Source organism: Sorex araneus, chromosome 11 (genome assembly GCF_027595985.1).
Source record: "Sorex araneus isolate mSorAra2 chromosome 11, mSorAra2.pri, whole genome shotgun sequence".
NCBI lineage: Eukaryota > Metazoa > Chordata > Mammalia > Eulipotyphla > Soricidae > Sorex > Sorex araneus.
In genome coordinates this window covers 27,229,032-27,300,128 of record NC_073312.1, presented here as the reverse complement: position 1 = coordinate 27,300,128, position 71,097 = coordinate 27,229,032, and the positions used below count along the sequence as shown (strand labels likewise).

Below are 71,097 nucleotides of genomic sequence, written 5' to 3'. Positions count from 1 at the left end.
GATTCCTTCCAGCTCTGACCTCTCACTGTGGGGCAGGAAGAGAAGCTCCCTTGAAGCATAAATGGAGGGAGGTCAATGCCAGCCACTGCTTCAAAGTATCTCTCTGTTCTTTCTCTCCTTCCTTTCTTTCTTTCTTTCTTTCTTTCTTTCTTTCTTTCTTTCTTTCTTTCTTTCTTTCTTTCTTTCTTTCTTTCTTTCTTTCTCTCCTTCTTTCTTTCTTTCTCTCCTTCTTACTTTCTTTCTTTCTCTCCCTTTCTTTCTTTCTTTCTTTCTTTCTTTCTTTCTTTCTTTCTTTCTTTCTTTCTTACTTCTTTCTTTCTCTCTCCCTTTTTCTTTCTTCCTCTCTCCCTTTTCTTCTTTCTTTCTTTCTTTCTTTCTTTCTTTCTTTCTTTCTTTCTTTCTTTCTTTCTTTCTTTCTTTCTTTCTTTCTTTCTTTCTTTCTTTCTTTCCTTCTTTCCTTCTTTCTTTCTTTGTCTTTGGGCCACAGCCTGCAATGCTCCTGGCTGTCCTGTCTCTTGGACCCTGCATTACACTTCTTAGCTGTGGGCACTGTCCATCTTTTAGTGGTGCTTGATGAGAACCCTTTAATGGCGGTGCAGGCTGGCTCGAGTGTGACTGGTATCACTCTTGCACAATGGATCGAAGACAGCAGAGCTGATAGGTGACGAGTCATGCGGTAGCACCAGAGGTCAAACTCACAACCTTATGGCTGCAGGGCAGGCACCTACCACCGCACCGCTGAGCTAGCCCCCTGGAGTCCGGCAGAAAACTCATTAAGACCATTGGCCTCCTCTGTCCACTCCACTTGAGTACCCATGCCTTTCTCAATGGCTGCTCTCGATGAGGTCCACCGTCTAAGAGCTGCCCCTGTGCCTTAGTTCATCCGTGCTGAGCTAGTCTGAGCAGCACTGGGGCACTGAGACGCAACAGCCTGTGTGCGCCCTCTCGTGGCCACACGGGGATGCGCCATTCTTTCTGCATCTCCATCAGCACCCTCTGGCGTTGGCGGGGGTCCCAGGATCCCTGTGTCTAGACAGCCTCGGGAAATGCAGCCTTCAAAGGTCTCCCCACTCCCACCCCCAGCTGTTCCTAGAGGAAGGACCTGGATTATCAGGGTCCCCCACTCCTGCTAGCCCTTCAAGGAAAACCCACCCCTGTTTGACAGTGACCAAAATCAGATAAGACGGGGACTTGGCAGCACTTCCAAATTCCTATCCAGGGAGTCACCAGAGCATCTGACTCAGAGTCTGTGGAGCCTCGTCTGCTCTGGCCTCCCAGCGCCCTTTGTTCGCCGACACACCTATTTCTGGCATTGTGTCCCCCACACTGGGAGCAGTCTAGGACTCTCTGAACCAGCGCCTGCAACTGAGGACAGGAAGTCGGGCTTCCCTGGGGGGGCCTGCGGGAGGGGGGGAGAGGTGGTCAGCAAGAGCCCATGTGAGATTCGTGTGCCCTCTCTCCCCTCCTGGTGAGTCCTGGAGGTTGGGGGGGGGGGGTCTTAGATCTCTCACAACCTGTGGTCAGAGGCTCCCAACTTCGTGGAGAGGGAAGGAGACCCATTCTGGTTGGGTTCTGGGCTGGGGACAGGGAGCTACACTTTGGGGGAATTAGGAAAAGGTGCCTCTTCCTCCAGGGCCCGGCTCTCCGGGGCCTCCCCTCTGTGTTCCGTGCCCAGCCGTGTAAGTGGGGGTGGATGCCTTGCTGTCCCTTGCAATTATGACTCCCTTAACAACAGCGTAGTGAGCAGGCCGTGCTGAGCTCCTTGCGAGGGCACCCCACGGCAGTCTTGGGGTGATACACTGGTGGCTCCGGCTCTCCCTGGCAGCGGGAAAGTCCAGACCCGTGACGGGTTTGCCTGACTTTGTAAGGCCCTGGGACAGGTATGTCCATGACCCCGCTTGTTGGGGGTGGACCCTCTAATCCAAGCTCCTTGCTCTGTTCCTGCCCCACCCCAGAGTGTTCAGAGAAAGGCAAGCAGGCCCTTTCAGTGACCCCCAAACAGAGAAGAGAGTCCCAGAGAAGGGCTATCACTTCTCCCAAGGCACACAGCCCGTGCAAGACAAAACCTTGGGCAAAGCCCATTTGTCAAACGCCAAAGCTTCTTACACAGGATATGTAACCGGAGGATGTCCTTGGCGCTCCAAGAACTCGAACCGCTTAATAAGGCCCAGTTACTACCGAAATGGAGCGATGCTCTCTGGGGAGAAGGTGAGTCACTTACCCAGCACTCGCTTACCAGGTGGACTAAATCGCATTTGCCCCTGAGTCTATAGATTACATGTCACACTTAGAGCCGGACACCATAGGTCACCCTAATGGAGGGGCAGGCGTGGGGGTCGGGCACAAGGAAGATGATCTGATTTCCATCCAGCCCTCCACACACACCCTGCGCCTCCCTCTCGGGCATGTCAGACCCCGGCCCACAGCACCAGCTGCGCCCCCTCCTCTCCGCCCGGCTCCTCTGAGTGCTGCAGGGAGCCACGGTTTCTTCCTGGGCCTGTGGTGACCTGTGATTACAGCACAGCATCATCTTGCTCTCTGGCTTTGAGTTTATTAAGTCCCAAATTCCCAGAGCATTCTTTTGTTTTTTCTTTCTCTTCTTTTAATAGCATACCGGGTAGGGCGTTTGCCTTGCATGTGGCTAACCCGGGTTCGATTCTTCCATCCCTCTTGGAGAGCCTGGCAAGCTACCGAGAGTATCCCGCCTGCACGGCAGAGCCTGGCAAGTTCCCCGTGGCATATTTGATATGCCAAAAACAGTAACAAGAAGTCTCACAATGGAGACATTACTGGTGCCCGCTTGAGCAAACCTATGGACAACGGGAGGACAGTGCTACAGTGCTTAATCACACTGGTCACTTTCTAGTCTGTGAAAAGATGCTTAGAGAGTATTTGCTATAGCTGAGTACTTGGAAGTACTAGGAACAGAGCCTGTAAGCTCCGCCCATTGTCCCCTATAGGTTAGCGTCATGGCAGTGGGAGAAGTCACACTTAGAACATCTCCCCACTTGGGGTTGTGAAGGGAGAACCTGTAGGGTGATCAGGGTAGGCTTCGAGGAGGAGGTGGGCCAAGTTTAGAGGCATGAATAGGAAGTTGACCAGCATAAGTGAAGAAAATTAAAACGAGTTCTCTACAAGGGAAAGCAGGGCATGGTGGGAGGGGTGGAGAGGGGCCGGGACAGACTTGAAACTTTACCCACATTGAAACCACCTCTCTGTTCTGGGAAGAAGGAGATCGATGCACAAGTGTTGCTTCAGCTCTAGAAACCGTTTCCTCTGACCTTAAACTTACATCAGAATAATGGGGAGGGGGACTTCTGGGAGGGGGACTCTGTAATTGGCTCAATTTTTCTGTGAATCTAAGAATTTTTTTTTAATGTAGGGGTCAAAGAGGTCGTATTGGGGGTTTGGCATAAGGCACTTGCCTTTGGGGCCGTTCCGTCCCCAGCATCACAGGGTCATGCCCAGCACTGCCAGGATGGACCCTTTTGTACAGAGATGGAAAGAAGCCCAGGCACTGCCAGATGTGTCCCCAAGGCCCCCCCAGTTAAGTGTATTTTAACCTTTTATTGGGTTCTTTGTCTTTGCGGGGGAGAGCCCATTTCTGTCCCTAAGAACACAGAGCTCCCCGATTCTCTCCTCACCCTCATTTCTCTTGGTCCTTCTCTGTCTCATCTGAGGGCGCCCACAGCCTGATTTCACCTCTGATCCCTCCCGTCCCCCTCCGACGCCATCACCTGAGCCCCTGAGATGGTACATTGCACTCCTTTCTAAGCCAGGGGCTGGGGTGCAGTTTCCCCATTTACAAATGCCTGTGGCCGGAGTGGCAGTACGGAAGGTAGGGCGCTCACCTCGCTCCCCGCTGGCCCGGCTTCCATCCATAGCACCCCATATGGTCCCCCGAGTCCCATCAGGAGTGATCCCTGAGCTCAGAGCCAGGAGTAAGCCCCGGGCACAGCAGGATGCGGCCCCCAAACAGAACAAACAGCAATAATAATGCTAGTGCGTGTGCAGGCAGGTCCTCGGGAACCTCTGTGGAGCATATGTGCAGCTTCTCAGGAACAACTCCGGGGGCATTAGGGAGCCTCGTATGTGCTGAGTTCCCACGTCACACCCACTAGCCCTGCTCAGCCCCGCCTGTGCCCTGGAGCCCCTCATCCTTGGCTGGGGGCAGTCCTGGCAGACACAGAGCAGCCGCAAATACACAGGCCACCTGGCAGGCGCTGAGTGATGAGCTGATTTCAGCGCTGAGTGCAGTAACCCTATGCCGTGGCTCCCTGTAATCCTAGAGGCAGTGGGAGACGGTGGCGAGGCCAGCCTGACGGTCTGCGGGTCTCTGCGGCCAATTCCAAGGCTCACATGGAGACTCCGGAGGAAAAGGAGACAGTGGGGGTGCGAGAGGACGATTCTTTTCACTAAGGGAAGCTTCTCGGCGTGAGATGGGGTGGCAGGCTGCATGGCCCCATTGAATCTCATTCTTGTTCCTCCTTAGGATGAGATGCTGGTGTGTGTGTGTGTGTGTGTGTGTGTGTGTGTGTGTATGTGTGTGTGTGTGTGTGAGTCAATGAACCCAGGGCCTCACTTTTACTCGTCTGCTGAGCTCTGCCTCCAGTGCCCCGTATTGTCTCAGACTTCTTGTCTTTGCTCTGGGGTGTGCTCAGGGACTGTTCCTGGCTCAGTGCTCAGGGGTCACTCCTGGCGGTGCTCTGTGGGGATTATGCAGTGCTGGGAATGCACGCTGGACTCCCCCCATCTTAAGCCTCTGAGCTCCCTCCCTGGCTTCACAGCAGATTATTTGAGTATAGACTTGCTATATTTTTGGTTTGCTTTTGTTTTGGGAGGCCACCCCTGATGGTGCCCAGGGCTTATTCCTGACTTTGCACTCAGGGATCACGCCTGGCAGGCTTGGAGAACCTCTGGGGTGTTTGGGGATTGAACCCAGTTGCGAGGCAAGCACCCTACCCGCTCAACTGTCGCTTGGACCCCCAGGTGCTTGCTTGGTAATATTGGTAATCCACATTGTTTGACCAATGTTGGATGTGGCAGATTCAACACTTTGGTAGCCCTCTGCAGCCTGGAGGGCTTGGGAGCTTCCTACATCTATCAAACCAGCTTGTTCATGATTATGTTGGTTTAGTGCATTTTGCCAGAGCAACTATTAAGATATGTTCAGGCGAAGTACTTATTTAACTTTGTTCATCCTCTTTACAGCAAGTTTTGAGGTGAGTTCTTTTATTATTTCAGAAAGTAGCCCTCCAAAAATAAGAAATTAAAAAGGGGCCAGAGTGATAGTACAACAGGAAGGGCGTTTGCCTTGCTTGCGCCTGACCGGGATTCGATTGCTGGCATCCTATATGGTTCCCTGAGCGCGCGCACACACACACACACACACACACACACACACACACACACACACATACACACACACATTATTTGCCTTGGTCGTGATTTATTTGCAGCCCTCACACACGGTCTCTCTTGTGTCAGCCCTAAGAGCCAATCCTGCCATATGGGATGCCTATCTCTGCTCAGAGGCGACCCTGTCCACTAGGCCAAGTTCCCGCCCTGCTGTCCAGTCAATCGGAAACTGCTAAATCTACCCTCCCCCTTTTATTGTGACTTTGATTGAGATATAACCCCAGCAGTTCTCAGGGCTTACTCCTGGCTCCTCACTCAAGAATTACTCCTTGCGGGTTTGGGGGACCATATGGGATGCCGGGAATCAAACCTGGGTCGGCCACATGCAAGGCAAGCTCCCTACCCACTGTGCTATCTCTCCAGGCCCCTTGTTTGTTTATTTCTGCTTGGGGGCCACACCTGGCATATGCTCAGGGGTTACTCCTGCCTCATGCTTCAGGGTCATTCTGGGCAGTGTTCCGAGAAATATGTGCTGGGTTTGGAACCCAATCTCCCTTGTGCAGAGCCTGCGCGCAGGCTGTAGAGCTCTCTCTGAGCCCCCTGGAGAGAGACCACTTACACCAGTGGTCTCCAGCCGCAGGGCCATGGACCACTGGATTGGCGGGGGAAGGGAGGCTGGAAATCACTGGTCTGTGCCTTGGCTTTAGGTGCTGTCTGCGGGTGGGGAAAGGGTGAAGAACGCTGACTTACGAAATGGTTTGCACGGCTCTTTCATTGTTTCAGCATCATTCATATAATTTATACATCACAAAATCACATCCCCCCCTTAAAGTGTACAGTTCAGTGATCTGTGGGACATCCATAGAGTTGCATAACCATTATGACCACCTGATTCCAGGAAATTTTCAGCACCTCCGCCCGTTAGTAATCACTTCTGTCACCCCAGTCCTGGCAGCCCACCAGTGCAGTGCTGGTCAGAATTTTCCCACCCTTTCCCCTGCAGAGAAACACAACCTGGGCGAGCGCTGGCAGAAACACCTCGGATTCATGATGTGTTTGATTTTGAATTGATTTGCCATTGTTGCAGACAGTAGGTACAAAAGGCTCAAAAACCTTGTACTGTCATCAGACTTTTCACTACCCCAGATGATCCCCTCTGGAGTCCGAACTCAGTTTCAGTGGCTTGGCACTTACGGAGTCTTTTTAGAAATTATCCTCTTTTGGAGATTTGTCTCTCATTTTTTCCCCAAGTAGACTCCCAACCAGTGCTCAGGGACCCACAGCATCCCTCTGAGTGCAGGACACCTTTCTGGAGTGGGGACACCTTTGAACTAGCTAAGATGTCCCCGCCACATCTTCCTTTCAGAAGTCTTCCTCCAGAGTTTCAGACGCCTCAGAGACAATGACCACTAGGGGGCACAATTTCACCACTTGAAAGTCTGGGTCCTCTTGCCCTCACCATCCCAAGATTACAGGAAAACAGACCTAAGGAATGAAGATACTTCCAGTGAGGGGAAAGCCAAGGCCCAGAATCAGTCTCTCCTGTCTGAGTCGCTCCCCGTGCCTCTCTCCTCTAGGCCAGAGCTGGCATCAGTTCTAGTCACCTTCAGCGACCAGCCTTACTTTGCTTACTCAGCCAGACGTTTCCTGGAAGGAACTTTTCCCCTCTGTAAACAGTGCAGCTAAATGTCATTTGTGCTTACAAAGCCCTGCTCAGAGCTCCTATGAGCTTGGAAGGACTTTCTCTTGGCCCAGAGTAGCAGAAAGAGTGTCCCTGTTTCTCTTCAGCCTACCAGCATCTTAGCAGGTGGTTTAAGACTGTACCTTAAAAATATGTGTGGGACCTGGGGAGATAGTACAAGAGTTAAGACTCTCGCCATGCAGGCAGCCAAGACTGATTTGATCTCTGACACTGTGTATGGTCCCTGAGCACTGCCAGGAGTGATCCCTGAGCCCAGAGCCAGGAGTAAACCCTGAGCACTGCTGGGTGTAGCTCAAAAACAACCAAAAGAAGGATTTCCGTGTGAGGAGCAAACTTCCCCCAGCAATCAACTTGGTGCCATTATTACTGAAGGCCATTTCTGTGCTTTCCTTCCCAGCCCTAGAAGCCTCCCTTGCTCTTTCTCTTTTGCTAAAGAGATGTTTAAAGATGAGCAATTTTCAATTTTTTTTTTTGCTTTTTGGGTCACATTTGGCGATGTACAGGGGTTACTCCTGGCTCATGCACTCAGGAATCACTCCCGGCAGTGCTCAGGGGACCATATGGGATGCTGGGAATTGAACCCGGGTCAGCCTCGTGCAAGGCAAATGCCCTACCCTCTGTGCTATGGATCCAGCCCCCCCCCCCCAATTTTCAATTTTTTAAATTGAGCAAGAATCTTGCAGAGGACCATCTTTAAAAGTGCTGATTCTGGAGACAAAGATGGGCTCACATAGTGGAGTGAACGCTAAAGCATCTGCGGTCCTGAGTCTGATCATCAGCAGCATGGCGACAATCCCCGACCACCACTGGATGTGGCCCCTATTCAAAAACAAAGTGCAGGGCCAGTGCAAGAGTACAGTGGGTTTACCTTGCACAGGGCCGACCCGGGTTTGACTCTTGGCATTCCATATGTTCCTGAGCACTGCCGTTGTAACTCCTGAGTGCAGAGCCAGAGTAACTCCTGAGCATTGCCGGATGTGGCCCAAAAACAAACAAAAGCAAAAAAAATTTTTTTAAGTGCCAGGAGAGATCGTACAAGGCTTAAGGTATTTGCCTTACACCTTGCATCAGATCTTGATGGATGACCTTGATCAGATCCCCGGCACCACCAGATCCCCTGAGCACTACCAGAAATGAACCCCAAGCTCATAACTGGAAGTAGATCCCGAGTGCCTCCAGATGTGGTCCAAACTCTCTTCAAACAAAACAAAAAGATGCAGATTCCGCCACCTTTGCTTAGCTGCCCCAAATAGGAAGATGTTGGAGGGGATACAGAGGAGCCGGAAGCCTGAATGAAGCTGAGGGGAGTGTAAAACAGGGAAATGCTGAGGAAAGATGGTGGGTCATCCAGAAAGCGAGCACTGAGGAGCAGGGAGATAGTCCAAGTGCCTGAGCACAGGCTGAGATGCTCGAGGCCCTGAGTTCAATTCCCAGCACGGCTGGATGTCCTGAGGGCCCTTGTGTGTAGCACACCAGTAGCACTACTGGACATGGCCCTGATCTGTGGGTCCCCAAATATATCAGGACAAGCTGGAGGGTATGGCCTTGGGGGCCTCTGAGCACCACTCACCCAGGAACTCTGGGCAGGGCTGGGCACGATTTAAAAATGAAACATAGAATTACCATTGGATTCATCAGTTTTGCTTTGGGGTATATGCCCAAAGTAATGGAAAGTGGGGACCCACATGCGTGTAGACGTGTGCAACTGTATTATTTGCAATAAACACAAGGTAAAAGTAACACAAATGTGTATAGGTAGATGAGTGGATCAGAGCAAAGTAGCACTGTATCAGTGTCATCCCATTGTTCACATCGATTTGCTTGAGCGGGCACCAGTAACATCTCCATTGTGAGACTGATTGTTTCTGGTTTTGGCATATGAAATACGCCATGGGGAGCTTGCCAGGCTCTGCTGTGCGGGCGGAATACTCTCAGTAGCTTGCCGGGCTCTCCGAGAGGGACGGAGGAATTGAACCCGGGTTGGCCGCATGCAAGGCAAACGCCCTACCTGCTGTGCTGTTGCTCCAGCCCCATAGCAAAGTAGGATCCATATATCCAGTGGTGGATTATTTAGCCTTGAACTCTGATTCACATTACAACATGGATGAACTTAGAAAACTTTTGACCAAGGTAAGAAAATCAGACCCAGGAGGACAAATATGGTATATGTGGCATATTTATTATATACAAGGAATCTAGAACAGGTGAACTCGTGGCAGCGGAGAATAGGGAAGCATTAGGGAGGGAGCACTGGGGACTTGTTTGGCGGGTGCAGAGTTTTCATTTGGGGTGATAAAAGAATTTTGGAAGTGGAAAGTGGTGATAGTGAAGTTCATGTCGACTTAAGGCCACTCAACTGGATGCTTGAATGATTGCAATGGTAAGGCATTAGGACATAAGAAAAAGAAGCTGACAATTTTTTTTTTTAAAGCTAGTATGTGGTTTAGCAATCCAGTACCTGCTCTGAGTATGTGAGGCCCTGGGTTTGATCCCAGGCACTATAATAAAAAAAAAGCAAACTATTTTAAGACCTCTGGCAGGACCTAATTTTTTTTTTTTTCTGCAGGAGATGGGGCTTGGTCACTCCTTTTAGTGTTCAGGGGCTATTCCTGGCTCTGGGCTCAGTGCTCAGGAATGATCTCTGGCTGTGCTCAGGAGGTTGTATGTAGTATAAGGTTGTACATGGGATGCAAAGCCAGTACCTTAACCCTTACACTGCCTCTCTGGTCCTAGGGCCTAATTTTTCAATAACTGATAATACATATTCTCCAAAGTTAGGAAGCAGTTACCTTTAGCAACTAGTTTAGTGGGATGAGGTTGAGATTTAAAGATTTTTCTGCTCCGGCAAAGGGTTTAGTGGTGACAATTTTACCCATGAGAACGAGGGCTTGCCTTAAGATGGGGGAGGGGGGCCGGAGCGATTGCACAGTGGGTAGGGCATTTGCCTTGTATGCGGCTGACCCGGGTTCGATCCCCGGCATCCCATATGGTCCCCCAAGCACCACCAGGAGTAATTCCTGAGTGCAGAGCCAGGAGTAACCCCTGAGCATCGCTGGGTTGTGACCCAAAAAGAAAAAAAAAAAGATGGGGGAGGGGCTGTGATTCTGCCTTAGAGTTCCAATAGGTTTGCTTTAAATTATCCTGGTACATTTATTTTTTTTTAATTTTTTTTTTGTAACTGGTAAATTTTACTTTATATTCTGGTACATTTAAAGAAAAATCTCTCGGGGCCGGAGCGATAGCACAGCGGGTAGGGCATCTGCCTTGCACACGGCCGACCCGGGTTCGATCCCCGGCATCCCATATGGTCCCCCAAGCACTGCCAGGAGTAATTCCTGAGTGCAAAGCCAGGAGTAACCCCTGAGCATCGCTGGGTGTGACCCAAAAAGCAAAAAAAAAAAAAAAAGAAAAAAGAAAAATCTCCCAGAAGGGGAAGGACAGAGAAAGGATAGAAATCAAGGAGTGAAGAAGAAATAGACAGGAAGTAAGGGTGGAGGGGATCCTAGTGCACAGTGGTGTAAAGGAGTGTTTAAGCTAAATATCCCAACCACAGAGTCAGCAACCTTGGAAACAAGAGATGCTAACTGCAACAATCAAACTTAAAACGATGCCTGTTGTAATGGACCCTCCTCTGTCTAAACTATTCTTCCATCTCCCACATAATTGACTGACCATTGACCAGTCCTTCCTGACCCATCTTCCCTGGCCTTGGATATTAGTTTTAAACTTTTTTTTTCCACTGTCACTGTCACTTGTCATCCCATTGCTCATTGATGTGCTCGAGCGGGCACCAGTAACATCTCTATTGTGAGATGTGTTGTTACTGTTTTTGGCATATCGAATACACCACAGGTAGCTTGCCAGGCTCTTCAAGAGGGGCGGAGGAATCGAACCCGGGCTGGCCAGGCAAACGCCCTACCCGCTGTCTATCGCCCCAGCCGTTTAATCCCACAAATTGTAAATGATCACTTTGGACAAGAACTGAGCGTTGAAAGCAGGTAAAGGCATATATATGATAACCTCTTGGTATCTGTATTGCAAACAATAATGCCTAAAATGAAAGAGAAAGAGAGAGAGAGAGAGAAGAAAGGTGCCTGTCAGAGAGGCAGGCAAGGGTGGGGGGTGACTTGAAGGGGTGGGAGGGAGGGAAACTGGGGCCATTGGTGCTGGAAAATTACTCTGGTGGACAGATGGGTGTTGGAACATTGTATGACTGAAATGCAATCGTGAACAATTTTGTAATTATTTATCTCACTGTGATTCAATTAAAAAAATTTTTAAAAAAATGATGCCTGTGGAGGTGGCAGGCTGGGGAGAGTTTGGGTGGGAGGGAACCTGGGGATCCTGGCGGAGGGAGAAGACACTGGTGGCAGAACCAGGGCTGGAACACAGTATGTTGCTTTGTTTTTGTTTTTCCTTTGGGGCCACACCCGGTGATGCTTAGGGGTTACCCCTGGCTCTGCACTCAGGAATCAATCCTGGTACTGCTCAGGGGACCAAATGGGATGCCGGGCATCGAACCCAGATCGGCTGTGTGCAAGGCAAATGGCCTCCCCTTTGTAGTATCGCTCCAGCCCCTGGAACATAGTATGTTTAAAGCCCAACTCTGAATAACCTTGTAAATTGTAATTTTTTAATTTAAAAACAAAACTGATTAGCAGCAGTTAGGGAAAAAAACCAATGACAATGATGCTTCGCTTAAAAAAAAAAATCTAAAAGAATTTCTGCTCTGGTAGCAGAGTAATAGTTGCCCAGTAGAAGGTAAAGAGAATTCACCCTATCTGCTTTCTGGGGTGGTTTATTTTAAAATATGGGGCCCTGGAATACTTTTGTCCTTAGGAAAGATTTTTTTTTCTTTTTAATAAAATATGGTATTAGATGTGGCTGCTCTCTCCTATTCAAAGCAACGCTGGCAGTAAAAAACACAAATACCCACTCGAGCTAATATGTAGTATCCTCAGCTAATAATATGGATGAAGACGGCTTCATAAACAGCAATTTCCAGGGGATGTTCACGTGGATGATCTGACTTAATCTCCCGCTGATTCTGCAGCGGAGACTCAAAATGTTGCCTAAGCTGCATCTTTCTCCCTCCTGATCCTTGGAGTGTTGTCTTGGTTCGCTTCTCTGTAGTGTTTCTGGCTCTTGATCTCGTCCCATAATAAAGCGTGTTTGTAATTCGTTTGCTTGCAGATAAGCGTCCGTTGTTGAAATCGTTGAAAGAATATAGAGGCGGGAGAGGGGACGACCGTTGCCTTCCTAGCCAGGTAGGAGCTGCTGCTAAGTTTGTTTGCCTCCCAGGGGTATCAAAACAAAGTTCCTAAAAGCAGAATTTTGTGCACGGCTCCGGTCCAGTAGAACCATCCTATTGTTTAGTCTGCTTGGCGGGCAGAAAGCACGTGGGTTTTTTTTTATTGTGTGTCCCTCCCTTTCACAAAAATTCCAACTGTCAGGTGGCTTTTGAAGAGTTGTGAATGGCTCTCCCCTAGGCAGAAGCCTTCCAAGGGACAGCTTTCTCGGGCCAATGTGTAGTTTTCGGTGATGGGGCCAATCCCAATGATTTGTGTTGTTTGTGTAGCAATTGCAAAGACTTATTTGGGTATTTGTATCAGGGTGGTCATTAGTAGTCCCAGGAAAATGAAAATGTCTTTGAACTCCGCAATATCAGCTTTTTAAATCATGACTCAGTGCTGGTAAAATCAAGGGTCTCTCGAGAACAGGCTCAATCATTTATACAGCTCAGGGCAAGATGAAAGGGAAGGGGCCTAGTTAAAAAAATTATGAACTTTCAAGATGGCAACCCAAGAGCATTAAACCGAGCCCAGGGTCCCTTTTAAGTACCCGCTGAACATACGTGAAGGCAGCCTTGGGTCTCTCTCACACGTGAGACAGATGGTTATTGGTTGGTTGCTAGAAAGAACTTCAATGTATTATAAAATCTATGTTACAGAATTAAGTCTCTACAGGGGCCGTGGCTCCTGACTCTTTGTGTTCCTCCCCAGAGATGTTCATTGTTTCTAAACACACACATGTATAATGTACAACCTGTTTTCCTTCAGGACACACACATTAAATAGCACTGTGATTACACACTTCTGCATTTGCTGTGTTCACATTCTGTCTTGGAGATCATTTCAAGTTTTTAACAAGAGCCCACAATTTCGTTTCCTGTCCAATGGTTAGGACACAATGCGTTCCTTATCAGTGAAACTGTCTTTAAATGACTGAGCCAGTGAACAGACTGTCCTAATTCCTCCTCCTCCTCCTTCTTTATCACTTTGGGGTTGGGGGCACATTGATTATGGTCAGGGATTACTCCTGGTAGGGCTCAGGGAACAAATAATATGGGATTATGGGATGCCAGGATCAACCCCAGGGTCAGCATGTACAAGGCAAGCATCTGCCCATTGTCCTATCTCTCCAGCCCCTCATTCTTTCTGGATGGTATTATGTTTTTAATATTTTTCTTAAACTGTACAAATGCTTTATCTTTTTTTTTCTTTTTGGGTTACACCTGGTGATGCACAGGGGTTACTCCTGGCTCTGCACTCAGGAATTACTCCTGGTGGTGCTCGGGGGACCATATGGGATGCTGGGAATTGAACCTGGGTCAGCTGTGTGCAAGGCAAACGCCCTACCCGCTATGCTATCACTCCAGTCCCCAAATGCTTTATCTTTTAAGGAAATTGTTTTTTTGATTTATGATGCCTTGGAAATAACCGCCCCCGCCCACAGCTAGGTTTGTTATTTAACATTGCCTTGTATAATCTGTCTTAAATATAGTGACATTTATCAACTTACATTTTATGGCTTCTGAGTTTTAGTTCCTACTCAGGAAGATCTTTATTTCCCTGCTCTTCTTAGAGCTTCTCTCATTTTATTATCATATACGATCATTGCACCATTTGGAATTTATCTAAGTACAGAGTGTGAAATAGAATCCAGCTTCATTTTTTTTTCCTCAGGTGGCTTTTTGATTACCCCAACAACAGCTGGGTAATCACCTTCCTCTCCACTGATTTTAAATCCTAGCCTTATCAAATAGTATCACTGTATCACTCACTGTCATCACTGTAACCCTGTTGCTCATGGATTTGCTCGAGCGGGCACCAGTAACGTCTCCATTGTGAGACTTGTTACTGTTTTTGGCATATCGAATACGCCACAGGTAGCTTTCCAGGCTCTGCGGCATGGGCAAGATACTCTCGGTAGCTTGCTGGGCTCTCCAAGAGGGGCAGAGGAATCAAACCTGGGTCAGCCGCATGCAAGGCAAACGCCCTACTCGCTGTGCTATTGCTCCAGCTCTATCAAATAGTAAATTCTTAAATGGATCTTTGTCTATTTCTGAACATTATATTTTGTTTACAAGAATGGTTAAATGTAATGTGTCCAGAAAACCTTATTTTTCTGCAGTCTGAGGAGTGATTGTAGGGAGCTGTACTTATCCCTAATTTATCCCAATATATCCTAAGGGCCTATCTAACCTTAGTGTATGCTTATGTTCACAAATATTTGAAGGAGAAAAATGATCTTTTTTTAAATAATAATTTTATCATTTTATCTTTTTTGTTTTGGCTTTTTGGATCACACCCGGCACTGCTCAGGAGTTACTCCTGGCTGTGCACTCAGGAATTAGTCCCAGCAATGCTCAGGGAATCATATGGGATGCCAGGGATCAAACCTGTGTTGGCCATGTGACAGGCAAACGCCCTGCCCACTGTACTATCACTCCAGCCCTGAGAAAAATGATTAGGAAATGTGGGTATGGGACCAAAGAGAGGACATAGGAGTTAAGGGGCTTACCTTGCACGTGGCCAGCCCCAGTTTAGTCCCGCCAACCCCCAAATGAATGCAGACTTGATAGTCAGATAGACCTGGGTGTAGCCCTAGCCCTACCCGGGCTGTGTGACGAAGGTGGTCCCTGACTTCCTCAGTCCTCAGTCCTCAGCGTACCGCAGCAGCAAGTCCGGCACTTCTCTTGAGTTGTGGGCAGTGAGGGGGAAGTGCTCCGGCCTGGGTGGGGCACCTAGGTGTTGCTGCTCTCCCCCTTCCCTTCCCTTGGCACACAGGGTTGCTGGCTCCTTTTCCCTTCCCTGGGCTGCCATGGCAGGGCTGGGGGCTGTGCTGGCTGGGCATCAGGCACTTGGTTCCCTGCTGGCACCCCGCTCCCCTGGGCTCATGCTTATGTTGGTGTGGTGCGGATGCACACCTGCCCTGGGCTTCACGGGGGCACCGGGGCCCTTGCTCACAGGTGCTCACACCTCTTAGTAGTGCTGTTTGCTCAGTGAGGCTGTGCTCACTTTCCACTTGTAGTGTTCAAGGACAAACAATCGTGTGCCAGAGATACCCCCCGCCCCCGCTGCTGCAGCGTTAGGGGGTCCAGGGTAATAAGACCGCTGGGATGCGATTCAACACATATGGGGGGCATCAGGGGTGGAACTCGTGGACTTGCGTGCCAGGTGGGGCTTCTAGCCAGTCGGCCGGCCTGTCCCATTGTTGTTATTTACCCAGAGGGTGATCACCTCATTCCTACTTGTCTAGGACTTTTCTCTTCCTCCACCCAAGTTTTTTCGAGAACTTTGGAGAAATTCCCCAGTTCTGAAAGCGCGGGCACGTGGGGTCACTCTTCCTCCTGTTGTCAGGTGCCATGCATCTGATTTTCTTTATCAAAATCTGACTGCGCTGTCCTCACATTGATTAGCTGGACTCTTGCATTCATATCACAAAATCATAAACTGAAATCTCCGCTCTTATCTTATTCCAGTGGAGTGCCCCTCCCCGGCGCTGGTAGACATTCTTTGGCCATCAGAGCCTAATCTGGGATTTCCTCTGGTTTCCCCCTGAGCTGAGATCAAAGAGAACCCCCCCCCCTCAACTCCCCACACCTCTGCCAAGAAGGGGAAGGTGCTGGAGAAATGTGGGGGATGGGGTGGGGGGGTCAAAATTCGGCTACATGAAAACACCAGGAGGAAGACCCTGGACCCAGGAAAGAGTTTGCATCTCGAGTGAAGAATCAGCCACCACCGCAGTGGGCGAGACTGCAAGAAGAAGGAGATTTTGCTCAGCCCCTTGTGCTCACATTGGCGCTGTCAGATTCCCCCTACTGAAGCTCTGTCTGTTCTCTGGGTCACGATGGGGCCATCTGACAGGCTCTGTTAAACCGGCAAAGGACAGAAGGGCCCGGTGCCGGCCGGAGGGAAGGGGGAAGGAAAACATCATTTGTGTTAAGGAAATCAAGCGTTGGTCTTAATTAGATTGCTTTTGGGGGGGAGCAGTGGTGGTGGTTTCGGCTATACCTGGTGGTGGTACTCAGAGGAGATTGAGCCCCTGTCCCTTGCATGCAAATGTGTGCTCAGTCTTAGGAATTCTCTCTCTAACTCAATTAGACTTTGGGTAATGGTGCAACAGGGTGCAACAGGGAGAGAGGCCTGGACTGAACGTCAGATGACTCAGTTTCCATCCCCTGCCTCTCACGACCCGCTGACCCAAACTGCCCATCTGTGCCCTCCCCACCAGGTTACCATCAATGGGTCTGTGGGGCACATGCTATTCACAGAGATGTGCCCCTTCAAGCTGGCCATACGGGGACCCCCGGAGCTGGCCATACAGGGACCCCCCAGGGCTTCTCCAGCCCTCCATGGCTTCCTCAGTCACCTGTAGGACTGGTTTCAGGCCACAGCTGGCTATACTCGGGGCTTACTCCTGGCTCTGTGCTGAGGGAGCATTTCTGACAGGGTTTGTGAGATCACACACAGTGCCAGGGACAGAACCTAAGTCAGTGGCATGGAAGGCAAAGGGCCTTCATCCCTCGCCCAGGAATTAATTTGATGCTAATCTTTATTGCTCTTGGTGATTAAGTTCTACTAACCCAATTGGGAGAAATGGAATTCTGTTACCTAAGGCTCCCTCCTTGGTCACTGTCCCTGAAAACACCCCGGATGCTGCTGCCCTTCGGGGTGTCTTTGATACTGTCCTTAGAGCATCATTTTCTAGCCAGAGGCCATATGACCCACCAGGGACCCTTAAAATAGTCTGCGGGAGCCATGAATGAAAATGTGAGGAGCACAAAATGAGAAAAAAGGTAGGACAAGGGCCACAGGTGGGAAAAGAGTGAGAAACACGCCTTAGGGAGCAGGATGATGATGGGAAAGAGTCAGAAGAGCAGGAGGTGAATGTCTCACCTGGCAGCCTCACTTGCTTCCGTTCTGCCATCTCTTGCTGGCTGCACTGATTTTGTTTGCTTGGCTGGTTTTTGGCACACCCGGTGGTCCTCAGGGCTTACTCCTGGCTCTGAATTCAGGGATCACTCCTGGCAGTACTCTGGGGACCATTATGAGATGCTTCGGATTGGACCCAGGTTGGCCGCATGCAAGGCAAGCGTCCTACCCACTGTACTATTGCTCCGGTTCCTGTCCTTGATTTTGATGTAGAGAATCACCCCTTTTACTAGATAATGACTGGCTGACCCATCACCCTCCTCTGATCAACAAGAAAGATGATCCAAGTTTGCCAATCAAATATTTCCTCCCTTGAACTATAATGAAAATTATTCTTTTGTTTATTTTGTTTGGGGGCCACATCCTGCGTTCAGGGGTCATTCCTGGCAGTGCTCAGGAGGCCATAGGGGATGCTGGGAATCAAACCTAGGTCAGCTGTATGCAAGGCAAGTCATACTATCTCTGGCCCTGGGGTTTTCAATTTTTTTTTTTTTTTTGCTTTTTGGGTCACACCCAGCGATGCTCAGGGGTTACTCCTGGCTTTGCACTCAGGAATTACTCCTGGCAGTGCTTGGGGGACCATATGGGATGCCGGGGATCGAACCCGGGTCAGCCGCGTGCAAGGCAAACGCCCTACCCGCTGTGCTATCGCTCCGGCCCCGGGGTTTTCAATTTTAAATGTGGAACTGTCTGAGGCTCACTGGGATAATTTGGTCATATCAGGCTGTTGCCAGAAATGAAATGCATGCTGTTTTTATTTATTTATTTATTTATTTATTTATTTATTTATTTATTTATTCTTTTTGGGTCACACCAGGCGATGCACAGGGGTCACTTCTGGCTCTGCACTCAGGAATTACCCCTGGCGGTGCTCAGGGGACCATATGGGATGCTGGGGATTGAACCCGGGTCGGCCATGTGCAAGGCAAATGCCCTACCTGCTGTGCTATCGCTCCAGTCCCTGTTTATTTATTTTTAATTGAATCACTGTGCGATAGACTCTTACAAAGCTGTTCATGATTAGGTTTCAGTTGTATCCCTCCACCAGTGTATATTTCCCAGTCCAACGTCCCCATCATATCTCTCTCTCTGTCTCTCTGTCTGTCTCTCTCTCTATTTCTCTCTCTCTCTCTGTCTCTCTCTCTGTCTCTCTCTCTGTCTCTCTCTCCTTTGGGGCATTGTGGTTTGCAGTACAGATACTGAAAGGTTGCATCTCCCTTTACCTACTTTTAACACTGAGTTCTTATCCATCGTGATCATTTCCAACTATTATTGCCTTATTGAATGCATGCTGTTTTTAAAGCTTATGGTGTAGATGTAAACTTTCCTCTCTCCCCTCCCCTTAGCTATTGCTGCTGGGGTTTCTGCAGAGACTCTGGATCACACACAGCCGGCCCTGTCGCTGCTTCCCCAGCCTCGGTGCTCACACATTTGCGGTGCTTGGACCCCTTGACACCTTCTTTTGCACTTCCCGCCTGGGGTCGTGCACGGGGTGGGGTGGGGGGACAAGTTTACAGTGTTTACAGTTTCTGCACACTTTGGCTGAGAGGCTCCCCGGGGCTTGCACATTGGACCACCATGCTCACACACTTAGTTGAGGTGCTTGCCTGGTTTGCAGGTTTTAATGGTGGCACTGAAGGTCTGCAGAGGCCCCAGGGTTGCATGGGGGCATGTGGAGGCAGGGTTGGGCACTGAGTGCTCTGCCTTGTTTGACCTCATGCTTGCAAGACAGGTGCTTCACTGCTGTGCTAGCCCATGCCCCAATATAGGCGGTCTTGAAAAATCTAAGTCAGGGCAGGAATGCATGCTTTGGGGTCCAATCCACAGCCTCACATGCCCCCCTGCAAGCATCACCAGAGGAGACCTCACACCAGCACCTCACTGGGAGTAGTTCCTGAACACTTCTGGTTGAGACATCACATCCCCAACTTAAAAATCAAAACAAGAGTAATATTTTTGTAAAATTCAAAGGGGAGGTTTCTCTTTTTTTGGGGGGTGGAGTCACATTTTGGTGATGCACAGGGGTTACTCCTGGCTTTTCACTGAGGAATTACTCCTGGTGGTGCTCCGGGGACCATACAGGATGCTGGGAATTGAACCTGGGTCGGCCGCATACAAGGCAAACACCCTACCCTACCCACCTACCTACTCCAGCCTGGGAAGTTCTTTTTTTTTTTTTTTTCATTATATTGATGTACTTTTAGTCACAGTATTTATTTATTTATTTGGTTTTGGGGGCAAACCTGGCGCTGCTCAGGGCTGATTCCTGCCTCCGAATTCAGGAATCACGCCTGATGGTGCCTGAGGGACCGTATGGGCTGCTGAAGATCCAACTTGGGTCGACCATGGGCCAGGCAAGCACTCTACCTGCTGTACAATATTTAAAGCCTCTACAATATTTAAAATAATTTAATTTTTCAAGTAATATTAATGGAGAGCATGAGATTTTTGTGTTTTGTGAAGGGAGGCAAGTTTACAGTGTATAAGAAGTTCTGTTTACCGATTTCCTTTAACATGGGAGTGGTAAAAGTTGATTAATGTACCCTGGAATGTGCTTGGGGCTCGGGTGAGGATCCCTGGGTCAGGCACCTGTCCTGGGTCCACATCCTACCTGGGGGGTAACAGCATCTCTTCTGAGAAGCAGAAGGAGCCCCATACATGCAAGATGTTGCAATTATTGGTGGAAGGAAAGAGTACAATTGCAGATAATTTCTGAAATCTGGGCCAAGAACCAGAGCCGGGTTGGTGCCGGCGATTTCAGAAGTGAATCCAGTGCCGATGCTTGTGTGAAGGAAGGAGACTGATCCGCGGGATTTGCAGAGTCCTGGAAAATACCTTTGGTGATGAAAAACATCTATTTGGATTAGGCAGCCTCCAATAAGTAGGCGGATTATCCAGCTTCCTTCGTTCAGAAGTGACAGGACTTGTTCGACGGCTTCCTCGCTATCAGGAAGGAGGACGAGGGCTTGTGCGTGTTCAATCTGGTGTGAGTCTGAAATGTGCTGAGCTGGAAGACAACAAGGTGGGTAGGGGTTGTGCATGGAGGGAGTGAGCAGGCCCTAGCAGTGGAGGGGCGGGAGAAGGGGGGGGACCCTAGAAATGGGAGAAAACCCCAAATTCATTCTGAATGACCCTACAGCCAAAAATCCAGAGGGACCAGCGGTTTGGCGAAAATAAAAATAAAAGGGAGGGGCTGGAGTGATAGCACAGTGGGTAGGGCGTTTGCCTTGCATGCAGGTGACCCGAGTTTAATTCCCAGCATCCCATATGGTCCCCTGAGCACCGCCAGGAGTGATTCCTGAGTGCAGAGCCAGGAGTAACCCCTGTGCATCGCCAGGTGTGACCCAAAAAAGAAAAACAAAGGGGGACGCTTGGCAAAAATATAGATCTCCCTCTACTTTTCCTAGGAAATAAGAACAGAAGTTATTGGAAACAACCATAATTGAGACTCAATTATGAAATAGAAGTCAATGCAATATATTTTAAGTGCTAGAGTTGAAAACTTCTCTATGTAAATATAAGTAGGTTGTTTTTTAGAGAATATATGTAATTTTAAAATATTTATTTTGGGGCCATATACCTGGCAATGCTCAGGGCTACTCAGGGCTCCGCACTCAGGAATTATTCCTCAGGTGACCATAGGGAATGCTGGGGATTGAACTCAGGTTGGCCATGTGCAAGGCAAGTACCCTACCTGCTATACTATTTCTCTGGTCCCCAAAATTAGGTATTATATTTTGTAGTATTAAATGATTTTAATTTATTTATTTATGTAGGCTAACATTGTATAGCAGTCAATCAGCACAAATTGACTTTTATTGATTTATTTTTCGATAATTGTATTTACCATACATCTAGGTTTTCTTTGAGCAAGTAATATAAAATAATTTGTTTTGTGCCTACAAAGGGGAAGGCTGGGGAAAATTGGGGACATTGGTGGAAGGAAGGTCACACTGGTGTGGGTGGGATTGGTGTTGAAATATTGTATGCCTGAAACAACTATATTACGAACAACTTTGTAAGTCATGGTGTGATATTTTGGCGGCATTTTTTTTTCTTTTTGAGTCACACCCAGTGATACTCAGGGGTTACTCCTGGCTCTGTGCTCAGGAATTATTCCTGGTGGTGCTTGAGAGACCATATGGGATGCTGGAGATTGAACCCAGGTCATCCACATGCAAGTCAAACACCCTACCCACTGTACTATTGCTCTAGCCCCATCACGATGTTTTAATAACACTGCACTGTAGCACTGTCATCCCATTGTTCATTGATTTGCTCAAGCAGACACCAATGACGGCTCCATTGTGAGACTTGTTGTTACTGTTTTTGGCATATTGAATATGCCACAAGTAGCTTGCCAGGCTCTGCCGTGCGGGCTAGATACTCTCGGTAGCTTGCCAGCTCTCCAAAAGGGACGGAGGAATCGAACCCAGGTCTGCCGCATGCAAGGCAAACGCCCTACCCGATGTGATATCACTCCAGTCCAACCTAAAATTATTCCCCATCCATTTAAGAATTTAATTAACTAGCCTGAATTCAAAATGATAAATATAATGATTTTGCTGGAAAAGTTGGATGAAGGCTGGAAAGCAAGCAGAATCAGGAAGGTGCTTGCCTTGGACACTGATGCTCCTGGTTTGGTCCCTAGAGCCCCAGGTGTTTCTCTGAGCCCCACCAGGACTGGTCTCTGAGCACATACATTTTTAAAGATGAAATTGGGTTTGGAGCTATAGTGCAGCAGGTACGATGCTTGCTTTGCATGCGGCTGACCTGGGTTCAATCCCTGACATCCCATATGGTCCCTTGGGCACTGCCAGGAGTGAGTCATTAGTCCCTTAGTGCACAAACAGGAGTAACCTCTGAGCATAGCGGTGTATGACCCCCAAACAAAGCCAAAAACAAATTCTTGAGAATAGGTGTCTGCTGACTTGGAACTGCTATCCTCCTTGGATTAAAGTGGTCTATGGCCTTGAGCGTGTGTGTGTGTGTGTGTGTGTGTGTGTCTGTGCAATCTTTTTTTTTTTGCTTTTTGGGTCACACCTGGCGATGCACAGGGGTCATTCCTGGCTCTGTACTCAGGAATTACTCCTGGCGGTGCTCAGGGGACCATATAGGATGCTGGGAATCGAACCTGGGTCAGCCGCGTGCAAGGCAAATGCCCTACCCGTTGTGCTATTGCTCCAGCCCCCTGTGCAATCTTTTCTTTAGTTTAGCTGTTACACCATGGATCCCAGCTGTCTTAGTGAGGCCCCAGGGTTTGTTGTTAGTAGAATCACACATTTTCATTAGTACTATTAAAAATATCTGGATATATTACAGATATTAAGTGCTTTAAAATGATGATAAAAATTAGAACATGTTGCTTCATGCACAAGGAAGTACTTATATTATTACTATATTATGTGCTTTTGATAGCTATGTTTATATAGTGTCATTAATTTATTTGTAATAAATATTTTCTTTTACATACCCAACTGTGTTATTTGAGTAGGGGTTCAGGGTTCCAGCAGTTGCTAATGGCTCTATTTCTGGCACTCTCCAGGCTCTGCCCTATGAATTATCCCCTCTGCCTTCTGCCACCCCTCCTATCGTCCCAATACTTTATACCTTTATAAATAAAATCTTTGGGACCTGAGAAATAGTCCAATGGTCAAGGCACTTGCCTTGCACATGGCTAACCTGAATTTGCTTTCCAGCACCCCATATGGTACCCTGAGCCCTGCTAGGTGTGATCCCTGAGAACAAGGAGTAATCTCCAAGCACTGCCTGGTGAGCACCCCTCCTCCACCACTAGAAAAAAGAATACACAAACTTTTAAACCATTAGAAAGTTTTGGAGAAACATGAACAATTTTTTTTTAAAAGCAGGATTGCTTGCTTTTTCTTCCAAGTCTGTTCTTAAACATCTCTCTCCCTGTATTTCTCTCTCCTTCTTTCTCTTTCTGTCTCTCTCTCCCTCCCTCCCCCCCCCTTTCCCTCTCTTTCAGTTTGGGCTTTATGGTTTGCAATACAGATACCAAAAGGTTATCATGTATAATCCTTTTACTTATTTTTAACACTCAATTCCTGTTCAAAGTGATCATTTCCAACTATTATTGTGATACTGGTCCTTCTCTATCCTAATTGCCCTTTGTCCCCAAAATACTTGTGGAAATCTATCTATCTATCTATCTATCTATCTATCTATCTATCTATCTATCTATCTATCTTTCAGTATGGGCAGGAACGATAGCAATAGCACAGCGGGTAAGGCGTTTGTCTTGCATGAGGCCGACCAGGGTTCGGTTCCTCCATCCCTCTCAGACAGTCGGGCAAGCTACCAAGAGTATCTCTCCCGCATGGCAGAGCCTGGCAAGCTACCTGTGGCATATTCAATATGCCAAAAACAGTAACAAGTCTCACAATGGAGACATTACTGGTACCCGCTCGAGCAAATCAATGAGCAAAGGGATGACAGTTGATACAGGGATCTTTAAGTAAAAATATTTGTTCTAGTCCTTGTATGTGGATTAAAAACTGGAGACCAAAAATCAAACTGTGTTTACTTAAGAGAATACTCATGGGCCAGAGTGATAGTACAATGGATAGAGCACTTGCCTTGCATGTGACTGATCCAGGTTTGATCCCCAACACCCCATAGATTCCCCTGAGCCTAGCAAATGTTATTCCTGAGTACAGAGTCAAAAGTAAGCCTTGAACACAGCCGGGTGTGACCCAAAAACCAAACAAGAGGGAAAAAAGAGCATTTGTTATGCCTTCAACATAATTAATATAGGTTCACTAGTTTTTAAAAAATCACAAGTGGGGCTGGAGTGATAGCACAGCGGGTAGGGCATTTGCCTTGCATGCGACTGACCTGGGTTCGATTCCCAGCATCCCATATGGTCCCCTGAGCACCGCCAGGTGTAATTCCTGAGTACATGAGCCAGGAGTAACCCCTGCGCATCACCGGGTGTGACCCAAAAAGCAAAAAAAATTAAAGAAAAATTAAAAATCACAGGATACAAAGGTGTCCAAAGGAAAATGTTCAGTCTTCCTTAACCAGATTTTTTTTAAAGCATACCTCATTCCATATGACATTAAAAAGCATTAAAAATATTCTAACATGAGAAAATTCATGCCATTTATTAACTGGGAAAAAAAGGGATATCAAATAGAATCTCCTTGTCCTTTTTGACAAAAGTATGCATCTCTGTCTGTGAAAATGCCTGAGTGGCCACACGTCAAGCAGGCGTTGGTGTTCACTGTTTGCGATTCTGTGCCCGTATTAGCCAGTACAAGTTATGCAGGAGGAAAGGATATCCTGGCTGGGCGAGCCCAGTGTTGACGCCAGGATTAGCAGCTTCAGGGTGTCCCAGCTGTATCCTGTGGCGACCTGGAGAGGCGGCTCTGTGTCAGGTGGCTGGTGCCTGGGAGGGGCTCTCTGGGCACCCCCTTGCCATTCTGGAGGCCTGGGGCTCCCTAGCAGGCTCCGAGGTGGAGGTGCTTGTCTGCTCCTACACCCAGAACACCTTTGTTTCTGGAGAAACAATTCCATGCATCAGAGGCCATGCCGAAAGAGAGCCCAAATGCTTACTGGGAATGAGCCCACCTGCCTCCTAGGGCTGCACATGCAACGAGAGAATGGACCAGAAGCCCTTTGTAGCTTTGTAGAGTGCTGAGCCTGTGGAGTGAGGCACTTGCCTTGCACAGAGTTTGATCCCTGACATCCCACATGGTCCCCTGAGCACCACCAGGAGTGGTTCCTGAATGCAGAGCTAGGAGTAACCCCTGAGTATCACCGGGTGTGACCCCAAAACAAAAACAAAAATAGAAACTAAAACCTGGACGTGCCTAAGCAGTAGAGTCCCAGGTGTGAAGTCCCCTGGGCTCTGTCTCTGACACCACAAAACAAACAAACGAACAATAAATATGACTAAGAATTGGGCCAGATCTTTACTCATTCTTGGAGTGTGACTATCAGCCCTTCATTATTTTTTATTTGTTCATTTTGGGGGCCATACCTGGTGGTGCTCAGGGGTTATTCCAGGCTCTGTCAGCCCTTTAAATTGATTCTGCTGTACCTGATAACCTTTCAGAGCCCGTATTTCAAACCATAATGCCCAAGAGAAGAGAGAGAGAGAGAGAGAGAGAGAGAGGGAGAGAGAGAGGGAGAGAGGGAGAAAGAGAGGAGCGAGGGAAACAGAGGGAGAGAGGGAGAGAGAGGGAAAGAGAGAGAGAGAGAAGGAGAGGTGCCTGCCCTGCTGTAGATGCAGACGGAGGGGAGCAGTAGCAGGAGGGAAACTGGGGACATTGGTGGTGGGAAATGTGCACTGGTGGAGGGTTGGGTGTGATCCCGCATCCCCTTCCAGTGCTGGGGTCCCAGATCACTTGTTCCCCGGGGAACTCTGAGTGTGGGGACAAATGAGCATGGTCTTTGGGGCAGTGAGCACCGAGCTTTGTTGCCAGGGGTTGGAGTTGCTGAGTCAGGAAATCCCGTCCCTAGACAGCTGGGTCCAGGCTCCCTGGCCTCTGCTCGGTCCTGTTCTCAACACAGGACTTGGCCGAGCACAGTTCTCTGGAAGTCTGTGGCGGCAGTGACCTGGCAGCCAAGCATGGTCCACTGCAAGCATGTTTGGACTTAAAGGGGCCAGAGAACCTGCTGGTCCCCTGCTCAGCTGGACTCAGCTGCGTGCTAGGAGGGGCATCATGCTGTGCAGATTTTATTCCTGGCCATTATTCCAAGACAATGGAATTCTTGGGAGCAACAGCAAAATTTTTTTTCTAATTAATTTCTTTTTGTTCTCATGCATTCTTCCCTTCATTGTTGTCTGTGGCACGCCAGGCTGTGGTGCTGGGTCACTTGAATGCTCGCTGAGGCTGGCCCTGTTTCAGCGGCGGGGCTGGCACATGTGCTCCCTGGTCGAATATGCTTCGTTGGGGCATGTGACATATGATGTGTACAGTTACAGGGTGCTGGGGATACAGCACAGTGGTAAAGCCCTTATCTTGCGTGTGTGAGGTCCTGGGATGGATCCCTGGCTCTGCAAAATATAAAATAAAAGTTGGGGCTAAAGTGATAGCACAGTGGCTTGCCTTGCATGTGGCTGACCTGGCTTCCATCCCCAGTAAACCATATGGTCCCCCGGAGCAATTCCTGGGTGCAGATCCGGGAGTAACCCTGCAGAACCGCCAGGCAGGGCCTCCTAAAATGCAATACGATGAAATAAGAATGATGGTGGGTGGTGCTTGCCCAGAGTCACTCTGGAGCTCACACATGGGCTTGGTGGAGGTAGCACTTCCTGGTCACGGCATTGTTCTCAGGTTAGTGCTCCCTAGAAGTTGTGCCCCTCTTAGTGATGTTTACACATGCCTGGCTGCAGTGTGGCTGGACTCCCTCATGGCACTGGGGACGGCAGAGAACAGGGCGTTCCGGATCACATTCATTGCACACGGGGCCCTGGGGATTTGAACTCATGACCAGAGGCAGGTACTAAGCCAATGCACTCTTCCACAAGGGTACTTCTTATTGAAAAAGGTGCTGCTCACAACGCTGTTTCACTCAAGTACGCTGATGTCTTCATAGATGAAGGACACCGTCCACTCAATCCCACTAAACCTTCAGGCCATCTACACCCAAACCATTATTCTTTTTGCTTTATTTTATTGTTGGGCCACACCCACCTGGGCTCAGCGCCTACTCCTGCCTCGGTGTTCAGTGATCATTCCTGGTGGACTCAAGAGACCACATGTGCTAGGGATGGAACCGGGGTTGGCTACATGCCCGGAAAACTCCTTACCTGCTATGCTATCTCTCTGGTTCTCGCCCAAACCGTTATTATCATATAGTCCATATCTGAGTTCCCCTCATAATGCCATTTCCCTAAATGTTGGGTTTCAGTGAACTTTCTTTTCTTCTTAAAGAAGTTAATTTGGGGGGGCCAGAGGAGTAACTCGCCGGGCTAGAGCCCATGCTTTGCAAGGATTAAAGCCTTAGCACTGAATTATCCCCTGTGTACGGCCAGGTATTACCGTCAAGCACAGAGCCGGGAGTAGACACCCACACCCCACACAGTCTCTCCAGCATCACCTCAACACCTTCTGGCATGGCCCCTCTTGTTGTCTCTCGACCCTGGCCAGACCTGTGGACTCCTGAGGAGTCACCGCGTCGCCTTCCCAATTGTCCCTCAGGCTGTGGGCCTGCTCCCGGAGAGGCCCTGCTGGAAGTGTGGCTCCCAGGCCAGGAACCCGCTTCCACTCAGACTTGACTTCCTTCCTGTCGGCAGAGGCGCGCCATGTTGCTATTGATTGGTGATGGAACAGCGACCGTCCGCCCGCTTTCCTCCCTGGGGACGGAGCACTCAGGCAAGGCCCAGGGGAAGGAGACCTCAGAGGCGTGCCAGCCGCCAGGCTCAGGATGGGCTGGCCTGGCGGGCTAAAGGACGGACGTGCGCCTCGCACCCACCAGTCACGGACGGACACTCGCCTCAGTGCACAAAGACCCCAAGGGAAAGGATGAATCTGGAAGCACCAAGTGCGGGCTGGGGGGCATCTGTCAGGGACCCCGAGCACATCCCTCACCTCTGGAAGCTCAGCAGCCCCCGACAAAGTGGAATGGGTGGACGTTGTCACACGTATCTCATCTGTAGTCGAGGCTGGGGGGAGGCCTGAGTGGGCAAAGGAATCCAGGGAGATCTGGAGTCTGGGGCTGCATCCTCAACTCTAGGCGCATTTTCGTTGTTCTTGTTCTTGTTTGGGGGCCACATCTGGCCCTGTACTCAGGAATCATTCCTGGCAGTGCTCTGCGGACCATATGAGGTGCTGGGGATTGAACCCAGGTTGGCTGTGTGCAAGGCAAATGCCTTACCCACTGTACTATTTTTCCAGACTCTCAGTGAGAGAGCTCTTATCTTCCATATAGGCAGCCTGGATTGAATCCCTGACACCCCCCCCCCCAAACACACAGACCCCCCCCACACACACACACACTCGGGGCTGGAGCGATAGCACAGCGGGTAGGGCACTTGCCTTGCACATGACTGACCCGGGTTCGATTCCCAGCATCCCATATGGTCCCCTGAGAACCACCAGGAGTAAGTCCTGAGTACATGAGCCAGGAGTAACCCCTGTGCATCGCCAGGTGTTACCCAAAAAGCAAAATAACAAAACAAACAAAAAAACACACACAGGTACACACACACAGATACAGAATACAAACAATAATAATACAGAATACCCATATAAATTTAAATCTCAGCTAAACCATGAATGATTTTTAGTATAAGTACATCCTAAATGTTGCATGGGCCATACTTACAATTTTTTAAAAAGTGTGATTTTGCTGAAGCTTGACTTTACCTGGATGTACTGCATTTGATCGAGACCCTACCTGGGGGAGAGAGCAGAAGGGATGCAGGGGGAACAGCCCGGCCAGGCAGCCGGGCCACTGGGCTCTGCGAGGCCGCTGGCCTTCACAAAGGCAAGTTTTAGGAAACAGAACGGTCACCCAAGGATTGTCCTGGCCGTTGTGATTTCTTCCGCCCAGTGAAGTCACCGACTTTACCTTCCTGCAACCCTATGGTTTCTGGGAAGGGCGTCTTGGAAGATGAACAATTGTCCGGGCCATGAGGCTGGGTGGTGCTGGGGGCAGCCTGGCCCACTGGCTGACCTGGACGAGCATAGCGTGCGGTATATATTGTTTGGTCTGAGCTGTTAAGTGCTCTTTCCCTGTTTGTTTGTTTAATTCCTGTGCTTTTGTATGGGATCCCCCATAAATCTCCCTCTCCTTAAGGACTATGTTTGACAACTTCATTTCCCCCAACTGGAGACATTTCCCCTGCTAAGGGTCAGAAAGACTAATTATCCTCTGCCGAGGCCCGCGAGACACCCACAAGCTCCCACGTGGCCAGGAGTGCACAGCTCAGTCATGTGCAGACATATGAAGTGTGCAGGGCCGAGCACACGGGGTGTGCCATGTCGTGGACCTGAGCATGCGCCTGCTGGGAAGCCAGTTTCCACCCCTCCCCAGTGACTAGTGGGGGAAGCCTCACAGTCGCCGGGGCACAGGACAGCGCTGTCTTTCATTTCCGTGGGAGGACATTGAAGCCTTGAGAGGCAGAGGGGCCTGGATTTACCAAAGAGCCCGAAATTGATGATGGCGTTGGGGCCAAAGTTAAGAGTTCCTAGTGGTCCCATCAGTCTTCCGTCTACCCAGTTTGGGCTCGGTGAGGGCACTGGGGTGTGAGGGGTAGGCAGAGTATGGAGAGAGGTGAGCCAAGTGTCGGCCAACTCTCACAAAGCATTGAATCCCAACAAAGGGCTTCTCTCGATGACCCCCACGAAGGCAGGTATAGTTTCCCGTTGCAAGGGGGAAGCCTGGAGCTCAAAGAAGTTAAGTGACTTGTCCCATGTCACACAGCTCCACAAGTCACAGGTGGCTCTTTGGGTTCTTTGTTCTGCTTCTGCCAGGCCCTGGAGAGGTGAACAAGTTGAGAGCAGCTCACTGGCCCGTACTGGAGGGATTCGAGGTGAGGGAGGGGGTGCAGGCAAGGGTGAGGGAGAAGTGGCCTACGATGCCAGCCAGAGGGTCCCTGTCCAGACATCCTCTCCCTCACCGGCCGTCACATCAGATGTGGGCCGGGGTACTGTCCCGTCCACCTTGCGGAGGAGAAACCTCCGTTCAGCAGCAGAGCTGGGCCTTGCTTGTGTCCACGTCTCTGGGAGTTGAGAGCTCCAGCAGGTCTCTGTGTTGAGGTCTGGGGGCCAGTAAGTCTACAGGAACCAACCGAGACACAGAGAACATGCCAGGAAAAAGAGCTGGAAGCCTTATCGGAACCAAGTGTGACCCTGGGAGGGGCCGCAGTCACGTCCGCTCTCCGTGGCTCTCCTCTGTTCTGGACGCAAGTTACGTTGGTTTTTTTGGTTTCTTTGTTGGGGGAGGGTCACACCCTGCGGTGTTCCAGAACTGCTACTGGCTCGGTGCTCAAGGGTCATTCCCCTGCAGTGCTCCGGGGGCCAGGCGGTGCAGCAGTCAAGCCCAGGACTGCCTGGTGCTTTCCGAGTGCTCAGCCCACGGGGGCTGGAGCGATAGCACAGCGGGTAGGGCATTTGCCTTGCACGCAGCCAACCCGGGTTTGATTCCCAGCATCCTGTATGGTCCCCTGAGCACCGCCAGGGGTAATTCCTAAGTGCAGAGCCAGGAGTGACCCCTGTGCATTGCCGGGTGTGACCCAAAAAGCAAAACAAAACAAAACAAAACAAAAACCAAGTGCTCAGCCTATGGAGGCTCATCTGCGGCCAGGAAACAAGGGTCATCCTAGAAGCGTGAGCCCATCCCTTCTTCTCTTGAAGACCTGCAGGAGGTTTTGGGCTGGGATCGGGTAATGTGTCTCAGTGGTAGCGCTCTTACACGTGTGAGGCCCTGGCTTCGATCCCCAGCACCATGAGGAAAAAGATCTGTCAATTGGCATGTGGGTTTTGCGGGTAGGAGGTCACTACTCAGGGCCCAGGCTGCTCGGTCAGAGCCCTCGCCTCCAGCCGCTGCTAGCAGCATTCCGGAACATTCCGGACAGAATCAAAGCAGGATGGCCCTGTCTCAGATGAGAGCATGTCCCCTCCTCGCCTGCCTCCCTCCCACTTCCCACCAACTTCCTCCATTGTTTCCAGAATACCTGGGTGATCTCTGCCTCCACCCCAGGTTCCTGCTGGCCGCCAAGTGGGGAAATGTCTCCCAGACCTCCCTTAACCTTCCAGCCCACTGGCTTATGCAGCTGTGGACAGAGACGTTCTGATTTGCCCAAGGACCTGCCTCGGACCAAGTGCCTGATAGAGTCCTCCTGCCCTCGGTTGCTAGGGAGGAAGAGGCAGGGGCTGTCAGTGCTAATGGTTTCCTTGTTTAGACAGATCTTGTAGCTGATGAATCTCTCCAGCTTGGAGTCTGGAACATTCCTTCCCCAGGAGGCCAGTCACTGGATGACCCTCCTTGTCCTCTGGGGGAACGCTGGGAATCAGTTCGAGGGTCCCCACTGTGCCACGTGGTCAGAGGAGCTGGGAGTCCCCAGCCCCAGGGTCATCCATCAGTGAACACCCCCCATGTCCAAGGCCAAGTCAAAATGTTAGATTGGTCAATACGTTTTTGTGACTGGGTTGGAGGAGCAAGGAGGACAGCTGGGAACGGATGGAGATAGGGAAGGGAGTGTGAAGAGTACATGGGGGGCTGGAGAGATGACTCAAAGGGCTGGGCACATGCTCGGCAAACAGGAGCCTGAGGGGTTGAACCCTAGCACGGTCTGGAGGCCTGAAAAACATTGGAAGTGACCTTTGGAGTCCCCCTGGGTATGGCCCCCCAAAGGAAACAAACCCCAAAAGGTGAGGGCTTTGGGGTCAGTGAGAACAGCGTCGCACCCTGCTTTCTCACTTAGGAGTTACCATAACTTGGACAGGTCCCTTCTTCTCTTTATGTTTCATGTGCAAAATGGGGGTGACAATGTTGAGCTCCCTACAATAAATATCCAGGGATACATGAGATCACGACTGGATAGCGTCTACTTAGCGGGAGACTTGAGGCTTCGGAAGGGCTCGTAAGCAGTAGGAAGAGGGTGAAGAGATACAGAAGGACCTCTCCAAGCTCAGTGACTTATCAGTGGGCCACTTAAGGCCCTGGACCCCACACCCAAAATGCACTACGTTGTTGTAACTAGCTCCTGGCTTGGATCTGAACTTGCCTGGGGGCTGAGGCTGTTTCCTGACATTCCCGACTGGTCGTCTTTATGTGGTGGTAGATGGTGGGAGGCTATGCTTGGCAATGCTCAGGACGGCTCATACCTGGGGGTGATGGAGGCTGCGGCGAGGAGAGACCAGGTGCAGTGCCCAGATTCAAACCCACGGTCTTGTTTTGTTTTGTTTTTTGGGGGGGTTGGGTCACACCCGACAATGCTCAGGGCTGACTCCTGGCTCTACACTCAGGAATCACTCCTGGCGGTGCTCAGGGGACCATATGGAATGCTTGGAATCGAACCCGGGCCAGCCGCGTGCAAGGCAAACGCCCTACCCACTGTACTATTGCTCCAGCCCCTCAAACCCACGGTCTTGATGGCAGCATCTTAACCTTGGCACTGTCTCCCTAGCCCTCAAGTGGTCATCTTAAAAGCCAGAGCAAGATGCTTATGGATCTTTCTTAGCCTCCATGCTAATGTCATTCATTCATCACAGCTTCGCCGGGCAGGATGGAGGGAGCCATGGGCCAGCACTGTGCTTGCTATGGATCCAGAGTGGCCTGGTCCTTGCTTCCCAAGGAACTTGTTTTCCATCTGGTTCTCTCTTGCTCCTCTCTCTCCTCTGCCTCCAGCCCGTGTCTTTCCTCCAGCACGCAAAGCCCTTTGCTGCCATGTGCAGACAGCTTAGGTTCACATGGTCACAAACGATGGGGTCAATGGCAGGGCATTGGCAGTTGATGAGTCATTCTTCATGACTTGGGGTATAACTGGGAGGAACTGGAGGGAATGCAAGAGACACCACTGTGTGTGACTGTCTGATCTGCAAATATGTCATCTCCCAGTTGCTTATCCCCAGCCCCTCCATTGAGTTGTGTGTGTGTGTGTGTGTGTGTGTGTGTAGGAAGGGTGGTTTTGGGGGCACACCCAACAGTGCTCAGGGATTACTCCTGACAGTATTTGGGTGGGCCATGTGTGATGCCAGGGATAGATCCGGGATCGACCTTATACAGAGCAAGCACCTTACCCACTATACTGTTGCTCTGGCTTCACTGTACTGAATTTCTTAACTAGTCTTTGCCAAGACGCTCTGCCCAAGACTCTTCCTCTGCGTACAGTCCCTTTGGTCTGATATGCTTTTCCCAAGGACCTTGGCTCTGGAGTCAGATGTGCCCTGTGCCCACCAGTAGGCCTTGCCCTATCCTGCCAGGGCTGCAACACCTTCCCACTCACCACTCCCAGCGTCAGCATTGTCAGTCACAGCCTCTCCATGTGGCTGTTTTCTGATCATTTTTTTTTTGTTTTGTTTTTTGCTTTTTGGGTCACACCCAGCGATGCTCAGGGGTTACTCCTGGCTCTGCACTCAGGAATTACTCCTGGCGGTGGTGCTTGGGGGACCATATGGGATGCTGGGAACGGAACCCGGGTTGGCCATGTGCAAGGCAAATGCCCCACCCACTGTGCTATAGCTCCAGCCCCTCTGTTCATTTGTTTTATGGAAAAACTGAGTAACAATCCAAGCCCAGGACAGAGGGATGGGGAAAGCAGTCTATCTTGTTTATTCTCAGATTTACAGCTATTTTGGTAAACCTCTTACAGTTTTCACACTGCTTTTCAATAAAAATTCACTGTTGTTGTTGTTGTTTGTTTTCAGTTTTTTTATGTCATTATTTAAAAATACATATATTTTATTTGTTTAAAACATGCTTGTCGGGGCTGGAGCGATAGCACAGCAGGTAGGGCATTTGCCTTGCACGTGGCCGACCCGGGTTCCGTTCCCAGCATCCCAGAATTACACCAGGAGTAATTCCTGAGTGCAGAGCCAGGAGTAACCTCTGAGCATCACTGGGTGTGACCAAAAAAATCAGAATAAATAAATAAATAAATAATAAAACCTGCTTGTCTTTTATATTTTTATTTTTATTTATTTATTTTTTTGGCTTTTTGGATCACACCTGGAGATGCACAGGGGTTACTCCTGGCTCTGCACTCAGGAATTACTCCTGGCGGTGCTCAGGGGACCATATGGGATGCTGGGAATAGAACCCGGGTTGGCTGCATGCAAGGCAAACGCCCCACCCGCTGTGCTATCACTCCAGCCCCGAACCTGCTTGTCTTTTACAACCTGTAAAGAAGTCACATAGTCTTCATAAGTGAAACCTAAAATATGCACCCATACCCCGAAAAGGGCTGTAGAGATAGCTCAGTGGGTTGGAATGCATGCTCTAGATGCAGGGGGCTGGGCTGGGGTTGATCCCTGCATCTCATGGTCCTCTTAGCATTGCCAATAGTAACCTTGAGCACAGAGTCAGGAGTAGCCCCTGATACAAATAGGTGTGACTCATTGCCCCTGATCCCCATCAAATGCAAAAGAAATGTAATACATACAAAAGGAGGCTTCAGTGAATTCTGTTCGATGAGATGTGGTGGCAGATATTGTAATTCAGTCTCTGAAAGGTGAGTGTTGTGTCTGCATTAGGTCAAGCAAATTAAAAAATGCTTACTTGTTAGTTTGTGATTTTAATATCATAAAAAATATTTTTTTCCCATAAAGTCTAAAAAAGAAGAAAGGAAACGAGGCCTGTAAGTTAGACACAGTCTAGCCTTCTACTTTAACCATACAGTCGGTATAAAAATTAAAAATCACAGACTGGAGAGATAGTACAGGGGCAAGGCTCTTGCCTTGTTTGTATGTGCCCAGCCCTGGTTCTACTCTGGCACTGCACACGATCTGCCAAGCACAGCCAAGCGTGATCCCCGAGTACCACTGGGTATGCCCCTCCCCCAATGTTGTTATATATATTTCTAATGGGCAAATGCTCCAACAAATGGTAACACTTACTGCTAATGGTGTGTTCCCCTCCCGCCAAGTCTACCTTCCACTTCTATTTATTAACACCACCCTAATTTTTATCTGGACATGTGAACTCCTTACATCTGGGTACAACTGTGGGACTAGATATCTGGACAAAAGTATTGCATGGGGCTTCCAGGATATCTTTCCAAATGAAGGAGATGCCCTTTTGCCTGGTAATGGTAGGAACTTTGGATGTGATGGCTGGCTCCTCGACTGCTCATTTGGGGCATGAGGAAGAAGGCCACTTCCTTGGGATGACATTGCAAAGAGCTAAAGAATGTGGGTGCTTGGGGAGCAGGGAGCTGCCATTCCAACTTGGGACTTCCTGAGGATTTCTTTTCATAAAATATAAATTATTTTTTCTCCTATTTAAACCATTGTTTTTCGGGTCTTAGCGTCTCAAAGTGAAGCTAATCCCAACTAATATTCTATAATTATTATTGTCATCATAATTTTATTAGCCCTAACCCACAATCCTGCTCTCACACAGCTTCCCTCTTTAGGCCATTAGAAACAGCTTAAATATCATTACTAGTACAAAGAATGCTGCCATGAATGGATCTCTGTTGCCAATCCATTCATGTCTTTAATGTTGGGGGCCCTGTGTGTCTCCCGCCCATGACGGCAGGCCCAGCACGCCCACTGCCCTCTTGCTCTCTTGTTTCCCCCCCCCTTTTCCCCCTTGCTTGCTGCATTCCTGAGACCAGGTCTTTCCTCCCAGTCCTGGGCTTCTGCCTTACAGTGTGCTCAGCTGACGAGCTGGGACTTTGTCGGGAAGCTCCCGGAGAGCGGAGGAGGATTTGGATGAGGTAGAAAGGAGAGGATGCATTCCAGGTGGGAGGAAATAGAAGCACGAGGAGAAAGCCAATGGGCATATAATCGGGCCCCCTCCCCCCCCCCCCACATCTGCAAGGGAAGATGCAGATGGTTTCTGCCGAGGGTGATAAAAGATCTGATGGGTTTGGGAAGCTGATGGGAGCCTCCCCTGGAGGGTCTTCAAGGCCCAGTCCAGGCGTTTGGACTTGATCCCAGAGGAAATAGTCACTACAAGTTACTGAGCAGGGAAGTGACAGGAGGCAAATGATGTTTTCAGAGGAATTAATCTGGCTGAAGTGTGCAAAACAGATTGGAGGCGGGAAGAGCTGGAGCCAGGGAGCCCGACTTCGTTCTTGACCCAGTAAATCAATGGTCAGATTTTGTCAACACACTTTGAACGGGGCCGTATGAAGCAACAAGCTTTACATGTGATGGTTTCAGGGAGGCGGAATAAGAAGCTCTAAACAAAGGCGTCCCCCCGGAACTCCTGACACAGTGGCCGTTGCAAGCTTCCAGACGGTGAAAACTGCTCCAGTCCTTTTGGAAACTAACTTGGCACTGTGGGCCAAGAGCCTTAAATATGTTCACACCCTTTGACCCAGAAATTCTACTTCTGGGAATGCTAAGGAAATAATCCAAACTAGAGAAAGGAAAAAAAAAAAGCATGAAGATCTTAATCACAACATACTTGGTAATGACAAATAATTAGAAACAATATAAATACTAGCGCTAGGAGAATGGCTCTCGCCGAGCTGCTGGCCAGCCCTGAACTCTGAGGGATTAGAAGGCAGATGACCTGGGGAAGATGCTTGGGAAATAATTGGGGAAAGCGGTCCACAAAATACATCTTGTGTGTCATTAATCAAAAGATACCTCAAGTGTGGAAAAATAAGGCTGAAAAATCATCTTCTAAATTACTTTCAGTTGTTTCATGAATATGGGAAGGGTTATAGATTTGGTTTGGTTTTTAGACTTACCTGAGTAAGTGCTGAGGCTAGTTCTGGTGGACTATGTGTGTGTATGGTGGGGGGGGGTACGGAGAGGTAGGGGGAGTCGTGGCCAAGATCAAACTGGATCTTCTGAAGACATTCAACCCCATTTGCTTGCGCTATGGCTGCAGCTCAGAGACTGTTGATTTTATTTCTTTTCTCCTTGTGCTTTTTTCTCCCTATGCTTTTTAAAACACTGATGCTTACAATTGCAGTAATTATCAAGGAGAATTCTTCCTTTTCATTCTATTCATCCTGGATTGTTTGACTTTATAAGAATGTGGCAACCATGTTTGACTTGGATATATATTTTACTTTTTGATTTTTTTTCCCTTTTTTTGGGTTACACCAATGCACAGGGGTTACTCCTGGCTCTGTACTCAGGAATTATTCCTGGCAGTGCTCGGGGACAATATAGAATGCTGGGAATCGAACCTAGGTAGGTTGCATGCAAAGCAAACGCCCTACCCGCTGTACTATCACTCCAACCCCACTTTTTGATTTTTTTTTGGCCACACCCAGAGGTTCTCAGAGGCAGAGGCTGCTCCCAGGGGTCCCCAGGAATCATGTGGTTCGGGGGATCAAACCCAGGCCCATGTGTGCAAAATGTGCATTCCAGCCCTTTGAGCGGTATCCCTAGCCCTAAGCTGTGTGTATATATATTTAATGATTTTTTAAATTTTTATTTTATTTTAGGAAGTGTGGTTTCCAACACTGTTCATGAGAGGGTTTCACGCCTAAATCATTCCGGCACCACACCCTCCACCAGGACATCTGCTTCCTTCCACCACTGTCCCAGTGCCCCCCACCCCCACCCCATTTCGTTTTTGTTTTGATTCGTTTTGGGGCCACACCTGGTGATCCATCAGAAATTGCTCCTGGCTCATGGATCACTCCTGACCGTGCTTGGGCAACCGTATGTGTTGCTGAAGGTCGTACCAGGGTCAAACACAAGCCTGTCAAGTGCCTTAACCCCTGTACAATCCCTCTAGACCCTCTTTATTTGTCTTTTTTTTTTTAGTTTAAAATAAATTTCATATTACAAAGTTGCTCATAATACAGTTGTTTCAAGCAATCAGTGTTCCAACTTTTTTTTTTTTTGGAGGGGGGTGCAGGGAGAGTCCCAGCCCAGGGTGACCTTCCCTTCACCAAGGTCCCTCGTTTCCCTCTCACCCTCTAAGCCTCCCCCTTAGCAGGCCCAAACAGATTTATTTCATATTACGTGTTATAATGAAATGGCAATGAAATGATCAGAAAACAAGATCAACAGGAGCCAGTCTGTGGTGACTGTTCTCACAGTGACTTCGCTGAGGTCATTGTCTGAGCATCTGCTGGGCTGGTTGGTGCCCGCGCAGCCTTCTGGGTTCTTGTCCAGTCTCAGGGGCTTGGTGGGCTTCTGTGCAGCTTTCCCACCAGAAGAGGGGAATATAGAAGAGGTGTCACGCGGCAGCGTCGGGTGTGATGGCTGCCGGCCCGTCCAGGGAGGGATCTCCGCCCTCCCGAGTTCTCGAAGGCCTCAGCCCAGACATCGATCTTCCTGGGATGATTTGGTGACTTTCCCGCCTCTTTATGGATCGATGCTTCCCTCTGTCTGGGGGCCACAGGCCGCTCTGCTGCCCTGGGGAGGCAGGACCACTCCTAGAGGTGCGCAGGGCGTCCAGGGCTCCGCTCGGCAATACTCAGGAGGCATCTAAGTCAGACACGCTCAGGGCCTCGCATGTGCTTGGCATGTGCTCTACCACGTGAATCACATCCCTAGCCCCCCAAATGACTTTTCAAGCCCAGGGCGGTCTCTGCCATGGGGCAGATGGAGGAGAAAATGAGGGCCAAGCCCGCTGACTGATCAGTTGCCGTTTATTCCATTCTCCCCATGCGCCAGTTCCAGTCTCTCTGAGCGCCCCCATTCTAGTCTCACACTGGCCCTCATTCCCGTCTCCTCCTGTCTCTCTTCGCACTCCATCTCGAAGCCTGGTCTCTCTCTCTCTTTCTCTCTCTCTCTCTCTCTTCTCTCTCTCTCTCTCTCCCCACGTGCTTGCTCCTCATTCTTCTACATTCTTCTTCCTCTGTCCCCCTTGCCAGTCTCTCCGCCAACCCAGGTTTGATCCCTGGCACCCCATATGGTTCCCTGAGCTCTGCCATGAGTGTAGAGACAGGACTAAGCCGTAACTAAGCATCACACAGCATGGCCCCCAAACAAAATTCTTCTCTGTGATTTTGTTCGTTTGCTTTTTTTGTGTGTGTGTGGGCGGAAGGGGCGGGTACACCTGGCAGTGCTCAGGGGCTACTTCCAGTACTGTGCTCAGGACTCACTCCCACTGCACTGGTGTTTGCAGGTAGATATGGGGTATAGGGGATCAAACCCAGTCCTCTTCTTGCATTGCCGAGTACTCTACCCCCCCCCACACCCCCAAGTGACCTTTCTGGCCCCTAGCATGTGAAAACTGGTAGAAGGGCCAGGAAGGTGGCTCCAGGGGCTAAAGCACATTATTCGCTCCCCCAGGCTTTTGATCCACCAGGAGTGTGTCTCATGACCATCACCAGGAGGGACTCCTGAGCACAGAGCAGGAAGCAGCCCCCAAGCGTGACAAGATGTGACGCAAAACCAACACACACACACACACACACACACACACACACATAAATGACAGAGGCTTTGGAGTGGGGCTGAATGGAAATGCTGCCCCGTTGGGTGAGGGGCACTGGTCCCTATGGGAAGGGGGGTGTTCATGCCATCCCTGCAGAATGACTGAGACCAGTAGGTGAGCGAGGCTAAGAAATCCCTTAGCACCGTGTCGGCCTTCAGCAGACATAGTTCCAGAGACTCAGCTGTTGTCTCGATTCTCTCCTGCTGCAGGCAGGGGGCAGCTGTGACCTCCAGGAGCTGGTTGGGGAGAGACAGAAGGTTCAAGCAGGATCCTCTGCCATCCGCGTGCTCCTCTTTCCCCCATCTTTTCCCTCCTCTGAAGTCATTAGGTAACTCCTGCCCCATTCTCTGCCTTAGCAATACACCCCTCACTGCCCCCTTCCCCCGTGTCCCCACCTCCACTGCTTGGACCATGCTTTTGCCATGGGATATAGTAAACTATGTTGGACTGAGTTTATTTTCGAAGGGAAGGTTTATGCTCTAACTCCTTAGCCAGCATGTATATAAGCAGAGTTTCATGTTTCATGTTTTCAACATTACGGCTGGAAGCTAAAGTGGCCTTTGTTTAAATCTTTCTGTTCTACTTCCACTGACCCTCGTTTTTATGCAAGTACCCATTTACTGCCCCGCCCAAGTCCCTTTGAAGGATGTTTTATGATTTCAAAGAGTCACTGAGATTGGGAGATAGAATGGGGAGTCAGATAACTATGGCTCGGGGACCACCTAGGACAATGCAAATTAATGTCAAGAATGATTTGGAGGGGTGGAGGGATGGCTGAGCAGCACTGCTAATTTGCCCAACATCCTGCTTAATAAAAATTTCACACTTGGCCCTATTTTCCAAGTTTCTCAAGGACCACTTAAGTGGGAACCATTGAGAACTGTATTAAAGTGCAGCAGTTGACGTTTATTGCCTCAGCGAGGTGTGTGGAGCCTGCTCGCGTGCTCTCGGCTCATGGGCCTGGTGCTCTGTGGGGGACGGAGCAGCTCCTGGAACCCAGGATGGGTCCAGTCTGAGCTCAGAAACACTGTGGTTGACGCTTGGCCCCCAGATTCTGTGGCTCCAAGAAGTGGAGGCTGAGGACGCTGGTGAGAGTGATCTCAGGGCAGGGCTGGAGTGAGGTTTCCTGCCACCCTGGCCTGTGGGACCCCCAGTGCCACGGCAGCTCCCGTCTCTGGTGTACCTCAAGCCTGTGTGACCCCCATCATGCAGCAACAGCACAAGAGAAGGAAACTGGGGATATACAGATTTTTCCAAGGTCTGGGGAGCTAGCACAGGGGTTAGTGTATGTGTCTTGCATGCGTCTGATCCAGGTTTAATCCTGGACACCTCTTAGCCTCCTGGCCATTGCAGAACGTAGCCCTGGATGCCCCCAGACACTGCCAAAGTGGCCCTAGCGACCCCTAGCACCCCAGGCCTCAAAGCACCACCTCCTTGCACAGAATCTCCAGTTCGGTTGTTGAGTATGGCCCGGAGTATCCAATGCCTGATGTCACCACATGCACCTAACACGAACCTGGCAGCTCCACTCCCTGGCACCACTGGCCATTTCTGGCCGCACCACAGTCAGGCACGTGTATAAGAATAAGAGCCTGGGGGCTGGAGCGATAGCACAGCGGGTAGGGCGTTTGCCTTGCACGCGGCCGACCCAGGTTCAAATCCCAGCATCCCATATGGTCCCCTGAGCACCGCCAGGAGTAATTCCTGAGTGCAGAGCCAGGAGTAACCCCTGTGCATCGCCAGGTGTGACCCAAAAAGCAAAAAAAAAAAAAAAAAAAAGAATAAGAGCCTGGCTGGAGAGATCGTGCTGTAGGTAAGGCACTTGCCTTGCATGCAGCCGGTCTGTGTTCAGTCCTCAGCACAACCTGTGTTTCCTAAGCACAGCAAGGAGTGAGCTCTGAGCACAGAGTCAGGGGTGAGCCCTGAGCATCACTGAGTATGGCCCCTAGACAAATTAGTAACTCTAAAGAGCCTGTGACTCCCTTCCCCTAACTCCAGCAAGCACCGCAACTAAAAAATGTGTGAGCCTATGTCCAGGAAGGAGCGACCCCCGGCAAGCGTGTGTGTGTGTGTGTGTGTGTGTGTGTGTGTGTGTGTACACTGCATCCAACCAGAACCAGAATGCAGGCCCCTCAGCTGCAGAGTGCGACCCCAGCAAGCACATACGATGGCACCGCGGCTTAGGATATTCTCTCATAGCCCTGGAGACTCCAGCCTGGAATCACGGTGCCTGCCAGAAAGGGTGTCATGTGCCCTCTGCACACAGTTGGGCAAAGGCCTTCCTTGCCTCCTGCAGGTTCTCTGGCTCTGGGAGACCCCGGGCCATCCTTGGCTTGCCTACTCTGCTCCGGTCTCTGCTCCTCTTCCCCTCGCCTCCTGCCTTCTCTCTGTGTGTCTGTTCCTTGCCTTCGCCTTTTTTTGGACAGGGGCTTCCCCAGCCATGCTCAGGAGCCCAGCAGCCACACAGTGATTCAGGGCTGGGACAGTGGTTCAATGCCAGGGCTGTGGTCCTGGGATGAACTGCCCAGGTCACCCTGGCGATACTTGGGGCCTCCACAGCTGTGCCTGATGCCCCAGAGGCCGGGCGCTGCCAGGGATGCAGCCCAGGTCAGTGTACGCTAGGCAAACCCTACTGCTGGGCCGTGCATGTTCCAGCCTATAGCCCGACCCTCTTTCCTTTCCTCACGGGGAAGCTTGTCGATGGGCTCAGGGTCCTCCTGAGTTCGGAACGAACGTGTCTCCGTCAGTGCTCACACCTACAAAGACCTGTTTCCAAATTAGATCTCATCCCGAGGGCTTGGGTGGGTAGGAGTTTTTCAAGGGAGATACCATTAAACCTAACTCACTACTTTTCCCGGAGTCAACTCCTGGTTTCTGGAATAACCTTTCTAAGAACCTAAATCTGGCCACAGCCACCCCTGCATTCAGTCCCTGGCGATTCCCCATCAGACTGGACAACAAAACCAAACCTCCTTAGCATTAGGGAAGACACGCGGAGAGTCTGGGGTCTGGGGGTCGGAAAACCCAGATTCTTACAATATGGACCTCATGCCTGGTGGGTGACTGGTGCCTGACACTGCATGGTCCCCGTGAGCACCATCAGGTGTGGCCCTGGTGACCCCCGAGCTTTGCACTGCCAAACCTATACTGCCAACCAGATATTGTTCAGTGTGGTCCTATTAAAAAGAAATTTTTTTTTCTTTTTGCGTCACACCGAGCAATGCACAGGGGTTACTCCTGGCTCATGTACTCAGGAATTACTCCTGGTGGTTCTCAGGGGACCATACAGGATGCTGGGAATTGAACTCAGGTTGGCTGCGTGCAAGGCAAATGCCCTACCCGCTGTGCTATCGTTCCAGCCCTAAAAAGAATTTATTTTTAACTCCTTTTTTTTAAACATATAAGAAAAAAAATCTTTGATTCACGTAGATTACAGCCTGATATTCATATTTAGATATTACTTTAAATGACTGTTAATCAAACAGAAAATTAATATATACCATATATAAATATTCACAAAATTTTGGGCTGGGTTATAGATAATAAATTAGGCAATTATCCCTAAATTGCTTAGAACATGCTTCCCCACATGGTTCTTTTTTGACACTGGTATTTACATATTTGTAAGTTAAAGGCCAATACATTGAGAATATTGTAGAGTCAGAGCAATAGTACAGCAGGTAGGGCACATGCCTTGCACATGGCCAACGTGTTCAATACCTGGCACCCCATACTGTCTCTTTGAGCCCTAAACAGAGCTCACAGCAACAAGTAAGCACTGAACATAGTTAACTCCTCTTTTTTTATTGTTGTTTTGTTCTTGGTGGTGGTGGCATGGTGGGGGGGCTACACCTAGTGATGCTCAGGGGCTACATCTGGCTCTGCAATCAGGAATCACTCCTGGCAGAGCTCAGGGTACCATATGGGATGCTGGGGATCGAACCAAGGTTGGCCACAGGCAAGACAAACCAATTCCCTACCTGCTGTACTATCACTCTGGCCCCTTGACTTCTGTTCTTAAGGCATTTCCCATATGATTGGGACAAAAATCTATAAAACTGCAGAGGAGAGAGGATCTAGTCTGACTCCTCTTGAGAGGGTAGGTACTCACAGCCAGGGCTTCCCAGAAGAGGGGCCAGGACCTGTCCCAAGGTAATGATAGTGATGGTGGCTTTTTTTTTTTTTTTTTTTTGCTTTTTGGGTCACACCTGGCGATGCTCAGGGGTTACTCCTGGCTCTGAACTCAGGAATTACTCCTGGCGGTGCTCAGGGGGACCATATGGGATGCTGGGAATCGAACCTGGGTCAGCCACGTGCAAGGCAAGCGCCCTAACCATTGTGCTATCACTCCAGCCCCATTGTGCTGGTGGCTTTTGAACCCAAGAAGGGTGGCTCCAGAGCACGTGCCACACAGTGCCACAGAGACCCAGCACCACACAGCTGGATGCCCAGCTACCCGGGCACAACCAGACTACCTGAGCATGGCTCTGCGGAGAGCCATTTATCTCTTCTTATCTACTGGACCTGGAGGCCCTGGCAGTGGTTTCTGGGGGCTCATTCATTCACTGGCGAGTCTAGGCATGCTGTCTATTAAATGTCCAGTATCGGACTTGGCTCTGGTGAATACGGTAGTAAAGAAAACACCTACTCTCACGGAATCGAGCTTAGCTTGAGGGAGATGGATGCTGACTCGAGGCCTGGTTAGCGTAAGCATTGTAATAGCAAATAGGGATTAAAGACCATGACAGAAAGAACCGAACCAGAGATGTGGAGTGATTGAGTGTATTCCTGGCCAGGCATGACAGTCTGAGTGACATCTGAGGCCAGACTTGAATGAGGAGAGGAAACGCCACCCAATGATCCAGGACAAGGGTTATGAGGAGAAGAAAGAACACAAGAATTAACATTATTGGGGCTGGAGTGATAGCACAGCGGGTAGGGTGTTTGCCTTGCATGCTGCCGACCCGGGTTTGATTCCCAGCATCCAATATGGTCCCCTGAGCACCGCCAGAGGTAATTCCTGAGTGCATGAGCCAGAAGTGACCTCTGTGCATTGCCGGGTGTGACCCAAAAAGCAAACAAACAAACAAACAAGAATTAACATTATTGAACACCCCCAAATCTCATTTTTCTCCCCTGAGAAATGAGAATAACAACACTGGCCTCTTATTACTGCTGGGAGGATTGGGTATGGGCCAGGCCAGGATTCCTCGCTGAGGAAGCAGGAGATGAAGGCACAGTGAGAGACCACAACATTTTCTCTCCATATGTACAGTTTCCTACCCCTGACCTCTGACCCGCAATCAGCCAGGGTCTGCCAGCACCAGAGCCGGTGAGAGCACCCAAACACACACATCTGCATATACATACACATAGGCATGGACTGCAGTTCGTGTGATTATATACCTGGGGGAGAGAGAGAGAGAGAGAGACAGAGAGACAGAGACAGAGAAAGAGAGAGAGAGAGAGAGAGAGAGAGAGAGAGAGAGAGAGAGAGAGAGAGAGACAGAGACAGAGACAGAGACAGAGACAGAGAGAGATAGAGACAGAGAGAGATAGAGAGAGAGATCTTCATATTTATACACATAAACTCTTAGCCACAAGCTGAAACTGTAGCCCACAAGTAAAATTAGTTCGTTTTTGTTTGCGGCCACACCTGGTGAAGCTTCTGGCTCTGTACTGGGAATTACTCCTGGTGGTGCTCAGGGGATAATATAGGATGTTGGGGATAGAACCCAGGTCAGCCGCGTGTAAGGCAAATGCCCTCCCCGTTATACTATTGCTCTGACCCCTATAATTACTGTGTCAGGGAAACCTCACTACTGCTCTGAAGCTTTTCAACTGGTTTAATTAGGTTCACCCAGATTACCTTGGGTTGTTTTTATTATTTCTTACTTGGAGTAAATTGATTATAAATTTATTTATTCTGGTTTTGGGGCAACACTCAGCTGTGCTCAGGGCTTACTGCTGGCTTTGTGCCCAGGAGATGATATGTGGTGCCAGGGATTGAACCCGGGTCAGCTGCATGCAGGGCAACTCCTTGCCTGCCGCACTGCCTTCCTGGATGCAGTACATCCATGCAGATAGTCATGTCCACAAAATACCTTCCCGCCAGTGTCTGTTTCAGCTTGATTGACAATCTAGGGGCTGACTGTAGCTATTGGCACTAAAGATCTGTCACCACAGGGACTGGGCATCTGCCCCAGTGGCCCCAGCCGCTCAGTTATGTGTAGCCAGCCTTGGCTCTGTCCTACCCCAATCACCTCGGTTCCCAGCCACCTCTCAGAGCCTGGCCACAAACCATCCTCTCAGGAGGCAATTCTCAACTCCTTGTTGGGAGGTGCGGGGGCGGGGGTCTAGCAAAAGGCCTTGCCCTGGGGTTCTATTCCTTCCTTCTCCCCAAACCAGGCTAGTGAATCAGCCAGCGGAGAGTAGCCGGAGGAGAGTAAGTTCCCACTTGCATCCAAACCCTGATTAAGTCTCTTTCCCATTCTTGGAAGCCTCTTTCTCAAGTGCTCTCCTCTGGCCCCCGTCTCTCCTCAGCCTGAGCGTCTCTCTCCATCTCTCCAGCTTCTTCCACTCTCTCTAGTCAGTAGTTCTTTTCCTGTGTGTGACTTCTCTTGTACACACACACACACACACACACACACACACACACACACACACACACACACACACACACACGCTTTGCCCGTGTCTCTTCCTAGCCTGGCCCTCCCCGGCTGATATGACAACTGTCTTCACGTTTGTGAAAGGCTGACAGAAGCAGGGCAAGGAGGGTTTGGCGCTGCCCTGTCAAGGCAGAAGGGGCTGATGGGATGGAAATGACAGCCACGTGCCTCCACAGAAAGGATTTTTCTCTTTCCATTTCAGTGAATGGCCATGGGTTGGCAGGCACCGAGGGGTTATCTCCAGAAGTTTGTGTGTGTGGGGGGGAGGGTGTGTGTGTGTGTGTGTGTGTGTGTGTGTGTGTGTGTGTGAGGTATGTGTGTATGTGCAATATGTATGTGTGTGGTGTGTGTATGTGTGTGTGGTATGTGAGGTATGTATGTATGTACAATATGTATATGTGTGGTGTGTGTATGTGTGTGTGGTGTGTGAGGTATGTATGTATGTATGTGCGATATGTATGTGTGTGTTATGTGTAGTGTGTATGTGTTTGGTGTGTGTATGTGTGTGTGGTGTATGAGGTATGTATGCATGTGCGATATGTATGTGTGTGGTGTGTGTATGTGTGTGTGGTGTGTGAGGTATGTATGTATGTATGTGCGATATGTATGTGTGTGTTATGTGTAGTGTGTATGTGTTTGGTGTGTGTATGTGTGTGTGGGTGGTGTGTGAGGTATGTGTGTATATGTGGTATGTTTGTGTGTGTGCTATGTGTGGTGTGTATGTGTGGTATGTGTGTGTGGTGTGTGAGGTCTGTGTGTATGTGCGGTATGTGTGTGTTATGTGTGGTGTGTGTATGTGTGGTATGTGTGTGTGGTGTGTGTGTGTGGGGGGGTGTCCCCGGGCTCTTTGGGCCCAGTGTGAGGGGACAGGAAATCACTCACCATCACACACTGAGTCTCAATCACCTGAGACTGATTGTTTAGATAGGATATTGCTTCTCCCTCAAAATAGATTGGATTTTTCCAGAAAAATTTCTCCCAAAGATGGAATCATTAAGATTTTCCAGAAAGTGCATGTTTGTTTAGGAACCTCGTGCTCGGGTGGAAGGTTTGGGCTGGGGAGGTTACTATGGCCCTGCTGGCCATGGTGAGGCACTGGGCCCTGACCGCTCAAGCAGAAGCTTTTTTTGGGGGGAGGCATCACACGCCCTACCCGCTGTGCTATTGCTCCAGCTCCCCAAGCAGAAGCTTTGTTAAATGAATAAGAAATAATCTGCCCTCGGTGCCTCGAGCGATAGTATAACGGGTAGAGCATTTGCCTTGCATGTGGCAGACCCGGGTTCGCCCCCGGCATCCCATTTGGTCTCCTGAGCACCACCAGGAGTAATTCCTGAGTGCAGAGCCAGGAGTAACCCTTGAGCCTCACCAGCTGTGACCCAAAAAGAAAAAAAAAAAATCTGGCCTTGGGGGTAGGACATTTTTAAATCACAAAACAAACAACTATGTGACCACATAATGGACATGGGGGACAGTGACGCGTGAGTCTTAGCAGCAGTGAAGTTATTGGAGCTGGCGTGGAGGATCCTGAGAGTCTGTGGGGGTCCCTCCCTGCGGAGGCCGGAGTCCACCTTGGGAGTGATTCCCGCAAACTCCCGCTGCCTGAGCTTGCAGCCCGGTCTCCAGCCAGGAGGTGGCGCCAGAGCTCCTCCTTAGCGGGGCTCTCTTCAGACCCTCCCTGGCTCTCAGATCCTGCCCTCCCAGTGACTGACCCAAGGAGCCCGTCATGGCCATTGACATTGAAGTGGTGGAAGAATATTGAATGTAGAAAGATGGGCACCGTTTACTGTCGTGTTGTTACAGAAGTCAGTCGCATGCAGAGGGACCTGAGTTTTTAATCTGAACAAAAATATAATACCCAATGGGGGCTGGAGCGATAGCACAGCAGATAGGGCTTTTGCCTTGCACGTGACTGACCTGGGTTCGATTCCCAGCATCCCATAGGTTCCCCTGAGCACCTCCAGGAGTGGTTCCTGAGTGCAGAGCCAGGAGTAACCCCTGTGCATCGATGGGTGTGACCCAAGAAGCTAAATAAATAAATAAATAAAATAAAAATGTAATACCCAATCTAGAAAAAAGATGCTAGATGGCGTGCACATTAAATGTCATATTCTCTGCCCTTCCACAGAGGTGGGGCGGGGGTGGGTGGGAGCAATACTGGTATTATCGGTGGTGGAGAATGAGCACTGGTGGAGAGATGGGTACTCGAGCATCTTATGATTGAAACACAAGCATGAAAGTTTGCAAGTTTCATGGTGATTCAGTAATAAAAAAAGAAAAAAGAGGAAGACAAAGAAATGGAAAAAGATGTCATATTTCTTATCATGGGATAGAAGGAAATGTCTTTTTTCTGCTTTCTAAATTTGGGGGACTGTGCCAAACCCAGAATGCTAGGGGGCGACTCCTGGCTCAGTGCTCAGATCCTGGTGTAGGTTGGGGGTCCTGCAGGCAGTTCCAGGGATTGTCCTGTGTGCAAAGCTTATACTTCAGTCCTTTGGGTCTCTCTGGGCTCCTACGTTTTCTAAATTTTGCTAAGTGTATTTTCTTTTATTTTACTGACTTTTATGAAAGTTCTTTTTTTTTTCCTTTTTTAAAATTCTACTGCTCGCTCGAGCAAATCGATGAACAATGGGACGACGGTGCTACGGTGCTGCTGCTCATGATAGCCTGCTACTGCTTGTCTGTTGACCCTGAATTTTTATTTTGTTTTGTTTTGGGGCTTCACCCGATGGTACTCCAGGCTTGCTTCTGGCTCTGCGCTCAGGAATCACTCCTGGCAGTGCCCAGGGAACCATATGGGTAGCCAGGGATTGAACCTGGGTCGGCCGTGTGTGAAGCAAATGCCCTGCCTGCTTTGCCATCTCTCTGGCCTCTGGTCTATGCTTTTCTGTCTCCATACCTCACCGCTGGTTCTGTGAATTCTGTATGTGGTTCTGTGTAATTTCACACACTGTCTTGTATAGATGAGATTGCTTGGATCCCATGAATCTGTCTCTCCGGATGAGAAATCCCATGAATTCTGCCTCATCTCTTGGATCACATAGTCTGGTGTGGGGACCGGAGCCCTGGGAGCCACGTGACCTGGCTTTCCAGGGAGCCTCTGGACCTGGGAATGCCCCGAGTGCGGCCATTCCCATAGGTGCGAGCCTCTGAAAGTGAGAATAGTCCTGATGCAGGAGCCAGTCGCCCCTCCCAGCCACCCTGTCCCGCCCTTCTGCCTGTGTCTTCTCTATGGTCCAAAGGAGCCGCACAAGTGAATGCCATGTCCAACTTCCTTTTGGTGGGGGGTGGAATTTGGGCCACACCTGGGAGCGCCTCCTGGCTCTGTGCTCAGGAGTGAGTCTCACTCCTGGCGGGGCTTGGGGACCCTATGGGGTGCCGGGGATTCAAACTGGAGGTGGCCTAGGTAAGGCGAGCTCCGCACTCTTTTTCTCTGATCCCAAGTTTCAGTCTGCCTGTCCTCTCACTGCTGGGACACGGCCGGAGATGGGACGGTCCCTCTCACGTTCCCTTCTCATCATTTGTAACTAGCATCAGCACCACGAGGTGTCCAGGGAAAGCAATCCTTTCGGATAAGCTCTTGTGGCCCAGGCTTGGGAAATGAGTCTTCCTGTCACGATGCCGCTAGCCTCTGACTTCCCTTCCTGCCAGGTGACTGCAGGTACAAGCTTTGCAGGTAGCTTCTGTCCCTCTTTTCCAGCACACCCTCCGCCAGGGCCGCCACCATCAGGCTCTCTTGCTCCCTGGGCCACCTGTGCCCCAGCGGCTGCAGCTCAGTCCATAGGGAATCTCTTCTCTCCCTCAGTCAAAGGGGCTGCACAGCTGGCTCCCAGAAGGGGCAGCGCTGGAGACGCTGCCTTTGGCTTGGTGGCCCTTTCCACGCGCGCCTCCGTCCTGAGGACTGCCAGCCAGGAGGAGGAGGAGGAGGTTTCTAGCCTAAGCTAGGACTCGTCTCCTTTCTCCATCCTGCATCCCTCTGCCAGGCCACCTCGCTCCCCATCCAGCTCCAGGCTGCCGTGTGACGTGGGCCTTACCTGAATGACAAAGACAACCGCCTCCAGCACGGCAGCCTGCCTGTCCAGTCTGGCGCCCCCTCTCCTCCCTCAGATGCCCGAGTGAGCTGTTCCCAACTGCAGCTTGGATCATGCCCCATCTCGTAATGCCGTGGCTCTGCCTCAGGGTCCCTGGCATGGCTTTGAACATTCAGTCCCTGCTGAGCTCATCCACCATGTCGTATTCTCTGGTAATGGGATCAAAGGACACTTATTTATTTATTTGTTTGCTTTTGGGGTCACACCCAGAGATGCTCAAGGGTTACTCCTGGCTCTGCACTTGGGAATTACTCCTGGCGGTGCTTGAGGGACCAAATGGGATGCCGGGGATTGAACCAGGGTCGGCTGTATGCAAGGCAAACGCCCTACCTGTGCTGTGCTATCACTCCAACCCCAGGACATTTCTTTTTATGCTTTCTAAATTTGGGGGCCAGGTTTGCCCAGCTCATGTAGGCCCTTCCATGACCACTTGCACTCAGATGTCAACTCTCACCTTCAGATCTTTGCTTGCTTAGATGTTTTTCTCTCCACTTGGTACCTTGTTAGCCTGTGTCACCTCAAATGTCACTTTTTTGCTTTTGGTTTTTGGGGCGTCACACCCGTGGTGCTCAGGAACCACTCCTGGTGGGGCTTGGGGGGAATCACAGGTGCCAGGGATCAACCCAGGTCGGCCACAGGTAAGACAAATGCCCTACCCCCTACCCACTGGACTCAGTCCAGTCCTCATATCACTTTTGGAGGAAGTGACCCCGTCATTCAAAGCGGGGTTGGGTTATTCCTCAGCTCTCTGAGTCCTCGAGCTAATAAAAATGCCTGTTTTTAGTCATTTTAGTTTGTAATTGCCTGCTTCCGGCTACCTTCCTCTCCACTCCATCAGCTCCTTGAGGGCTCAGAACCCTGTTAACCGAGTGAGTGACCAATGATAGAACAAGGAGAGGTGGAAGTCTGGGGTGGGGAGAGGTGGCAGATTTCCATCTGTGTTCCAAAGGACCTTCTAAGTATGGTGCCATCTGAAAAAGGGGCAGAGTGAAAATCCACAGGGCCAATCCCTCCGAGACAGCTCTGTCGGTCAGTAGGCAGGGAGCTTCTTGGGGAGACGGCGGGCTGGACGGCGAGCCTCACTTCTGGGGCCACTGGAGAGAGTACAGCGGGTAAGGACATATCACTGTCACTGTCATCCCGTTGCTCATCGATTTGTTCGAGCGGGCACCAGTAACGCCTCTCATTGAGACTTATTGCTACTGTTTTTGGCATATCCAATACACACGGGTAGTTTGCCAGGGCTGGAGCGATAGCACAGCGGTTGGGCTTTCACCTTTCATGCTGCCGACCCGAGTTCGAATCCTCCACCCCTCTCGGAGAGCCCAGCAAGCTACCGAAAGTATCAAGCCCGCGAGGCAGAGCCTGGCAAAGACATATACAAAGGACATATTGCTGATATGAAACTAATGTCTATGGCCAGGGAAGGTGGGCCAGTAGGACTGGTCAATGGTTGAAAATTACCCCAAGGGTGTGTGTGTGTGTGTGTGTGTGTGTGTGTGTGTGTTAGGGGGAGGGTAGTTAAGATAGAGGAGGGTCCATTCTGACAACATTAGTTGGAAATGATCACTCTAGACAAGAACTGAGTGTTGAAAGCAGGTAAAGGGATGTATCTGTATCTGCATCTGTATCGCAAACCAGAATGCCTAAAATGAGAGACTAAGAGGCAGGCCTACCCATAGAGGCAGGCAGGGGTTGGGGGTGGAAGGAAACTGGGGACACTGGTGGAGTGATGGGTGTTAGAACCTTGTATGACTGAAACCAAATCACAAACAACCCTGTAATGCTCTCACGACAAATCAGTTAAAAAAAAAAAAAAGAAAGAAAGTATATATTGCCTTGTATATTCCTGGTCCAGGTTCCACCCCCAGCACCTCGATGGTCACCTGAGCATGGTCAGGAGAGACCCCGAAGCATTGAGGGTTGTGACCCCTCCCCAAAACAAACAATACCCAAAAGCATTCAGCTGGGGTCTCTGTTTTACACAGGCTGTGAGACCCGAGAGCCCAGCTACTTTGGCTCTCCTGAGCTCTCCTTGTTTGTCCAAGAGGGGCGACACCCGCACTGTTGCCTCAAGGTCCTGTGGGAACCACGCGAGACCAAGCACTTTTCCTTGTTCCACTTTAAACCTGTGTCGTGATGTTCAAAATGACTTTGTGGTACAGTAATGGCTTACCTAAAAAAAAAATCGAAGAAACTTTTTTAGTCAGGGTAGTGAGATTACTAATTGGGTGTATTTATGATGTACTTAAAATCTACCAGCATAATAAAGGACTTTATAAAACCCTGAACATCTTATGAAAAATATTATTTGTTAAGAACCCGAGAAATGTTCTTGACCTCCTGTAATCTTCCTGGCTTGCAGCTTCACTGGATGATTCGCTGAGCTGCAGGAGGGAGCAGAGTGCCCCCTGCAGGCAGAGCTGAGAGTGAAAGCAGAGATCTCACGGCCACCCACTGCCCCAGGGGATGGGCGGGAGTAGAACCCAGAGTAACCCTCTAAGTGAAATGAGTCAGAGAGGGACAGACATATAATGACTGCACTCATTTGTGGAATGAGACTGACGCCCAAGGGCAGTAGACACAAGGGCCAGGAATATTGCCCCATGGTTGGCAGCCTGCCTCATGAGCTGGGGGAGAAGGCAGCTGGAATAGAGAAGGGATCATTAAGTCAATGATGGTTGGAGGGATCGTCCGGGATGGGAGATGTGTGCTGAAAGTAGATAAAGGACTAAACATGATAACTCTCAGTATCTGTATTGCAAACCATAATGCCCCAAATTAGAGAGTATGGGGGAAATTGTCTGCCACGGAGGCAGGGGGAGGGTTGGAAAGGGGGGTGTATACTGGGGACATTGGTGGTGCAGAATGTGCACTGGTGGAGGGATGGGTGTTTGATCATTGTGTGATTGTAACCCAAACATGAAAGCTTATAACTGAATCTCACGGTGATTCAATTAAAAAAAAAAAAAAGTACCAGCCTTGGGACTCTTGTCCCAAAGCCCCTTGTTTCTGCCAGCCGGGAGGGTCCTTGGAGCCTATTACTGAAGCCAGGGGAGCAGGGCCCCAAAGTCTTCAATCATCATGAACGGATGTTTGAAGACACAGAAATCACAGGCATTCTCAGCAAACCTTCCCCGCGGGCCCCTGAGTGCCGAGAACAGTTGACAGCGTTTCACTTCCCCTGTGACAAGACAAACCCAGTGAAACCTTTTCATGTAAAGGCTTTTTATTAGGAACCAGGGGAATGAGCTGCTTATTCCTCTCTAACAGTCTAGAGCAGATCGCCAGGCCCGGGATGGAGAGGTGGTCGGAGGGGCCTGCGTGGGGCCTGGAAGGAAAGGGTGGCAGGAACTGGTGCTCGCCAAAGCGCCAGCGGCCCAGGGTGGTGGTGGTGGTGGGGGGGGAGCCCCCCACCTTCCTTCCAGCTCCACTTGAGGATGGAGCATGCCGGGAGACAGAGAAGGTGGCTGGAGTGAGCGGGCGGCAGCCTGGTGTCCGAGCCCCCTGGCTTCGTCGGCGCCCCCTCACTTGCCGGCTCTCCACTCTTCCTGCCGTTTGGTGATGATGTACTTGAAGAACTCGTACACAGACCACGCGATGGCCGTGGAGGGGATCTGGTAGATGACTCTCGCCTGAACCCCTCGGAAGTAGGCGGTGAGCCCGCCCACTTGGTACACCGTCCTGAAGGCACTAGCCATGCCTGTGATGTTGGAGTTCCACGCCAGGGATTCCTGCGTGTTGAGCAAGGTTTTGCACACGTCCAGCGGGGTGGTGGCGGCGGCAGCCACGGCTCCGGCGCAGGCTCCCGAGAGCACGTGGGAGCTGGGGTTGTACCGTCTCTGGGGGTTAAAGTGCTCCTGCAGGAACTCGTAGGTCATGAAGTGGATGGCTTGGAAGGGCACGTTCATGGTCAGCTGCGTGGTGTAGCTGCGGTAGAAGGCGCCGGCCCCCTCGTTCTGCCACACAGCCCGCACACAGTCCTTGACCCGGTGGTAGGGGGAGTTGTACATCTGCATCCTCTGCTTGACCACTGGCCAGGCATGCCGTCGACCGGGAAGAAGGAAATGGCGGCGGTCACCGAAGAGAAGTGTCCGGGTTCAGCAGGCCAGTCAAGGGGATGGGGGACAGAGAAGGGGGAGAGGATGTGAGTGCTCGGTTAAGGATGTGAGCAGCCCCTGCTAAGGTTGGGGCTGGCTTTTTTGAGGAGTGGATAGAAATAGGTTAGTAACGAAATTTAATTTTTTTTTTTTGGCTTATGGGCCACACCTGGTGATGCTCAGGGGATGCTCAGGTTGCTGGGGATCGAACCCGGGTCGGCTGCAAGCAAGGCAAAAAGAGCCCTGCCTGTTGTACTATCGCTGCAGCCCCCAATAATTAAAAAAAAAAAAAAAATTACAGGCATGTGCCAGAGAGAGCCCAATGGGCCGAGCACGTGCTTTGCACAGGGGAGGCCTGGGTTTCAAGCCTGGACTCAGAAGTTCCCCCAGGGGCATCTAGAGCTTATTCCAGATGAGCACAGAGGCTGGAGCATCCCCCCGGCACCGCTGGGTGTGGCCCCCTCTGGGAGGGCAGGATTTCTTGAAATCTAGCCATAGGGAACACACCGGTCGTATCTACGTCGTTAGGCACTCTGCTTTCCTTGAAATAAGTGCTGTCGGTTGCTACTCTCTGGTCCTCTCCCCCCTCCCAAGACAAGAGATTCCTTGGCGGCGGCAGAACCCGTGAGCCTGTAGCCCATCGCCATCCCAGGCCCCACTCATCCCGCCCCAGGGGTAGAGGAAGCACAGCGGTACCCGGGTGAGGACGCCGCGCTTAAGTTTCCAGGCATCTCCCCATCTCCCAAGGAAGAGCTGCAGCTCTGCTCTGCCCCTCTGCAGGCCTTGGCCTTGCCCTGCCCGGCAAAAAGCAGGCACCCTGACGGCAACGAGGCCTCCCCCTTGAGGGGTGCTGCGGCACCTTGTCCTCCCCCCGAAAGCCACTGTGCAGGGACCGGGCCCTACAGCGTCTCCTTCCATTCGGATCTCAACCCCCTTCGGGCCACAGCAGGGAGTGGCTCGCACCCAGCCGTGCTTCCTGGTTACTCTGGACCCAGTGCAGGGGGGAAACATGTGGTGGCGGGGGTCAAACCCGGGGGGGGGGTCGAGCAAACCATAGGCTCCGGACCACGGAGCCATCTCCCCAGACCCAAAGCCTGTTTTTTTTTTTTTTTTTCCCAATGTCAAAATCCACCTTCCCTTCTTAGAAGAAAAACGAAAGGAACGGCTACACTTTTGGAGGAAACTCAGCTGCCTGGCAGGGGATTTCAAAGCCCGTCCAGTGAGCCAGCAAGGGGTGAGTAAGAGCTCAGCCGGGCTCCAGAACACGCGCCTCCGAAATCCCGTCTCGGAGGGAGGGAGCACCCTCTAGCGGTCAAAGCAGGCAGCCTTGGCAGCACTGCCCAAGCACCCGGTTAGAGGGGGCGCCTGGCCCGAAGGCCAGCATTGGGAGGGAAAAACCTGGCTAGAGGGAGCTGCCCGCGGCGGGTAGGGCGGAAGAATCGTTACCTTCTGCTGGATTCATGGCTGCATCATGAAGCAACGTGGCCACACAGCCGGCTGCACCTGCGGAGGAAAAACCACTGCCACATGTAAGGCCACGAGAGGGCGGCCGAGTCGCTGCAGCGGCCACGGGAGGGAGTGCTGAGCGCCCTTCCAGAGAAGCCTGCTGAAACCCAGCCCTGCTCCCGGTGGCCAGGAAGGGGGGTGTAGTCGCCTTGGATACAGTAGAGGGGGGCACCTGGGGGACACTTTGCTTGCTTAAAGAAGACAAGACTGGGGTTGGAGAGGCAGCAGAGGACGTCTTGCAGCAGAGCGCTTGCCGTACTGTCCCGAGTTAAACCCGGGGCATACCAAACACCGTAGCACTGTCGTCCTGTAGTTCATCCATTTGCTCAAGCGGGCACCAGTAACGTCTCCATGGTGAGACTTGTTGTTACTGTTTTTGGCATATCGAATATGCCACGGGTAGGAGCGCCTGGCAAGCTACCGAGAGAATCCTGCCCGGGCATACCATAGGATCCCCTAATTAGGCACCGCCAGGACTAAGTCCCGAGTACTGCCGGGTGTGACCCCAAAACTAAATAAATAAATAAGATTTCCAGAGGGAGGTCCTGATATTTTTCTTTCCTGAAAAACGGGCTCCAGGCCAGATGGGTTTGGGGAGCCTTTGTTCTCGAGCTTTCCTGCAGATTCGGAAACACCCTCCCCCCCCCAATCTGCTCCTCACCCAGTTCTGCCCTCCCTTCCCTTCCTTCCACACCACCCCCATCCCTCTGGTTGCCCTGGCCGGAAGTCTCAGGGCCTCGTCCCCATGAGCTGCCTGCTTCTGGGCCTCAGGGATCCTGAAAAGGTGAGGCAGACTGCTGGGGCCGCACGTGTCCTCCTCGGGCCAGCGGGGCCACCACCTAACCTGCCCCAGCCAGCAGGACACCGCCCGGCTGTCACTAGTGGGATGGGTGGGGGAGTGAGAAGGGGTGCGGGGGGGACAGTTTGGTCTATGGCTCCACGTTCCCGGGCGTTGGCAGTTGCTGTCAGGGAGAAGATGAGTCAGTCGAGCTGGTAGGGAAGGGAGGAATTGTAACCCGCTGTCAAGGTGCCCCAAGAGACAGGCGGGGCGGAAGCAGCCCGTGGTGTGAGCACGGCAGGTTTAGAAGTCCCTCCTCTACAATCCTGCCTCCCCCAACCCTATGAGACTGGAAAGCAATCGACAGCAGCAAAGCAGAAAGCTGGGGGAGTGCGGGGGGGGGACTTGGGGGGGCACCAGGAAGGCTCAATACCATTGGCAACATGGCTGTTGCCCCCAGGATGGATTCTATCACTCAGTGTCTTTTTTAACTTTTCGTAGCAGGCAAAATAGAGGGCGTGGGCCGGCCCGGCCCCCGTGGCAGTGACGTTCAGCCCCCGCATGGGCCTCCACAGGCCCTCGGTCCGTACGATCCTCCAGAGGGCCTCCAGCACGTTGCGGTACCGGGCTGCCGGGTCAGGCTGCAGGCTCTGCATCCGGGTCTGAAACGACAAGGGGAAGCAAGCGCAAGGTCAGTTGGCGGGAGCTTCTTGCCCAATCTTGGCAGCCGGGCTTTGGGCCTTGGGCAGAGCTTCCGCAGGGGACCGTGGCAGGGTGCGGGCCTGAGCCCTGGAATCCAGCTTGGCTCCCTCCCCAGCTCACAAGCTGTTTTCCCAAGTCCTGAGTCTTGTTTTATTTATTTTTTTTCTTGAGTCAGCTGTAACCCTAAGATGTGATGGTGTTTTCCAGGAGGAGTGTTAAGTCTCCTCAGTGTCCTGGTGAAGTATTCTCAAACTCCAGAATGATACCGAGCTCCAGCAACGAATATCAAGTGTGGGTTTTATTTGTTTGTTTGTTTGTTTGTTTGTTTGTTTTGCTTTTAGGGTCACACCCGGCGATGCATAGGGGTTACTCCTGGCTCTGCGCTCAGGAATTACTCCTGGCCGTGCCCAGGGGACCCTATGGGATGCTGGGATTCGAACCTGGGTCGGCCGCGTGCAAGGCAAACGCCCTACCCGCTGTGCTATCGCTCCAGCCCCTCAAGTGTGTGTTTTAGAAGTTGTTTCGAGCCTGAAACTCCAACTGACTACGAGACATATTCTAGTCAAAGACTTCCTTTTTACAACATACCTTAGGCATCATTTTTTAAAAACTGGGGAGGGGGGTGGGTGTAACAGGGATTTGGGACAGACCTACCGGTGCTTGGAGGACCAAATGTGGTACTAAGAATCAAACCAGAGTTGGCCACATACAACCAAACGCCTTAACATCTGGATTATCTCCCTGGCTCTTGGGCATCGTCTTGATTGATCCTGGGCCTCCTGGCTCCTTCAACACTACATGGATGATAGAATGGCTCCTCCTGTGATATATCCATAATCAAACAAGTTAAAGTTATGAAAAGTCATAATCTTAATTTTTCAGACTATCATGGCGGCTGGATGTCTAAATTGTTAGTCTTGGCCAAAGCAGCATTCCTATTAGATGGGACTCTAATTTTACAAGAAAGTTAGTTTACCTGGAAGTAGGAAGGTGGAAACCAATCTAGTACCTAAGATTAAGGGGCTTCTAGATTTCTTTTTCCATACTGATCAGATTCCAAAATGCATCTGTAAATAAAATCAGTATCAGTGAATCTTAAAATCTTTGGAATCTCGAGGGCTCTGTGACTGGAATAAAAAGCCTATGATTCGTGTGATGTTCCAGGGCAAAGTTGAATGAAATTTGGAAGAGGAATCTTATTTATGAATTTCAATCTAGTGTTTAGATCTCCTCAGGGGCTATAAAAACCATAGGAGGAGTTTACTCAGATTTTACTGCAGATGGCTATTAATACACACAAATAGGATCTGATGGTTCAACAACTGTTTTCTTTTTCTTGTTTGAAACTGGTCTTGTTGGGGCAGGAATGTGGCTCAGTGGCAGAATACTTAGCTCTGCATGGAGGCCTGGGGCTTGGAACCTGGACCACACAGTCCCTCCAAATGACTCGACTGACCCCTGAGTACCCAGTTAGAAATATCCCCCAAGCATCGCTGAGTCCGGCCCCTGAGCAGACAGAAAAAGTAAAACTGATCTTGTAAAGAGAAAATATTCCAAATTGAATGGTTCTGGGGCCAGAGAGGTAGGACAGGGGCTTGTCTTGCATGCGGCCTGCTCTGGTCTGATCCCCAGCACTGCAAGTGGTACTGAGCACCATCGGGAGTGACACAGGCGCAGACTCAGAAGAATTCCTGGGCATTGCTGGTGTGACCCAAACACTGTTCTACCCCCTCATCCTGACACCCCCCCAAAAAAAGTATATGGTTCTGCCGGAATGAATAACAATATCTGGGCAACCAACTATGTTTTGAAAAGGTCTGTTTTCAGTGGCCAGAGCAATCGTACCTGCAAATAGGGCACTTGCCTTGCACGCAGCTGACCCGGGTTCAATCCCCGGCATCATATATGGTCCCCTGAGCACAGCCCAAAACAAGAAAATTAAAAAAATTATCTGTCTCCAGGGGCTGGAGTGATAGCACAGCGGGTAGGGCGTTTGCCTTGCACGCGGCCTACCTGGGTTCCATCCCCAGCATCCCATATATGGTCCCCTGAGCACCACCAGGAATAACTCCTGAGTGCAGAGCTAGGAGTAACCCTGGTGCATCGCTGGGTGTGACCCTTCTCCCCTCCCCCCCCAAAAAATAATCTGTCTCCAGAATCCTGGAGCCCTTTTCCCCACTGGAAACCTGGACTTTGAATATTTTTCCTTTTTTTCCCCTGCGGGGGCTCTCAGACAGGGCTACTGGATGATGACCCAGGGCAAACAGCCACACTGGTGAGGAAGCTCATGGCCTCATGCTTGTCCGAGCCACCGGGTCATCATGCCGAGGTAAACCAGCTGCCAGGATCACCCCGCCTCAGACTCTGCAGGGGGTGCTGCGGTTGGAACTTGCAGTCCCAAACTGGTTGTGTAAGCGCTTTAAACCACTGAGCCCCTGAGTATTTCTCACACATCTATATCCAACGCAAGGAAAACACACCCTCCTGGCAAGGGCTGGGGCAAAGCATGCCAAATATAAAAAGAAATGGGCTGGGGCCAGAGATACAGCACAGGGGTTAAGGTACTTGTCTTACATGCCACCAACCCGCCTCACACAGGGTTGCCCTGAGCACCTCTGGTGGACAAGCAGGTGTGTGCAACTCTCTCTCTCTCTCTCTCTCTCTCTCTCTCTCTCTCTCTCACACACACACACACACACACACACACACACACACACACACACACTAAATAGCTCCCTAAATTTAATGGGCAACCCTCTCTCTCTCTCTCTCTCTCTCTCTCTCTCTCTCTCTCTCTCTCATACAGACACACACACACAAACATACACACTGAATAGCTCCCTAAATTTAATGGGTGTCTTTCAGAGAAAGATAAACTCTTAAGTATTTGAATAACCTTCAATTAAAAAAAAATGAAGCCACATCCACTCTCTGGCTCTGAAGAAAAGATCAGTTGAGAAGGACATGATTTGGTAAACAAATAAACCAACACACCAGAGCGTATCTGAATCAGAAAGCACAAATTTGAGCCTCCTAACTTTGTTCCATGTCAAGTCTTGGGCATGTATGTCATTTCTATTCTCTGTCCCCTCGCTCTAGAGTAAGGAGGGCTGGATCAGGCCTGCAGAGCTCGTGCCGCGGGTAAGGCAGCTGCCCTGCATGCAGCCAGGCTGGGTCTGATCCCTGGCACTGCATATGGTGCCCTAAGTGATCCCTGAATGTAGAGCTGGGAGGAAGCCCAGAGCACGGCCGGGTGTGCGTCTCAGGGCTGAGAAGTTGGCTGTTCAAAGAGTCAACACATATAAAAGCCTGGTACTTTATGAGATGCTAGAAATAAGGATTTTTATTGTATTCGAATATGATTCTCAGAAATAGTAGTTTATGTCTTAGCATGTACAGACCACGGCAGTGTTGGATGAGTCAGGTCACATCCTGCACAGGGACCGCTAATGGATACTTTCTGTTTTCACGTCAAGGTCTCTCTGTGGCTATAGTGATCTGTACGTCCAGCTATTCATGTGAAGGTCATGATGAAAGACAAGCACCCTTGCGAAACTGTCTTGCGTGGCTCTTGAAAAACTGCTTCTGGGAGACTGTGCAGAAGGCTTGGAAATCAGAGACTTTTAAGTCATGACTCTAAGGTAAGGCCTGCCTATAACACTGATCCGGTCCACAGCATTGTCGGGTGTAGCCAAGCCCACCTAAATATAAATAAATCATGACGCTACCACTTCAACTCTATGACCTTGGGCAAGTTACTTACTTGCCTCCTTTTATTTGTAAAACAGTGAACAAGGCACCACTTCCTGACTCGGCATCTGAGTTTGAATTGTGTCAGTGACTAAAAAAAAAAAAAAATCAACTCCAATAAACCTAAATGAGCACATTCCCCCTTTCCTCATCCGCACTGCTAACAAAAACATGAAATGGCACTCCGCGCAGCTGCGCGAGCAGTGTGTGAATGGAAGCCCAGTGCCGGGAAACAATGACCGCGCACTGAATACTTCATACAGGCGAGGAAGCGCGACCGCCCACTATTCCCACTTCCTAATCGTCCATCGATGAATGAATAACCCCAGACAACCATGTATACCTGGAGTTTAGAGAAGACTCACTGCCCCTTGCTCTTAATGTCTGAGATGAGGGAGACCAGGCTTTACCATGAGAGCCCACCAGTGGAGACCCGGGGAAGCCAGTGAGAAACAGTCTTGGGCCAGAGCGATAGCACAGCGGGGAGGGCATTTGCCTTGCATGAGGCCGACCTGGGTTCAATCCCCAGCATCCCATATGGTCCCCTGAGCACCACCAGGAGTAATTCCTGAGTGCAGGGCCAGGAGTAACCCTGGAGCATCACTGGGTATGACCCAAAAAAAAGAATAACGACAACAACAACAACAACAACAACAACAACAAACAGTCTCAAGCTCTAAGTTCTGGCTGCCAGAGCCTGACCCTTCATGGGCAGATTAGTGCGTGCTTCCGTGGCCGAGGAGAGGAAAATGTGAGTTGATTTGGGTTCCAAGGCCCCTTATTATGACCATGAAAAAGCCGGCTGATTAACTGTGTCCTGGCAAGGCTACGCTGACAGCCCATGGTCCCGCTCAAGGATATTTTACAACAACTTGAAATACTGGTAAGGGGGGGCAGCGTGTCATACCCAAGCCTGCATGACGAGAAGCAAACACTGTGGTTACTCTTTTAGGCTCCAGCCAGTCCCCAGATTTAGGGTATAGGTGAGCTGCTCTAGTTCCCCACCTCCTGCCCCGCAACAAAGCACTTTCTAAAGGAAGAGGTTTGAATGTTACTTTCTGATCAGCACAGAAGTATATGACCTGCTTCCACTCTGGCTGTCTCACCAAGTTCTTTCTCCTGGTCATTTAAATACCAGCATTAGTGGCAAAGAGAAAGGATTCTGCTGAGATAGGTTTCTGTGTGTCTGAAGATGCTGGAGTATTTTTCCTCCGGATCAAATAACTAGTTCTTTAATGTGAGGCTTGGAGGCGTGACCTCAAGATCATATGACTAACTTATAAAAAAATCCTAAAGTCCCAATGCTTATATAAATTAGTAAGAGCTGATCTTTAAAATGATTGCCTTGGAAGGCTAGATGTGACTTATTCCAGTAATGCTGGGGTCACCCATAAAACAGTTCTGGAACTCCTCTTTCAGGGGTATTCCCTTGGTAGGATTCTCAGCCTGGAGTCCACCAGCGGCCTGCCTCCTGGCCCCTTCTTATCTTTGGGATAATCAAATCAGTGTTACCAATCAGCATTACTCATTTTGATTTCCCACCTTTCCCATCTTATTGGATTCTGAATGATCTGTTACTACTAAATCAACTCCACCTTGTCAGAGGACACAAAGATTTGCCACTTTTTTGTTTGTTTTGGGGCCACACTCTGGTAACTCAGGGCTTGCTCCTGGGTCTGCACTCAGGAATCACTCCTGGTGGGGCTCAAAGGACTATATGGGGATGCTGGGGATCAAACCTGAGTCAGTCAAGCACAAGGCAAGTACTATCCCTCCAGCCCCAAAGGTTTACTTTTTTGAGGCTGGAGTGATAGCACAGCAGGTAGGGCATTTGCCTTGCACTCGGCCAACCTGGGTTCGATTCCCAGCATCCCATATGGTCCCCTGAGCACCGCCAGGAGTAATTCCTGAGTGCAGAGCCAGGAGTGACCCTTGTGTATCACTGGGTGTGACCCCCCCCCAAAAAATTTACCTTTTTGTTGTTGTTGTTGTTTGGGGGGGCTACATCCAACAGTTCCAGAGTTTACTCATGGCTCTGCGCTTAGGAATCATTCCTGGCAGGCTTGGGGGGACAATATGGGATGCCGGGGATCAAACCCAGGTCAGCTGTGCAGGCTGTATGATCTCTCCAGCCCAGATTTGCCACTTTTAAGGTTGTGGACCCAAATATTCTAGAGGCATTTCTCATAGATGAATTTATTTTTAAAAATGTTGAAAGCAACAACAGCATCATGCAACTATATGGTGTGAGGAAACAGCCCCTAAATTACTACATGGTGTACAAAAATAGCACTTAAATTACTACCTGATAGTACTATGTCTTGCATTTTGTTCACGCCATTAACTTTTGTTGCTCTGCTTTATTTGGTTTTCAGTTGACACCCTTCCTGAAACAACTGCCTGAAATCTGTACTCACAGCCTTAAGCAGAGTGAGGTTACTCTGCACTGCACTAAGATATGAATGTTTGCCATATATTCCACCTAGCCCCTATTACATAAACATCTGGATGTACTGATTTTGCTATCCCAATACTATGAGAGCATTAATCACCTTTCCCCCACCTCCTCTCAAGAATCTTACTGTTACCTTCTCTTTTCCCCACTTTACAAGCGTACTCAGAATTGCATCCACCTTAGCCAGGTCTGTGTACTAGTTTCAGTGGGCACTGACTGTCCTTGGTGGGGGTCATCTTGCAGTACTTCAGAATCCGCCTACACCTACCAACTCCATGTCCTTCACAACGCTTAACGAGCACTCTCTTCCTTTGCTCCTCCACGTTCCTAACAAAAACACGCAAAGGCACTAGATGCAGGAGCAGACGGGCTACTCTCTCCACCTGCTATCTCCTGTGGAATCTTTTAACATTGTGGGGAGAAAACGTTAACATCAAAGCCCCCGTTTGAACAGCTCTCCTTCCCACAGCAAGGAGGTGCGGGTCTCTGCCATCATCTCTTCCAACAGTCCCCGGGAGTCAGCCGGAGGCTGGTTGGTCCCCGCGCTCAGGCAGAAGTGTCGGGACTTGGGAGCACCTGACTTCCGGTCCCCGCTCGTGGCAAGTTATCTTTACTGTCAGGGGGATCGCGCCTGCCTGCCAGCACTCTGCATCTTCCGAACGCTTCTACCGGCTCTCCAGCTCACCCACCACGCTGCCCTTCGTTCCCCCGCTCCTTCCCGGCTTCCCGCTCACGCTCAGGAAATAGGTGGGGTCTCAGGCTCCCAGCACAGGGAAACCGAAACCTGCTCCGGGACCTCCGAGTCCTCCACGCTAGGCTTTAACCAGCGAGTCCTCTAAGGATGTCGGTCCCTGCTCCGTCCCTTCTAAAGGAGGACACGGCAAGGAAGCTAGCTGGTCCACGCGCTCGCCCTGACCACACAGCTCGGACCCCCACTGAAGGTGCGCAGTCTGAGTCCCAGGCACGACCCCTTGTGCAGAAGGTGGCACTGACCGGTGCCCCTCTCTTCCCTCCCGGGGCTTGGGGCTTTGGCGGGCACATTTCCACCGTGACACGGTCACGATCTCACCGAGGAAGTGGGTCCTGCAGCCTGAGCGCGATCGAGACCCAGTCGGGACCCGGCTTGCACAGTTGCACGGGTCGACCATGCCGGGAGCGGCAGGTAACCAGGAAGGGGTACCCGCCGGGATCCGGGCTCTGCACAGGACTCCCAGGAGTGGGCTCAGCCCCAGGGAAGGTTGGAAACTGGGTCCGGGGCTCACCTTGACGCAGTCGATGGGATACATCACGCAGTGCTCCAGGATCCCAGCCACGGCGCCCGCCACCATGTGCGTGGTGACAGTGGCTCCCGCCGGCAGCGCTTCGTAGTCCGGACCGGAGTCCGGATCTTGCCGCACCGGGGGCCTGCAGGCCCCGGACTCCCCGCCGCCGGCCCCCCGGCCCACGCCCCGCTGCAGCCACCCGTCCAGCAGCGCCGACTCCCCGGGGCTCCGCCCCGGCCCAGCCGTCGGCCCTCCCGCCACACCGCCAGCACCCCGCCCCTCCAACTCCATCCACCCGGGCCAGCTGCGGCGCACACCCCCGCCGCCGCTGCCGCCGCCGCCGCCGCCCCCCGGCCCCGTAGCGTCCGCCTCAGGCGCGGCCCAGAGAGCCCGGAGCCTCCGGCTCCCGCTTGGGCCCCGTAGACACGCCCCTCAGTCGGCCATTGGTACATTTTCCATATCAGCACCGCCCACTAGCTGACGTAGGAAAGATACCTCTATGCTATTGGTGAGGATTCCTGTCAATCTTCCTCCCAGCGGCGATGCTACGCTAAGATGCCACCCCGTTTCCCCTTTGATCTTGGAAGCTTCTTGTTTATTGGCCACTGATTGGCTGGGAGATAAAAATCAACCCACCCTCCGAGTTTTCTAGAGGGCGGGAGAAACTTAGGGCTGAATTTTGATAGGCTCGACCACTCTCGATGCTTCGGCCGCAGTCATTGGCCCGCACCACGTCGGGATCCGATTGGCTGCTGCAAGAGCGCTCAACGCCGAAGGGCCAGAGAGGCCAGATTTGGACCTGGGACCGGTGCGGGTGGAGCTGCGGATGCAGCAGGCGGTGATCGAGTTCGGGGTGGGGAGCGGCGCCTGCCCCTCAAGGGCAAACCGCTCTGAACTGCCGTTGGGACCCGCGCTCGAGCGCCCGGCCCAAATCCCCGGAGGCGTGGGGTGCGGGCGGCAGCCCGGGCCCGAGAGCTCTGTTCCCGCGGGATCTCGGGCTGGCCGGAGGCGGAGCCAGCCCGGGCCGGGCATCCCCTGGCACTGCCCGCGGGGCTCCCCGAGGCGCGGGGTGGCGGGGAGGTGGGTGTGGGAGCACCCGTTAGATTCCGGTGGGGACTGGAAGGTTGCCCTCGTGAGCTCGCGCAGCCCCGGAGCGCCTCTCCCCCAGCGCGCAGCGCGCACTGGGTTTGCACGTGGAGTCACCGAGTTGCACGAACACTGTGGTCTTCAGTAGTCCTGTGCCCGGCTCTGAGCTGGGGGGTGAGAGAGAGGGAGAGGTGAAAACAGGGCGGGGAATATTGGAGAGGAAAGTCCTGCAGGTGGAGACCGGGCTGGAGGCAGCCCCCCACGAACGCACCTGCCTGCAGGAGAAGCCCGGACCTCCAGCTTGTCCCTGCGCTCTTGCAGCGTTGAACCCCCAGCCCGGTAATAATTGCCTTTTATGATAAGACCGTGCCCCTCCCCGGGCCGCCCACTGCTAGAGGAGCGATGCCCGCAGTCTCCAGCTCGTGGGTCGTGACGTCACACGGGAGCCCCCGGGCCCGGTGGAAGAACTCGAGAGCTTTTGCTGCTCTCATCGACCTGGATGGCTCTGGCTTCCCTCCCTCCTGCGGGAGCGTGTCCACACACGCCTCCCCGCCCTCTGGGGCCCCGTCTTTCCTCCCCGGTTCACGGACATGGGGACGATGATGCAATCGCGAACTTTTCCATCTGTCCTTAGCTTTTACTCACACAGGAAGGTGTTTTTCCTTGTTTCTCTAAGATGCTGAGCCTTTTTCTAGGCCTCTGTTTTTTGTTTGTTGTGTTTTTTTTTTTCTTTTTGGGTCACACCCGGCGATGCACAGGGGTTACTCCTGGCTCATGCACTCAGGAATTACTCCTGGCAGTGCTTGGGGGAGACCATATGGGATGCTGGGAATCAGACCCGGGTCAGCAGCGTGCAAGGCAAACGCCCTACCTTCTGTGCTATCACTCCAGCCCCTGAGCCTCTGTGTTTTTGGTGGTAGGGGGTGTGGTGGTTTCAGCTTTGAAAAAAACTCACCTTCTCTAGGTACCCTTCTGCAGTGGTCATTAAATATCTCTCACTCCCCCAGGCAATCGTTATCATCTTTTCCAGGAGTTCACAGTCCCTGGAGGTAAACTAGTGGGTCGTGGTTCATTGACCAGGTTACGGATCCTTCTACAGCATGTTGAACCTTCTCCAAGTTTATGTCTCTTAAGCAGCTGGGTTGGGGCTCGAAAGATTCTAAGGCAGGTAGGACGTTTGCCTTGTACATGGCCGATGGGGTTCTATCCCAGGAATCCCATAGGGTCTCGCGAACACTACCAGGCGGTAATTCCTGGGAGCATCGCTGTTGTGACCCAGAAACCAAAGAAAGAAGGAAAGATAAAAGAAATGGCTAGGTCTCACAGGAAAGAATCCATTCAAGTCCACTCTGGTACTTATTTTTCAGAGAACTTGAGTGCCCAACTCCTCAGGGATGACTTCTGCTCTCTTCTCTCTCTTAAGCCCTTATGTTTCCTCCTTTATCCAATCCCTATTGACCTTCCAGAAATCTTTTCCCTAGTTTCAGGATCCACTCTTATCACCTCTACCTTTTGTTCCTGTCTCCTACCCTTCTCTACCTACCCACAGTGGCGACATTCCTAAAGGATTAGTGCATCTCGCTGATCACTGATCTGTACCTCCAAGAACTTGACTGTTCCAAAGAGGTATTCTCCACTGGAGTCCTGTCCGTATTGCTTTTTGTTGTTGGGTTTTTTTTTTGGGGGGGGGGGGGTGTTTGTTTTGGATGGGGGAGGCACACCTGGTCTTGCTCAGGGCTTGTTCCTGGCTCTTCTTGCTTAGGGCTTGTTCCTGGCCCTCACTGAGGGATCACCCCTGGTGGGCTCTGAAAACCATATGGGATGCTGGGGATTGAGCCTAGGTCAGTTGCATGCAAAGCAGATGCCCTACCCACTCTGTCTCTCCGATCCCTAAATCACTCTTGCTGTATACTTTTTAAGTGAAAATATTCATAGGGACTCTCCAGAGATAATGAGGACCAATTGTGGTATAGGGCAGCCCTTTTATTTACGGAGCTCACTTTAATGCAGGGAGGACAGTCAAATAGGAAGAATATCTGTTAGCCAGGGCCAGGTATTATGCTATTAACTAAAATAGGGAGGTGTGATAAAGTGATGGCTTGTATTTGTAGGGCCTGGAAGGCCCAAGATGACACTTCACTAACATTCTGAGCGGTTCTGATAGGTCAGACCCCAGACTGACCTGAAGAGAGTATTCTTACAGAAACAGGAAGTGTAATAATAAGGTGAACACAGAGGTAGGGCAGAAAGGTTGTATGGTTGGAAAATGGCAAAGAGATAAGGAGGTAGAAAATGAGGTAAGAAAGAGGCAGAGTGTGAAGACTCTCCTGAATTTCTGATTTTAGTGTGACTGCTCCAAACAACTTTCTCACCCGGTACTCAATTCCTTCAACCTTTTCAACAGATTTTTCCTTTTCTGTTTGCCTAATCAGAAGAAGGGGAACTTCTTTGTCTCCCCTTTGAGAATAATTACCCTGTCATGTTTCAGTCATGCTCTCCTTTTCCTGCTGATAACGCTTTTCCCGTATCCGAGCGCTGTACATCTTCACTGAACTGGATGCAGATCTTTTCAAAGGCCTCGGGGACCACTCTGGCAATTGAATCTAAATTGCTTGTCCCATCTTCCTGGAGAGAGACAGGAGAACCACACGGGAACTTCTCCTGCTTTCTTGTCTGTGCCGAGTCAGAGGCTGGAGATGTCATCCTCCTGGGACTCTGGTCAGTATGACAAAGCAGAGTCAGTCACCCCTGCCCTTACTAAACGGACGTTTGGCTTGGGTAAGCGATCTAAAGACCGATGTGGTTTCAAGGGAGATTGCAAGATTATCCCCTAGCGCAGTGTAGTTTAGTCCAGGGCTTCCCAGACTTTAATGTGATATTAGTCACCGAGAGTATATGGTAAGGACTGAGCCGTGGCAGAGGACTTGCCTTGCAATTATCAGGCTCTGAATATAATACCTAACACCACAAAAAGAAGAAAAGAAAGTGAGATATCTGAAAACATATTCTTAGAAGGGAAAAAAGACTAGGTTGGGTCAGGGAGATAATTCAGAGGGGTAGACCACATGCTTTGCTGGCAGGAGTCTCGGGTTCAATCCCTGGCACCACGTGGTTCCCCTAGTACCACCGGAAGTGATCTCTAAGCAAGCCACAGGGTAGCCCCGGTGCATCGTTGCCTGTGAGGCCCAAGAGCAACAACAAAGTGTGTTAAAAGGCAGATTATTCTAGAAGGGGACTTTTATTATTCTTGATGGGGACTGAGACTGCCTTTCTAACAAGCATCCAGGTGATATTGATACAACTCTACCGGGAATGGGCCAATAAGGGGGAGGAGTTTGGGCCACGCCCATTCCGATGCTTGGGGGGTCCAAGCAGTGGCAGGAATTGCACCCAGGACCTCACCAAGGTAAGTTGTCTATCAACTGAGCCACATCCCCAGCCCATCCAGGTCATACTTGGTCATATTAGGTCATCATAGGACCTAATCTAAGTACACCTGATAGGCTCCTCTCAATATGTCTGTACTTGCTGTACCTTCTGCGTCTCGAACCAGTTCTTGAACTTTCCTACAAGACAAAGGAGCAACTCTCGCGATGACTGTTACAAGCCCTCAGTATTTCCAGACCTGCTTCATACTCTGCCAGGCCCTAGAGACACATTGGACCATCGTTTTCCGTGTTTCCCCTTCTCTATCCTGTAATTTTTACTAGACCACTAATTGTCTCCTTATCAAACCTCTTTTGTTTTGTTTTAGTAATGGAAACCTTCGGTCTTACCTTGGGCACAGGCTTCCTAAAGGAAGTCCCTATTTTCCCAGTGTCCCCTGTAGCACTGGCGGTGTGACTGCTAGTGGGGTCTTAAGTGTAAGTGAGGCCAGATTTTCAGGTTACACCTTTGAAAGGAATGAGTGTGTCAGCCTTTTCCTCCCTTTCTCCCTTCTACAAAACCTATAAAACACCTCCATTCCCTAACACCCTGAGGCTGCTTTCTGGCAGGGTGTTCTCTGCTCCTCTCTCTCTGTCTCTTGCTCTCTCTGTCTCTCCTCTCCTCTCTCTCCCCTCCCACTCTGTCTCACTCGCTTGCTCTCATGCTCTGGTGCATGAGAGAACTTGCTGAAGCACTAGTTAGTCTGCATCCTGGTTACTGTAGCTCGTTTACATTCTAACAGACAGACGGGTACTCCTTCCTAGAATTCATTTTTTCCTCACCAAAATTCTCATCCTGGAAAGTCCAGAATAGACCCCGCTATTCCTGCTGGCTTTCATTATTTCCCTGAATTGCCATCAGACGAGAAGGTGGTAGAGTGACTTCCACACACAAGGAAGGCCACAAGCTTGAGCCCAGGTACCGTCCCACATGCCAAGTGTAATCCTGCTTGCATTGACGCTTGGTCCTGGCTCTGTGAAAGTGCAGCCCAGTGAGCATTACAGCCAATGTGCAAGCCCTAAGGCCAAGTGGAGGCAACCCCTGGGCATTGCCACAACAGCCACACCACAGGGAAGGGCAATAAATAACCTGAGAGAAAAAGGATTGATTCCTCAAGGTTTTCACATTCATCCTGTCACGTGTTTTAACTATTTTTTCCTATTTTTTTTTTTAATTTGGGAATTCTTTGCGGGGGGGGGTGGGGGGAAGGAGAGGGAGGGTGTTAGAAGGGTTTGTGTCACACCCGGTGATGCTCAGGCTTGATTCCTGGCTCTGCTAAGAGCTCACTCCTGGTGGAGCTCAGAGGATCCTATGGGGTACCAGGGATAGAATCTGGGTCACCCCCATGCAAGGCAAGTACCTTATATTACTTCTCCAGTTCCTGATTTAACCTTTAAAACACACACACACACACACACACACACACATTCGTGTTTACAACAAAAGACAGTTCCACAACATGCAGAGACACAGAAGGGTGCAGGATGGCCATGCACAGGGTGGAGGACGCAGACACTGAAACAGTCATACAATGACATCAGGTCACAGCAATGAGGTTTGCAGGCCAGCCTGCACTCTCGCCGCAGGGGAGCGGGGCTCAGGGACTGTAATCGGCTCCAATTGGGTTTGCCCTACAACAGTCACCTTGACCAAGGCAAAGGAACGGCTCAGCACAGTTTCTCCACCCTCTGCCTGCCCCTCTGCCCATCCCAGCTCCAGTATTCACCATTCAGCTCTCAGGCCACGCCCTGGCCAGGGCAGCAAAGCCCAGGAAGAACCTAGGCAGGTCAGCGTCAGAGCCGATGGCTGGGGCCCAGCAGTGCCATCTGTGGAGAAGACCACAATGGCCGGGGGGCAGCGCCCTGTTCTCCTCCGCTGGGCTCCCAGAGTTGTGTGGGACTCCAGAAAATTCAATTCCAAGGCCACCATGCTGGCATGTACCCCGCAGTCTCCACTGTGAGCCCGAAGGAGCCACCTTAGCATCAGCTCAGAAAGCC

At 50.7% G+C, this 71,097-nt stretch overlaps 1 protein-coding gene across 1 annotated transcript; it reads right to left on the bottom strand.

Annotated features, from left to right (window-relative positions):
* Positions 1–53,252: 53,252 nt before the first annotated feature.
* On the bottom strand, positions 53,253–64,969 carry SLC25A28 (solute carrier family 25 member 28). Its single transcript, XM_004616362.2, has 4 exons — positions 64,589–64,969; positions 56,853–57,081; positions 55,582–55,638; positions 53,253–54,068 (listed from the first exon to the last, which is right to left on the bottom strand). Exons 1-4 carry the CDS (start codon positions 64,877–64,879, stop codon positions 53,563–53,565), a joined length of 1,083 nt encoding a protein of 360 aa, XP_004616419.1. The 5' UTR covers positions 64,880–64,969; the 3' UTR covers positions 53,253–53,562.
* Positions 64,970–71,097: the final 6,128 nt, after the last annotated feature.

Bases quoted from the DNA above. Each gene is read 5' to 3' on its own strand.
- SLC25A28 (XM_004616362.2), bottom strand. From the start codon at position 64,879: ATGGAGTTGGAGGGGCGGGGTGCTGGCGGTGTGGCGGGAGGGCCGACG. The intron at 57,082-64,588 runs GTGAGCCCCGGA...TTGTCGTTTCAG, and splicing joins ATCCCATCGACTGCGTCAAG to ACCCGGATGCAGAGCCTGCA. The intron at 54,069-55,581 runs GTAACGATTCTT...ATGCCTGGCCAG, and splicing joins AGCCATGAATCCAGCAGAAG to TGGTCAAGCAGAGGATGCAG.